We start from the raw sequence: 60948 nt of genomic DNA on the forward strand, positions 1-60948 counted from the left end.
GGTGTTGGAATGAGTGGTTGGACGCCGGTGGGCCAGGCATGGAATTGCATTTAGCATTAGAAACGGAACACATTTGGGGCCGGGGGGTGGGGAGCTGGGCTGGAGACAGAGGTGGGGTTGGTGACAGAGTTGGAACTAGGATGTGCGGTCCCGACCTTGGCCCCCAGCCCGCCTCACCCTCTCCTGGAGCATTCCGCTGAGATCCCCGCAGGGCGCGTACTCCTGGGGGAAGGCGAAGTGCCGGGGGGTCTGCAGGGGTCCCTCCAGGGTCCGGAGGAGGCCTGGGTGGGAAGAGACGCAGCGGCCCACACAGAACTCCCGCAGGAAGGTGGCTCTCAGGACCGAGTCCCGGCGTAGGAGCTTCAGGGCTACAACTGGACCTGCCGGGAAGCCCGGGTCAGAGGGGTCTCACTGTGGGACCTCAGGCAAGCTGCGCAACCTCTCTGGACCCCCGATTTCTCACCGGTAGGACAAGAGGGGTGAGGCACGGTGTTGTGAAGGTGTCACTGGGCTGGGACCCTGACGCGGCGGGCGGGCTCCCAGCAGTGCCCCGGGGCTCCCAGACCTCTCCATCTGGAAAAGGGGGTCGGAGGAGACCTCCTCCCCAGGATGCTGCGGCTGACCCAGGCACCCGCCTTTCTCCCCCTCTTGTAGAAGGCGGGAGGACATGTGAGCTGAGTTCAGAGGCAAGTTGTGCTTGCTCTTGCCTTGGCCGCCTCGTCAGCTCCTCTGGGAGCTCCCCCCGCCCCCGGGGTGCTCCCCGAGACTGGGAGCCATTGTCCTGGGCGGGGCGGGGAGCCCACCCTTTGGCAGCCGAACTCACCCCCTCGGCGAGGCCGGGCGAGGAGCACGCGGCCGTAAGAGCCGGAGCCGAGCCTTCGGAGGAGGCAATACGGGACACGCAGGCTGCGCACTGGGGTCACCCGGGCGGCCGTCAGCTCCACGAGCCGCTGCAGGGTGGCGGCTGTGTCCTCCTGCGGGAGGGGGCGGCGGTGGGGAGGCGCAGCCCGGGGGCAGGGGTCGCCGACCCGAGGGAGGGCAGCGAGTCAAGATGACTCACCCGGGCTCGGGCCACCTGTTCCTTGTGTCCTGGCAGGGTTAGGGATGACTGTCTCGGAGACCCCGCCTGCGCCCATCTGGGCACACCCACCCGGGCCCCCCCCACCGCTCCGTGCCCCCCAGCTCTCGCCCCGCCTCCCTGCACACCCCAGGTTTGTCCCCGAGCCCCTTGCTCTGGGAGATTCAGCCCCACTGTGTCTCCTGGGTCTGAGTCCTGCTGGCGCCCGTGTCTGGCTGTCTCCCTCTTCGTCCCTTGTCGCCCAGCTCTCACCTCTGGGTCCCCATCCTCGGGGCTCGCGGGGTCCCTGAGTTCCATGTCAGGGTGCCTGGTTTGGACTGGCCCTGGGGCAAGCCCTCCTCGCCTGGGCTCCCCAAAGCCTGACCCGCCCCCCTGAGTGCCGCCGTGTCCCACGGGTGCTCGCCCGGCAGCACCGGGTCTGAGAGCTCCTCGCAGCTTGCCTCGGCCTCCCTCTGGCTTTGTCTGAGTCTGCCGCCCGAGGTATTCCCCTGCCGCTCCCTGCCCCGGGCTCTTCTTCCTCTGACACTGTTTCTCTTGGTGGATTCCTCTAGCTGCCCCCCCTCCTCTATGGCCCTCCCCTCTCCCCCTCCACCACCTCCATGTCTCCCGTCCTCTCTGTCTCCCTGTGCCTGGGCCCTGGCCCCCCCTTCCCACTGTCTGGCCCCACGGGCCGCCTATCGGGGCCCCCCACCCTCCCCGGCCCCTGCCCCTGTCCCCTGCTGGCTGTTCCTCTGGGCGTCTCTGCGCCTCGTCCCTCTTCCTCTCTGCCTTTGTTCCTGACTCTTGCGGCCTTTTGTCCCTCCCTCTTTCTGGGCTGGGGACAGGGGTGTGTGTGACAGCTCAGAGACATCCCGTCCCCCCACACCCCTCCCTCACCCCCTCTGACCCGCTGCCCCCCTCCCTTCCCCTTCCAAACTTAGACCAGCTTGGACTCTGGGCTCTGGTCCCAGGACAGAGGAGACAAAATGTATTGTGAGCCCCCAAGGGCTGGGCGTGAGGGCAGTGGGGGGAAGGTGGACGACCCCTTCACACCTCGGGTGGGACGGTGGACCCAGAGCTTGCTGCTCTCCATCCCGTGGCTCCTCTGTGGCCTAGAAGTCTGGGCCTCTGGCAGGCAGGGGTGCTGTTCCCAAAGCCCTCCTCCCTTAGACTAGGAGCCCCAACACAGGTCCTCCTCCATCAGACCAGGAGCCCTGGACACAGGTCCTCCTCCCTCAGACCAGGAGTCCTGGACACAAGTCCTCCTCCATCAGACCAGGAGTCCCAGACACAGGTCCTCTTCCCTCAGACCAGGAGCCCCAGACACAGATCCTCCTCCATCAGACCAGGAGCCCTGGACCCCGGACACAGGTCCTCCTCCATCAGACCAGAAGTCCTGGACACAGGTCCTCCTCCATCAGACCAGGAGCCCCGGACACAGGTCCTCCTCCTTCAGGCCAGGAGTCCCAGGCACAGGTCCTCCTCCATCAGACCAGGAGCCCTGGACACAGGTCCTCCTCCATCAGACCAGGAGCCCTGGACATAGGTCCTCCTCCCTCAGACCAGGAGCCCTGGACACAGGTCCTCCTCCCTCAGACCACGAGTCCCAGACACAGGTCCTCCTCCATCAGACCAGGAGTCCCAGACACAGGTCCTCTTCCCTCAGACCAGGAACCCCAGACACAGATCCTCCTCCATCAGACCAGGAGCCCTGGACCCCGGACACAGGTCCTCCTCCATCAGACCAGAAGTCCTGGACACAGGTCCTCCTCCATCAGACCAGGAGCCCCGGACACAGGTCCTCCTCCTTCAGGCCAGGAGTCCCAGGCACAGGTCCTCCTCCATCAGACCAGGAGCCCTGGACACAGGTCCTCCTCCATCAGACCAGGAGCCCTGGACACAGGTCCTCCTCCATCAGACAAGAAGACCTGGACACAGGCCCTCCTGCATCAGATCAGGAGCCTTGGACACAGTTCCTCCTCCTTCAGACCAGGAGTCCCGGACACAGGTCCTCCTCCATCAGACCAGGACCTCTGGACACAGATCCTCCTCCATCAGAGCACAAGGCCCAGACACAAGTCTTCCTCCATCAGACCAGGAGTCCAAGACATAGGTCTTCCTCCATCAGACCAGGAGTCCTAGACATAGGTCCTCCTCCCTTAGACCAGGAGTCCAGGCCCCCAGCCCCTCCTCCCTCAGACCCAGGGGTCCAGGCCCCAGCCCTCCTCCCTCAGATAGGAGTCCAGGCCCCAGCCCTCCTCCCTCAGATAGGAGTCCAGGCCCCCAGCCCTCCTCCCTCAGACCTAGGAGCCCAGGCCCCTAGCCCTCCTTTCTCAGACCAGGAGTCCAGGCCCCCAGCCCTCCTCCCCAATACCCAGTGGTGCAGGTCCCCAGCCCTCCTCCCTCAGACCCAGTGGTCCAGGCCCTCAGACCTCCTCCCTCAGACCCAGTGGTCCAGGTCCCAGCCCTCCTCCCTCAGACCAGGAGCTAAAATATCCAGATGCCGTGTTTGAGAGGCTGTCGTGCTCTGAGCCTGGCCCCGTGCTGGGGTCTTATACTGAATCCCCCCCACAGCACGCCCAAGGGTCAGAGTTCACCCCCAGTCTACAGAGCAGGAGCCCGAGTTTCCGAGAGGCCACGCCCCGCGAAGGGCACTGGAGGAGGCCCGAGGGCGCGGGCCCAGTGGCGTGTGACTCACGGCCCCGCCGCCGCGTCCACTACTACTACTACTGGGCTATTAATAAAGCAGCGGCCCGGGCTCCGCCGCGGGAGGATCGCCATCTGCTGCCGGGGGGGGGGGGGCCTTCCTCCACCCTGTGATTTTTATTTTGAGGTTTGATGATGAACACTTTCAAACGCACCACGGAGCGGGAAGAATGCGCGGCGGCCGCAGGGGAGGCTAATGTTTGGGCCTGTTCGCATAAGCTTTTCAAACATTTCGGGCACGAAGCATTTTAAGTGAATTACAGTGTACTGCAATCCTTTTGGGTGAAGCGATCTGATGTGAGGCCTTTGCTATAAAATACTCCAGCAAAGGGAAAAAAAGTGTGTGGGGGTGGCTGGAGGGTGGGCCAAGAACAGCCCAAGCGCTGCTGTCGGGCACAAGGGCTTCGTTTTACTCTTCTCTCTGCATGCTTGAAACGTTCCCTCCCCAAAAGCTAAAAGGTATGACATAACCTGCGGCCGTCCTGATGAGCTGCACCCCAACGCTGGGGTGTACGCGCCTGTCAAAAGGCCGACTTCCGGCCTCGTCACGGCACCGTCAGGCCCAACAGCACGGATAATTCCTTAAAATTAATTAACACAGTCCACATTCCATTTCCCCCAAGTTCTCCAAAAAACGCTTTTCACCGCCGCTTTGGTCCAGGCCCCCGCCAGCATGCACCCGTGGCTTTGGGGAAACCGCTGTCACTGTCTTCTGCATTATTTGAATTGTTTCCCACCAGCATGGCTGACCCACCCCAAAATTCAAAAGAAAAGAACATCACACAGGGCTATTTACCCCAAGCTTACTAGATGCCAGGCCCTAGCGGTGTGCCCCAATAAACCCCGGGCAAGTAGAAGGCGGGTTTCCAGTGCACAGATGGGGAAACTGAGGCTCCCAGGCGCAGAGTCATCAAGCATACCAGAGGCATGGCCAGGCTTCCGCGAGGCCCCGGGACTCCAGCCACTGCCTGGCGCTGCCCAGGACACTGCTGCGAGGGAGACCCCAGGTGCCGGAGGGGTGCCGCGTGCGCGCGGGGTCTGGGGCGGGGTGGGGAGTGTGTGCAGAGGCAGCTGTTCCTCTGCAGCCTAAAGGTCAGGTGGACAACCGGCCACCTGGGTCCCTGGGGAGCAGAGCGCAGAGGGGACGTGCCAGGCTCCAGCCCTCCGTTGTCCCTCCCTCGGAGGCTCACTTTTGATCCTGGGAGCTTTTCACCTCCCCATTTAGCAACGCCACCCCGCGGGGTCACCCGGAGTGACCTCGGGACACAGGTGTGGGCTGCGGAGGCTTATGAGCCGGCTCAGGGCCTGCTGCGCCTCCCGCCAGCCCCAGGGCTCCGCCGTCACCCTCCCCTGGCTCCGTCCCTCTGGCTGAGTGCGCCCCGCAAGTGTCCAACTGCCTCCGTGCCTCAGTTTCCTCCATGGGAAGGGAGGGCAACCCCAGCTCCTCCCCAGAGCGTTACTGTTAAACAAACATTTACTATGTAAAAAATACGTAATATTCTATATGCTACATAGGCTATATCATATAAGCACACATGCGACATATTAAAATACTGTAGGTACTGCGATACAGTCTAATATATTACAATATGCACTATACTATACTATGCACAACATACATTATACTTTATATATTATAAATATTAAATGCTTGTTTAACATTATATTATATAATATATACACTATATTATACATTAATGTAGTATACACACTATATTATACTATGTATAATATATATACATTATGTATTCTATTGTAAATAGTAAATGTTTATTTATATAGTATATATCACATACAATACAGTATACATTAAAATATTTGTTTTTGTTATTATTCTTTTCTTTTTTTCTTTGTTGTTATTATTGAAATAATGAAAATACTCTGATGACTGAGGTGATGAATGCACAGCTGTGAATATACCAAATACCATTGATTGCATACTTTGAATGAGTTGTATGCTTTATTAATATGTACCAATAAAATCTATTTGTTTTAAAAAGTATTGTATATGCTATAATAATATTATGATATATTCCATAATGTTATACATGATGATATATTATGACATGTTATATACTATAAAATAGTATATTCTGTATAACATAATTATACATCATGCCTAGGTATGTGATTATTTTCAAATTGATTTAATGAATAAAATATATACTGAAATATCATACAAGAATTACCTTACATTTAAAAAATTGTGCAGTTGACAACTTAGCCCATCCACCAAAAAAAAAAAAAAAAAGAGGAAGAAGAGAAAAAGAAAAGAGTTGCAACATCACACTGATTTGTTTCTTCTGGAAAGAGTGAGCCTGTGGACGAGTCAATCAGCCTCTCGACCACTGACCGTCAGCCCGGCGCCAGGAACAGCCTCGGGGTGCAGGCTGGGCAGCCTTTGCGCCTGCTTTCGCGGCCCTCATTCCAGCCTCTCTCCTGCCCCGGGCGCCCCTTCTTTCCTACAGGATCAGTTGATGAGTATTGTTCAATAGAGCCAAGGATGGACTGTAGACCAGCGCCTGGCAAGGAGGAGTGCTTGCTGGTGTTGTTAGCAGCAGTTAGGACAGGCCCGCCCTGGCTTGGGGGCTTGCTGCGCCTGCGCGCTGATTCATTAGTCCTCTCGGCCTACCTGTGACAGGTGTGCTCTCCTGCTCCTTCACAGCCGGGCGCGGCACGGGCAGGCCCAGCGCCAGGCCTAGCAGACCCCGCACAGCTCAAAGCGGCTCCCACGAGCCGCCTCTCAGTGCAGGAACCGAGCGCGCCGAGGCGGCCGAAGCGCCGGCGCGGCGCCCTCCCTCCCCCAGCGACCAGCGTCCCGACCCAGCAGCGTTACTGGGCGTTTGTTCTTACTTTGGTTTTTCCGTGTAAGGTCGGGGGGCGGCGGGTTGAACGCGGGGCAAAGACAGGGGAATGGAAGCTTTTCCAGACACCGCCACGTTGCCCTGAGGGGACGCCCCCAGCACCGCTGTCTCACGGTTATCTTGGAGATCTTAGACCTCGCGGAGAACCTGATCACCGTCGTAGGGGCGGCCGCTGCAGAGCTGGAGTCCACCTGCCTCTCCCCGGGCGGTCACCACAGGCCCCGCCCCCGGACGCAGCCCCGCCCCTCCCACTCAGCCCCGCCCCCTCCTGGCTCAATCCCGCCCCTCCCACCCAACCCCACCCCCTCCTGGCTCAATCCTGCCCCCTCCTGGCTTAGCCCCGCCCCTCCAGACTCAGCCCCGCCCCTCCCGGCTTAGCCTCGCCCCTCCAGACTCAGCCCCGCCCCTCCCAGTCAGCCCCACCCCCTCCTGGCTCAATCCTGCCCCCTCCTGGCTTAGCCCCGCCCCTCCAGACTCAGCCCCGCCCCTCCCAGTCAGCCCTACCCCCTCCTGGCTCAGTCCTGCCCCCTCCTGGCTTAGCCCCGCCCCTCCAGACTCAGCCCCGCCCCTCCCAGTCAGCCCTACCCCCTCCTGGCTCAGTCCTGCCCCCTCCTGGCTTAGCCCCGCCCCTCCAGACTCAGCCCCGCCCCTCCCAGTCAGCCCTACCCCCTCCTGGCTCAGTCCTGCCCCCTCCTGGCTTAGCCCCGCCCCTCCAGACTCAGCCCCGCCCCTCCCAGTCAGCCCTACCCCCTCCTGGCTCAGTCCTGCTCCCTCCTGACTCAGTCCCGCCCCTCCAGACTAGCCCCGCCCCCTCCTGGCTTAGTCCCGCCCATCCAGGCTCAGCCCCGCCCCCTCCGGGCTCAGCCCCGTCCCCTCCTACTCAGTCTCCCGGCCTCCGCTCCCCAAGCCCTAGGGCACCTTCGAAGAGGAGGACGCAGAGCCCAGCCTGCCCTCAGCACTGCCCCCGCCTCCTGGTTGGTCATTCAAAGCACCCTGGGCCCTGGACTGCCCACCCTCCAGCCACGGGTCTTTTTTTCTTTTTTAAAATTCATTTTATTTCCTTTGAAACACAGATCCTACATATCTATTTTTATGTATCTGTTTTTCTCTCTCTTAGTACATGTCTTTGCATTTACTTTTTTAAATTATTTCTCTCCCCTTCTCCCCACGCCCCAGTCTTCTGCTGTCTGTGTCCCTTAGCTGTGTGTTCTTCTGTGACCGCTTCTATCCTTATCAGCAACACCAAGATCCTGTGTTTCTTTTCGTTGCGTCATCTTGTGTCAGCTCTCCGTGTGCGTGGCACCATTCCTGGGCAGGCTGCACTTTCTTTCGCGCTGGGCGGTTCTCCTTACAGGTGCACTCCTTGTGCGTGGGGCTCCCCTACATGGAGGACACCCCTGCATGGCACAGCACTCCTTGCACGCATCAGCACTGCGCGTGGGCCAGCTCCACACAGGTCAAGGAGGCCCGGGGTTTGAACTGCGGCCTCCCATGTGGTAGACAGACGCCCTAACCACTGGGCCAAGTCCGCTTCCCAAGGAGTACGCCCCGTAAGGAGAGCCGCCCGGTGAAAAAGAAAGTGCAGCCTGACCAAGAATGGTGCTGCACACACGGAGAGCTGACACAGCAAGATGATGCAACAAAAAAAGAGACACAGATTCCTGGTGCCGTTGATAAGGACAGAAGTGGTCACAGAGGAACATAGAGCGAATGGACACAGAGAACAGACAACTGGGGGGAGGGGGGGAGAGGAAGGGGAAGGGGAGAGAAATTAAAAATAAATAAAATGAAAGATACATAGATCACACAAAACATTACATTAAAAATATAAGAGGCTCCCATATACCCCACTCTCCACAATCCCGCACTCCTCCCACATCAACACCCTCTTTCATCATCGTGGCACATTCGTTGCATTTGGTGACTACACTTTGGAGCACTGCTGCACCGCATGGATAATAGTTTACATTGTAGTTCACACTCTCCCCCAGTACATTCAGTGGGTTATGGCAGGATATATAACGTCCAGCATCTGTCCCTGCAATATCATTTAGGACAACTCCAAGTCCTGAAAAAACCCCCACATCTCATCTCTTCTTCCTTCTCCCTGCCCTCAGCAACTACCGTGGCCACTTTCTCCACATCGATGATACGATTTCTTCCATTGCTAGAGTCACAATAGTTCCATAGTAGAATACCAGTGAGTCCACTCTAATTCATATTTTATTCCTCCATCCTGAGGACCCTGGGGTGGTGACGTCCACGCCACCTCTAAACGGAGAGGGGCCTAGAACCCACGTGGCACGCCCTCTCGGGGTGCCTGGCCACTCCCGGCACTATTCCCCCCACTGCTCCTGGGGCTCCCTGGCTCGTGCCTATCCCAGGACACTCGCCTCCTCCCTCAGGACTTGCCCTCTCCTGCTCCGAAACCAGCCCTGCCGGCCTCCTCGGAGGCACGCTGCGCCAGCCGCCTCCAGGTCCCCTGCCCTGTGGTGACACCAGCCCGGCCCTCCGCTCCTCTAGAGCTCCCTTGGCTCCCCAGTGCCCTCAGGATGGAGGGCAAGCTCCTCAGCCGGCCGCTGAGCCCCTCCAGAGCCCGCACCTGCCCCCTCTGACCGTGCCCACAGCCCGAGCTCACCAAGGGCTCGCAGGGCAGGCTGGACGCTCTCTCTGAGACGCGTGTGGACCGAGGGGACGGCTGGCTGGCCACGAAGCGGGCTCGCGATGGCTCTGCAAATCCCGTGTGATTAGCAATAATTACTGCTCGTAGTCACCGGCCTCCGCGCCTTCCCAGCCCCTGTGCTAAGCCTCTCAGCAGCCCGGGCAGGGAGGGCCTATTCTTAGCTCCACGAGAGCGGAGGGAAGGGGGACTGGCGCGGACTGTCTCTCGCCCCACGTCCCTCTGGGGTCTTAAAGCCAGATTTCTGTCTCCTGCTTGTAGATGACCCCTCTGGGCCGGGAGCCGGGCAGCTGTGCGTCGAGGTGGCGGCTTCTCTCGTTTTGCCTAAGTTTAACACGCCTCTCCCAGGGCCCTCCACACGTCAAGCTCTGCTCGGGACTGGGCACCAGGCAGTGAAGTAGACGGACCCCGCGCGACCTGGACAAGACATGCTCATAAAGGAGGATGGGGATGCGGACTTGGCCCAGTGGTTAGGGCGTCCGTCTACCACATGGGAGGTCGGCGGTTCAAGCCCCGGGTCTCCTTCACCTGTGTGGAGCTGGCCCATGCGCAGTGCTGATGCGCACAAGGAGTGCCCTGCCACGCAGGGGTGTCCCCCGCGTAGGGGAGCCCCATGCACAAGGAGTGCGCCCCATAAAGAGAGCCACCCAGTGCGAAAGAAAGTGCAGCCTGCCCAGGAATGGTGCCGCACACATGGAGAGCTGACACAGCAAGATGATGCAACAAAAAGAAACACAGATTCCCGTGCCGCTGACAACAACAGAAGCAGACAAAGAAGACGGAGCAAATAGACACAGAGAACAGACAACCGGGGCAGGCGGGGGGAAGGGGAGAGAAATAAATAATAAATAAATCTTTAAAAAAAATGAATAAATAAATAAATAAAGGAGGACGGTGCGTGCTACGATTGGGGTGGCAGAGGGCAACTCCGGAGCCCAGAGGCAGCACCGCCTGCTCTGATGGGACTGGGGGTGGGGGGGGAGCCTCTGAGCAGGGACCCATGGAGGGCAGAGAGGGGTGGCCGTGGCCGCCATCCAACCACAGCAAGGAGGTCGGTGGAATAGCTGTCAAGCACCTACCTGCTGCCACGTGCCCAGCGTTGCTGTGGGGTCTGGGGACACAGCAGGGAGAGAAATCAACTCAACCCTGTCCTTCGAGGCCAAGCCACGGAGACGGGCAGCAGATCAGCGGGGGCCGCGGCCTGGGGGGAGTGCGCCGAGGGTGTACCAGCCAGCCAGGGTGCTGATGCCGGGTCCCGGCACTCTGTCGGCTTCCATAAAGGGTGTTCACCTGGGGCGGAAGCTTGCCGTCACGCGCCCTGAGGAGTCCAGCTCGAGGTTACGCCCTCACCAAACTCTGCTGCCACGTGCCGAAGCAGGACGGCGGGCGAGCTGCGGGCTCAGCCTTCCTCGTCCTCCAAGGCTCCGTGGTCCCAGCTTCTTCCCATCTCACCCGCAGCCTGGCAGAGCGCTCGGCTCTCTTCCTCTGGGGCTCGCTTCTTTCCAGGCTCAGCTGCTCTGCTCTCTCCACTAGGTCAGCTGTAGATGCTCAGCTCAGCTCTCTTCCTGCGGCCTCTGGATCCTTGGTGTCTTCTCTGTGTGTCCATTTCCATGTGGGAGTCTGTTTTATCAGCCCAAGGGGCTGGGACTCAACGCTGAGTCGCTCTAATGACGTGGTTGAAGCAAAACCCTAATCTTAATTTAATCAGACGCCTCTGCTGAATCTGATACAATCAAAGGGCGTCACCCCAGAGGAACAGACCCGTTTACAAACATAAGCTATATCTCTTTTGGAATTCGTAAATAACATCAAACCGCCACAAGGGGCGAGTATGGGGTTTCTTTTTCGGCGCAATAAAAATGTGCCAAAGTTGTCCGTGTGACGGTTGCACAATTCTGTGATGATCCCAAAAGCCCCTGGACAGTACATTCTAAATGGGGGAATTGTGTGGTATATGAATTATATCTCAATAAAGCTGTTTTGTTTTTTTAATCTGGGAAATGAGTGTGGCACAAGTGGTTGAGCGCTTGCTTCCCACGTGGGAGGTCCTGAATTCCGTTCCAGGGGCCTCCTAAAACCAAGGGGAAAAAAATCAAGCGAAACAAAAGAGAAAACTAACTCAGGAAGCTGATCCAAGGTCCTGGGTTTAATCCCCAGCCCTGGTACTTTAAAAACAAAAACAATAAACAAAACCCTGCCCTCAAAGACTCTTATGCTAGTGAGACCGCGGTACCCCGGCGTCTCACAGGCTGGGGGCCCAGGTCACTTTTAACACCCCCTTCCTGGACGGAGCAAAACTCTTTTCAGCAATAATCACATAATGATCACCATCATCTTTTTCTTGAATTTCTTCTTACATTTTTTCATGACAAAATGTACGTAACACAAAATTTACCGTTTTTTTATTAACAGGGAAGACAATTCTAATACAATGAAAGAATGTTTAAAGCAGGCCTTTTTAGCCACTTTTAGGTGGACAATTCATAGTGTATAAACATCACTACTATCAATTTCTAGAAGTTTTTCATCATCCCAAACAAGAACTCTGTGCCCTTTAAATGGTAACGTCCCACTCCACTCCCATTTCCCCCACTACCGACAACCTCTAGTCTACTTAGTCTACTTCCTTTCTCTGTGAATTTGCCTATCCTAGATACTTCCTCTAAGTGGGATCATTTAATATTTGTCCCTTGTGTCTGGCTTATGTCACTTAGCATAGTGCTTTCAAGGCTCACCCATGTCGTCGCATGTATCAGAACCTCATTCTTTTTTATGGCTGAATAACATTCCATTGTTCGTGGATAGCACATTCTATTTTTCGATTCTTCTGTCGGTGGACACTTGCCTACCATGAATAATGCCGCTGTGAACATCAGAGTACAAGTGTCTGTCTGAGCCCTCGTTTCAGTTTGGGGGTATATGCCTAGAAGTGGAATTGCCAAACCATACGCTAATTCTATGTTCAACTCTTTGAGGAATCTCCAAACTGTTTTCCACAGCAGCTGTACCATTTCACATTCCCACCAGCAGTGCGTCAGGGTTTCAATTTTATTTTTCTAGTTTGAAAACAACAAACTATTAAAAAGAAAACATTTCAGTTTTAGAGATATCATCTCCATTCGGTAAATTGTTCAGGTATGAGTCAAAATGAGCACTTACCAATAAAAATATACCTCGTGGGTCTCAGTCTGTTTCACTGTTTTTAAACATTAAACAGGAATAAAAGCATCAAGAAGTCACATAGAAGGACAGAAGAGAAATTACTCCAACTCTATTTCTTTATCTTTTACAAGAAATAGAACATACTGTGTTGTCAATGTTTATTTTGAAACTACTGTGTTTTGTTTTGTTTTTTAAAGATTTATTTATTTTTAATTTATTTCTCCACCCCTCTCCTCCCATTGTCTGCTCTCTGTGTCCATTCGCTGTGCGTTCTGTGTCTGCTTGTATTCTTGTCAGCAGCACTGGGAATCTGTTTCTTTCTGTTGGGTCATCTTGCTGTGTCAGCTCTCCGTGTGTGCGGCGCCACTCCCGGGCGGGCTGCACTTCTTTTGTGCTGGGCGGCTCTCCTTGTAGGGGTGCACTCCTTGTTTGTGGCACCCCTGCGTGGCAGGCACTCCTTCCATACATCAGCACTGCGCATGGGCCAGCTCCACACAGGTCAAAGAGGCCCGGGGTTTGAACCGTGGACCTCCATGTGGTAGACGGACGCTCTGTCCGTTGCGCCAAATCCACTTCCCATGAAACGACTGTATTTTAATAGCAGGAACGGGGAACCTCAGGACCGAGCTGGAGACACACTGCTGAAGCGAATGAGAATGATCCCACACGCCTGTGAGCTTACGCTCGAACTGAACGTGTAGAGCTGGGTCTGCGGGTGACGGCGTGAGCTGTGAAACGGTCCTCAGAGTTGACTTCCACGTGCAGTGCAACGTTCATGAAAGGATAATAGCTTGTGCTAGTTTGAGGTTTCCACGTGTAGCTTATGAAAACAGCAGGGCAGCCAGCGTTCAGCATTCAGACCAGTGAGAGAGTTTTGTTCCGGGGGGAGTGTTTTATCACTGCCATCCTTTAAATTGCCGGCACGAGGCCAAAATGACCAGCAGAGTGGACTTTGGCGGGTTTTATTACTGGCTTTACAGTCTCCGCAGCGACGGGGCCCCCGGGCTGGCCCGCCACCCTGGCCTTGGCGCGCCCCTGCCGAGAGCCCAGCCTCCGCCCGTCGGGTCGACGCCACGTGGAACGCGGATGAAGACGGGGAGCCTGGAAGGCTCGGGGGGAGCCTGGAAGGCTCGGGCGTTGCTGGCGGGCAGGCTCGTGCGGCCCTCCTGGGGGGCCTGGGAGGCGACGAGGGCGCGGGGTTCCCCTCCTGGCGGGACGTTGCGAGCCACGAGGCCGCCTGGAGCGGAAGGCGCGCGTCCCCTGCGGCGCTGGGCCGTGGTGGGGACCCAGAGGGCGGCCCGGGTGTGCCGGAGGCCCTCGGTCTGCCCGAGCGGCTGGCCCTGCGCCTGGGCCGCCGGCGCCGCCTCCCTCCCGCTTGCGCTCGGCGCGGGCGGTGGAGTGGAAGCCCCCGGCTCTCCCTGCCCCGCTGCGGCTTGGCCCAGGATCAGGGACCCCAACGTGCTACGAACAGAGGGGGTATTTAAGGCTGTTCACGGCCAGCGAAATTCAAAAACATGAAAAAATCATCAGAAGAGAAATCGCGGCGGAGCGGTTATGAAGACGAGGCACGCGGGGCGAAGCTCGCCGGGGCGCAAGGAGCGAGCCCTTGACGAACGCTTGCTCGCTGTGTAACAGCAACTGAGGGGCGGTGGCTGAAAGCGGGAGCTCTGGAGCCAGCCGCTCTGGTCCCCGTCTCTGCCTCTCACTAGACCCGGGCACCTCGCTGTGCCTCGATGTCCTCATCTGTTCCGTGGGGATAATAATGGTATATGTAGCATAGGCTTGTGTCCTCACCTGTGGGGATGAGATGGGCTAATACCTGTGTATCGCTTTCTATTGCTGTGTAACAAGCTGCCCCCAAAAGATACACATTTACCACCTCGGGATTCTGTGCATCAACTCAGCTGGGCTCTGGCTCGGGGACTTTGGGGAGGCTGGAGTCGCATCCGCAGGCTCGACTGGGCCAGGATCCCCTCCCAGCTCCCTCGGGCTGTGGACACATAGATCCGGTTTCTCATGGGCTGTTGGGCAGAGGCCACGGGGTTCTCTCCATGGGGCAGCTCAAGTCGGAGCGGGGAGGCCGAGCAGGCGAGAGAGAGCGCGCCGGGAAGACAGAACCATCTCGCCTTGAGAGTGGCGTCCCGCGCCTTTTGCCAGGTTCTGCGAGACCAAGGGGAGGAGGTTGCCGGGGGGCGAGCACCAAGGGGAGGAGGTTGCCGGGGGGAACGACTGGCGCCATGTCAGAAGCTGCCACCCACAGCCATAAAGCCCTTAGAGGAATGAGTGGCCGTCGTGTGGCCCTCCTTCTCCTCAGTGACCAGGCGTTGATGCGGACGGTCGGGCAGTCCTGGCTGCAGGCCCCGCTGCCCCTAGCTCTGCGTCACCCTGAGGGGTCACGTCGCCTTGCAGAGCCTCAGTCTCGCCCTTGTCAGATGGGGGTGGGGCGTTACAGTCCTCACCTCACCCATCGGTTGGACAGTTATTTGCGTGTCGGGGCTGCGCTGGGCCCTTGAGACACGACGCTGAGCCACCCGTGGACTTTTCCATTTTAGTGGGTATGGGGGCAGAAATAGATGAACCGACGTGAAGAAAACAGCGAGGAGGGTGGCTCTGTCCCCGTTTTACAGGTGAGGAAAGAGGCGCAGAAATAACTCATCAGATGATTTGGCAATCCATTTGGAGCACCTGCTGTGTGCCAGGCACTGTCCTAGGTGCAAGGAGCCCAGTGGTGAGTCCTAGCCCAGGTGTCCCCCTGGTAGAGCTCAGATGCTGGTAGGGTGGACAGATTCAAAACAATTAAACAAGGAAACCAACCTCCTCAGATGGAGAGTGCTGTGAAGGAAACAAAACGCCGAGATTGAATTCGTCGTCTATGCTGCGTAACAAATGACCACAAGTTTAGCAGCTTAAACTGCACCTGTGAATCAGCTCACGGCCTCTGCAGGTCGGTAGTCTGGGTTAGAGTGGCAGGGACCATGGCTCAGGGACTGATGTCGTGGCTCAGGCTGCTCCCCTGTTCTCACCTGGCGCTCAGGGTTCTCTCCTAAGACCTTCGGGTCATGGCAGGACTCGGGCTCCTGTGGTTCTAGGCCCGAGTCCCCGTTCCCCTGCGACTCCCGCCAGGGGACGGTGCTTCATTCCTGGGGCTTCCTGCGTTCTTTGCCAATCGGCCCCTCCATCCACAAAGCCTGGAGCAGAGAGCCTCCCTCCCTGCGAATCCCTTTCAGCCTCCACCCCTCTCTCCCAGAAGAGCCCCGGGGCCACCTGATTCGGTCAGGCCCACCGAGGACGATCCTCCCCGGGACCTCAGTTACCTCGCACTACCCCTCCCCAGCCGCACCGGGCTGGGGTCTGAATAACGGGGGGGAAGGCCCCTGCACACCGGCGGCGGGAGTCCTGGGGGCCGCGGTGGAATTCTGCAGCGCAGGGACGGACACCGAGGGGCGGTGGAAGAGAAGGGGTGGGGAAGGCCTCCTGCACGGGTCATCTAAGGGGAGGCCTGACGGGAAGAGGGAGGGGGTGCCACTGCAGGCACGGAGAACCGCGTGCCAAGCGTTGCGAGGCAGCGAACGTGCTGTTGTGGGGCTCGCGCGGGCGCCGTGTGAGTGGAGGCCTTCCCGGAGCCGCCAGCGCGCGCCCGCCCCTCCCTCTCCCAGTGACCTTGGGCAGGTCACTTCCCCGACTCAGGCTCCAGGCGGCCCCCGGGGGGACGACCCTCCCTCCTGGGGGGCAGAAGGGCTGATTCCCGAGGAGGAGGGCTGGGCTTGGGCGAAGGCCAGCGGTGGGATGGGGGGAGACCCGGCCGGGAAGCTGGGAGGAGCCGGGCAAGCGGCAGCCGGGGTTGAAGGCGCGAGCGCGGGTGCCAGGCACGGCGCGGGGCGTGGCGAGATAAGGGGCTTGGCGTCCAGCGCTGCATTCCAGACCTCGGGGAGGCCGGCGCAGGGGCGTCCGCGGGCGGGCGAGGGCGGCCGGCCCAGGGCAGGGGCGGAACCCTCCCGGGGCTGGGGCGGGAAGGGAGGGCGCGCGCGCCGGGCGCTGTTTGCGCCCCTCCCGCAGCCTCGCGCCCCCTGTGCCCGGGGGTCCTGACCCGCTCAGCCTCCTGGCTCCCTCGGACCAGGCCCCGGCACCAGGCTGACTGCCCTGGCCGCGGCGGCACGGCCCCCAGCCGGGCCCTGCTTCTGTTTTCTTGGTTGCACCTGCCACTGGAACAGGTGGGCTTCGGCGGAAATACGTAGGGTTGGGTTACAGCCCAAGTATAAACGAAATATCCGTGAGTCAGGCGGATATAAATAAGTGATTGAACAGCTAAACAAACAGAAGCATTCCAAAGAATTGAGGTCGCTTCTGCTCGCTCTAGAAGGCGCAGCTCCATCCCGGCGTCGGCCCCACACGCGGGGACGGCAGGGACCTGCCCTCTGGGGTCTGCCTCCCCGTCCGTGAATGTGGGAAATTCTAGGTGGTACGTATACTATGAAACAAAACCTTTTAAAAATTTAAAAACCGCAGCACAAAACTGGGCAGCACAAAGGGAACCCCGATGTAAACCATGCCCACAGTTCTTAGTGCAATTATGATCATCCGCTTTCAGCAAGTGTGTCAAAGTTGCCACACGAATGCAAGTTGTGAATGGCTGGAGTATATGGGAACTCTGTGTTTTCTTCTCTTTTTCTCTTTTTTCCTATCGAGGAGTAACTCACATACAAGAACTGTACCAATTCCAGCGGGTTTGACAAAGGCACACGGTCCCGGAGCCGCCACAATGACAGAGAACATCTCCAGCCCCCTAAGCAGTCCCTGCTGGCCGTCAGCTGCCTCTCACCCTGCCAACCGCTGATCTGCTTTCTGTAGACTCCCTTTTGCCTTTTCTGTGATGCCATAAAATGGAACCATAAAGCATGTAACCTTTTGGGGAACACTATTTTCTGCATGATTTTTTTTTCTCTCAACCTACAACTTCTCTGACTTACAAAAATCATATTAAAAAGATAATAAAAAGGAAAGCCTGAGAAACCATCCCAGGTCAGAGGAGACCGGGGAGCCTAAATGCCAGCTGGGATCCTGGATTGGCTCTCTGAGCAGAAAAAGGTCATTGGGGGAAAACTTGCGACATCCGAGGAAAGGGTAGAGTTTCCTTCTCAGCAATGCGCCCGCATTGGTTTCTGCCTCAGTCTTGAAAATGTACCATGGCAGCGAGAGGTGATGGCATTAGCGGAAGTGGGTGAAGAGTACCCGGGAACCGTGCACTATCAGAGCGACTTTCCTAAAATAAAAAAGGTTACTTGTGAAAACACACTGACCAAACAGGCGGGCTTAGGAGCACTTTTGCCCCATTCCACACCAGTCGATTCTGCACAGAGAAGCCAGAGAGAGACTGCTAAGTTGGAAGAGGCCGTTGTTTACTCAGCTGTAGGTATCTGTCAAAGCTCAACAAATGGTAACATGCGAAATGTGTGCATTTAAGTTTTACCAAAGAAGCTTAAATAAATATTTAATACCTAGTTCCTGGGAAGCGGACGTGGCGCAATGGACAGAGCGTCCGTCTATCATATGCGAGGTCCACGGTTCAAGCCCCGGGCCTCCTGACCCGTGTGGAGCTGGCCCACGCGCAGTGCTGATGCGCACAAGGAGTGCCGTGCCACGCAGGGGTGTCCCCACATGGGGGAGCCCCACGCGCAAGGAGTGCCGTGCCACGCAGGGGTGTCCCCCCGCATGGGGGAGCCCCACGCGCAAGGAGTGCGCCCCGTAAGGAGAGCCGCCCAGTGCGAAAAAAGTGCAGCCTGCCCAGGAATGGCGCCGCCCACACGGAGAGCTGAGGCAGCAAGATGACGCAACAAAAAGAAAACACAGATTCCCATGCCACTGACAAGGACAGAAGTGGTCATGGAAGAACACACAGCAAATGGACACAGAGAGCAGACAAGGGGGAGCGGGGAGAGAAAGAAGTGAAAAATAAATCTTAAAAAAAATCAAGATGATGCAACAAAAAGAGACACAGATTCCTGGTGCTGCCTTATAAGAATGCAAGTGGACACAGAAGAACACACAGTGAATGAATATGGAAAGCAGACAATGGGGGTGAGGGAAGAGAAATAAATAAAATAAATATTTTTAAAACAAGAAATGGATTTCCTTTTTTAAAAAAATCTAGTTACTGATATGCATGCTGAAGTATTTAAGGGTGGGGTGAATTGATATTTGCGACTTGCTTTGAATTACATCCAAAACAAAGATGAGGGAAGCGGACTTGGCCCAGTGGTTAGGGCATCCGTCTACCACGTGGGAGGTCTGCGGTTCAAACCCTGGGCCTCCTTGACCCGTGTGGAGCTGGCCCATGTGCATTGCTGATGCGCGCAAGGAGTGCCATGCCACGCAGGGGTGTCCCTGCATAAGGGAGTCCCACGCGCAAGGAGTGCACCCCATAAGGAGAGCCACCCAGCATGAAAGAAAGTGCAGCCTGCCCAGGAATGGCGCCGCACATACGGAGAGCTGACGCATCAAGATGACGCAGCAAAAAGAAACAGAGATTACTGGGCTGCTGACAACAACAGAAGCGGACAAAGAAGACACAGCAAATAGACACAGAGAACAGACAACTGGGGGGGGAGAGGGAGGGGAGAGAAATAAATAAATAAATAAATATTTTTAAAAAAAGAAAGATGAAAGGAAGGAAGGAAGGACAGGTAGGTGGATGGATGGGAGGATAGATGGATGAATGGAAGAACATGGATGGATGGATGGGAGGATGGATGGAAGAATAATAGCTGGATGGATGCATTCATGGAAGGACGGATGGATGGATGGATGGAAGGATGGACATGTCTGTTATGAAGCACATATAACAGAATGCTAATTGTAGAATCTTGAGGATGGGCATATAAGTGTTCATTCTGTACTTCCTTCCATTTTCTATGAAGTTTTTCATAAAATATTAAAAGGAAAAAGAGAAGTCAAATCTGTCAGCCTCTGTGTGGATCCTTTCAAAGACTCCCCTCCCACCTGCAAGTAGAAGCCGGAGTCCTCACCAGTCCCTCCCAGTCTGCACCCCTTCACCTCCCTGACTTTCTCCCCGTCGCTCCCCTCCAGTCACACTGGCCTCGCTGCTCCTTGAACATGTCAGCCCCATTCATACCTCAGAACCTTTGCACCAGCAGTGCCCTCTCCCTGCAACGCGGCCCCGGGTATCTGCAAGGCTCTCTCCTTCTGCTCCTGCTTCTAAGGACCTGCAGTTCTGATCCCCCTTGTCCTGCACCATCTTCCCAAAGCATGCATCCCCTCCTGAGATGCTTTATCATGTGCTCGTCCATCTTGGTGTCCTGTCGGTCTCTCCTGGCTAATTTGGAAGCTCCATGTAGGCAGGGCTTTGTGTCAGTGTCATGAACCGATGGAGAGGCAGCACCAAGGACAGTGCCCGGCACCCAGTAGGGGCTCCACTCGTATTTGCCGAATCAACATCAAGAAGATATCTGTTCATCTGCATCTCCCACCAAGTGGGCAAGGACTTCGTCCACTGCTGTTTCTCCAACCTCTAGCCCAGTCCTACTGCACATAGTAGGAACTCAATAAAGACCTTCAGAATGAAGGATGAACCATTAGGTGAGGTTAAGTACACGACACCAGGGGCCAGATCTGGCTCTGCCATTTCTTGGTCATGTGACCTTGGGCAAATCCGTTCACATCTTCAGGCATCGTTGGTGGGAATGCAATGTTCCTCAAAAAAAAGTTAATCAGAAACTTACCAAATGACCTAGCAATTCCACTCCCAGCTATATACCCGAAAGAACTGAAAACAGGGACGAGGACAAAAACTCGTACGTAGCAGCGTTATTCACAATAGCCAAAAGGTGGAAGCAACCCCCGTGCCTGTCACCTGATGGGTGGACGAACAAAACGGCTCGCTCCATACAGTGGGGTAGTAACCCCTAAAAAGGAATGACGTTTCAATGTATGCTGTCACAAGCCTCGTGGATGGACCTTGAAAACAATATGCTGAGTGAAAGAAGCTAGACACAAGCCTGTTGGCAAAATGTCAAGAAAAGGCAAGTCCATAGAAACATAAAAAAAATAGATTTACTAAAAGCCATTGAATTTTTCACTTAAAGTGAGTGAATGCTATGGTATGTACATGATGCCTCAATAAAGCTGTTTAAGGAAAAAAGGAGCTTGTCGTGACATCTGTCTGATGGGACCATCCTGAGATTAAATGAGCAAATCCACGAGCACTATTTAGAAAGACAGAAAGGGGAAACAGACTTTGGCTCAGTGGTTAGGGCGTCCGTCTACCACATGGGAGGTCCGCGGTTCAAGCCCCGGGCCTCCTTGACCCGTGTGGAGCTGGCCCATGTGCAGTGCTGATGTGCGCAAGGAGTGCCGTGCCACACAGGGGTGTCCCCTGCATAGGGGAGCCCCACGCGCAAGGAGTGCGCCCATAAGGAGAGCCGCCCAGCGCGAAGGAGGGAGCAGCCTGCTGAGGGAGGAATGGCGCCGCCCACACTTCCCGTGCCGCTGACAACAACAGAAGCGGACAAAGAAACAAGACGCAGCAAAAAAGACACAGAAAACAGACAACTGGGGGAGGGGAGGGGAATTAAATAAATAAAAATAAATCTTTTAAAAAAAAAAGACAGAAGGTCAACACTCAATAAACGTGTTTTACGTTATTAACAAATGAGGCTGAGATCAGGGTTCAACGTGGAAACCACCACCACTACTTCAGAACTATTGTAATTATTTTATTATTTCCTGGTCCCTTCCATGTGCCTGGGCCTCAGTTTTCTCACCTGCAAAGTGAGTTAGCTGTGCTGCACCCTGTTCCCTTTGTAGCTTCTGTGCTTTGTTCAAGGAGCAAATCCTGAAGTCAGCAGGTGGGGTGGGGGGCAACCCTGTGAAGGGGAGACCAAGGCCAGGGGTCAGGGAGGGAGGGGGCTTGACAGGTGGGGGAGGGTGGAGGAGCTGACCCCGAGGGTCGTAACTGCCTGGCTGAGGCTCTCGGTTCGGAGCCGGTCAGGCCTGGGTTGGAATCCCACATCTGCCATTCCCCCGCTGTGGGATCTCAGACAAGTGACTTCCCCTCTGGGTGCTGCTTCTGCCTACGGAAAACGGGGAGGATGTTTCCCACCTCGTGGTGGGGGTGAGGATTCGGTGACATCGTGAATCCACCAGCCTGGAATAATAATGACAGCAGAGCAGCAACACCAACAGCGTCCTACCGGGTGCGAGCCCTGTTCCCAGCCCCACTGTTATGGAAGGGCGAATGCCTTGGGGTGAAGCCTCAGTCTGCCGCGTGGATGAACGGGGCTGTTGAATCCCTTCCCTGATGTGCTCCCTCCATGGGATTGTGCTTACGCTCACGAGATGGGGGCGGACACTTGGCTAAGGTAAGGGGGAGCTCCGTAAGGCTCTGGGGGAGGGAGGCGCTTTGGCGTAAGGAAAGCATGCCCTTTACGCGCCCTCCGTGCCTGACTCTCCAGGAGCTCATTCTCGCTTGGAGAGCCTGCGGTCCATGCCAGGGTCTGGTTCGCGTCCTTCTCTTCCGCTGAGCCGCGAGGTCCACGAGGCAGGTTCAAGGGCGCCCTCACTCACTCCTCTGTCCCGAGCATCCAGCGCGCAAACGCATGGACAATCAGATGCTCTGAGTGCCCCTTTGTCCCAGGTGAACTCTAGGAGCCCAACAAGATGTGTTCAGTGCACCGACAGAGGGGATTCCGGGAAGCCGGGGTGGGCGGCGCCTCCTCGCCGTGGCCCTCGGCCGCCACCACCCATGCCCTGCTCTGACCGGTGCTGTGTCACGCTGGGGGTGGGGGGAAACCAACTGTCCTCTCGGAGCCTCGGCCGATCCCCTGGAGGTGATCCCACCCCACCTTGCCTGTCACTGTGAAGACACCTCAGCGGACGAGGCGACTGTCTTCACAGGACGCAAGAGCCACGGGGGGATAGGAGGAAAGAGAAGGGGCTTAGGGGAGAGGTACCTGGAGATACGCGTTCCCTCCATTCCCAGAGCCTAACCAGTGAGGACAGCGCGTTGAGCACAGCGAGCCAGACACCAGAGGACAGACACAGCCGGGGTGTGCCGTTGTGAACTCAACGCATCGTGCAACGTATCGTGTGATAAAAAAGTGTGTGTATCCAGTGCACTTAACTGAGAAACGTATGTTTTTATTCAACTGCATTTTCTTTTTCTTTTTAAATTATTGTTTTTATTTTCAATTATTAAATGTGCAAAATAAAGTAAAATCAAAAAAGTCACTTCCCACCCTACCCTGATTCCCGCCTCAGGGCCTTTGCCTGGATGTTCCCTCTGCCTGGCGCTCTCTCCTCCCAGATACCCAAGCGGTTCCTTCCCTTTCCTTTCCAGGCAGATGTCGCCAAGGAGGCCCTGCCCACCCGCCCAGCCGCGCGCTGTCATCAAAATGCAACTCGGTTATTCGGTAGCCCTTATCGGTACCTGGCGCTGCGTCGTGTATTGGTTTACTATTTAGAGCAGCAAGGGCCACGAGATCTTTCTGCGGTGACGGCATGTTCTACAGCTGCGCTTTCCGGCCACTTGAAATGGTGCGACTGAGGCGCGGAAGTTTTGACTTCCTTTAATTTCCATTACTTTATTTGAATCGATAGGTGTGTTGAGCTTAAGCGTTGAGCGCGGCGTGTGGCTGGGGGCTGCCGTGCTGAACGCGCAGCTCTGGCCTACCAGCTCTGCAAGGCCAGGGTCCCTCTCTCTCCTCCGTGGCCCCGGCAGGGCCCGCAGCCAGCGCGGCCCAGGGGCCCAGCCAGCGGGCCGTGAATACTGGTGGCCGGGACGCAAGCCGAACCCCCAGATGCCCCGGGCAGCCTCGTCCTCCTCTCCCCGCAGGTTCCTTCCCGCCCCTGCGACCGCACCCCTCGCACGGGAACCCCAGCTCACCTGGCCCCACCTCAGCCACCCCCCACCTCCACACACAGCCTCGGGCACTCTCTTCGGTGTCACGAACTCACATTTATTCACAGATAGTCAGAGGGACAGGGACGGACCTTTGTCACTGGGGCCCCCCAGGGTCTGGCGGTTGGGAGGAGGTGCTGTGGCCAGTGTGTCTGTGTGCTGTGGGACAAGGCATGCCTCCACCCCCCTTGGCTCCTTCTCCACTCGCCTCCCTTACCGCACGTGGCGGGCTGAGATCTCCTAACCCGCTCCCGGGGGCCCTGGCCGGGGCGATGGGGAGGGAGGGGAGGCCCGGGCCCCCCCTCCGTAGTGCCGAGGGCTGGAAGGGGCAGGGCGGGCAGACAGAGGAGGAGCCTCTCCTTCAAATGCCCTCCTCCGTGTTGCGAACTCGGGGGCGCGGGCGCGGGCCGCGGGGGCGTCAGGAGGCCGGGCCGCCCAGCCCGCGCAGATGGGCCTTGCTGTCTACCTCTTCCTCCTCCATCTCGAAGGCCGAGTGGTCTTGGCTGTCGAAGCAGGAGGCGCTGAGGAAGATGGGGGGGCTGCGGCGGGGAGCGCGGCGGGGTGCCCGGGGGAGGGCGGCTCCTCCTTGATGCGCGCCACGGGCAGCGGCAGCCCCTCGGGCTCGGGCTCGGCGGGCGGCGGGGGCGGCGGCGGCGACGGCGCGGCCTGGGCCTGCAGCGCCTGCAGGGCGGCGGCGCGCTCCAGCTCGGCGCGGTGGCACCGCTGGTGCCGCAGCAGGCTGTAGGCGCGCGAGAAGCGCCGCGGGCAGCGGGGGCACGGGTGCGGGGCCGGGCCCCCCGCGTGCACCTGCGCGTGGCGGGCCAGGTCGGCCAGGCGCTTGAACTCGCGCTGGCAGCGCACGCACTGGAAGGGGCGCGCGCCGGAGTGGGTGACCCCGTGCTGCCGCAGGTGCGCGCGGCGCCGGAAGCCCTTGCCGCACTCGGGGCACCAGAAGCGGGGCTCGCCCGCGGGGGGCCGCGCCGGCCCCGCGTCCGCGCCGTTCTGCCCGCCGTCCCCGCCGTCGCGCTCCGCCGCGTCGCCGCCCTCGGGCGCCTTCCCTGAGTTCCGCGCGCCCGCGGCCTTGTCGTCCTTCTTGGCGGCGCCGGGCAGGGGCCCCAGCAGGCTGAGCGCGCCGTGCACGCGCCGGTGCTGGCGGAGGTAGGAGGCCAGGCGGAAGGCCAGGCCGCAGTCCGGGCAGACGAAGGGGCGGTCGGTGGAGTGCACCAGCCGGTGGCGCGACAGCGACCAGGGCCTGGCGAAGGCCTTGAGGCAGATGGAGCACTGGTGGCGCTTGGGGCGCGGCGGCGGCCCCCCCTCGCCCTCCTGGTCGCCCTCGGGCCGCAGACACGGGTGGGCCTTCAGCTCGCCCTTGGTGGCGAAGGCCTCGCGGCAGCGCAGGCACAGCAGCGTCCAGTCGGCCTGCAGCAGCACCTGCTTCTCCTCCTGGCGCCCGGCCGCCAGCGCCAGCTCCGCCCGCAGCTCCGCCGCCCCCGCCTCGGCCTCCTCCTCCTCCGACTCCCGCGGCTCGGGGGGCGTGGGCGCCGCGGCGGCGGCCGGCTCCCCCGCCGGCCACGTCTCGGGCCACGCGGCCTCCTCGGTGGCCGCCGCCGCCGCCGTCGTGGGCTGCTCGGCCGCCTCGTCCGGCGCGCCCCGGCTGGGCTCGGCCGCGTCTTTGGCGGCCCTCTCGATGGCCAGCTCGACCTCGCCGCCCGCGTGTTCCTGGGCCAGGTGGCGCCGGAGCTGGGCGGGCTCCGGGAAGGTGCGCGGGCAGGCGGCGCAGCGCAGCGGCGGCTGGGGCCCGTGGCCGCGCAGGTGGCGGGAGAGGTGCGCCGGCCGGCGGAAGGCCTTGGGGCACAGGGGGCAGGCGTGGGGACGCAGGCCCGAGTGGCTCAGCCGGTGCCTGGAGAGGTAGTAGGGGAAGCGGAAGAGGCGGCCGCAGGTGGGGCAGGGCAGGGGCGCGCGGGGGGCTCCGGCGCCTCCCCGGCCTCGGCCTCGGCCGCGACCCCGGCCTCGGCCACGGCCGCGGCCCCTGCCGCGGTGGGGAGGGCTGCCCTGGGCAGGCGGAGGGGGCTGCGGGTCCATGCCTGTGGGGAGAAAGGGGAGATGTGGAGAGATGGGAGGGGCAGAGAGGAGGAGGCGCATGGATGGGGCGGAGAAGCAGAGTCCACCAGGCACAGGAGCCGGATCAGGGACAGGGACGGGGATGGAGAGACCGAGAGCGTCCGTAGGAGACAGAACAGAGTGACGTGGGGGCACCCGGAGGGTGAGGGGGACGCAGGGAGGTGGAAACAAAGAGATTTAGAGACCCAGAGGCAGAGGTGGTGCAGGAGAGTGGGGCGCGGGCAGGGGTGGGCAGGCCAGAGGTACAGACAGGGAGAGCAGGAGGCACGCAGCCAGCGCTCGCTCCAGGTGCCCTCCCCCTGCGGGAGGGGCGGCGCAGGCCCGATCCCGCCCGTGGGGTGGAGCGCAGCGGCTGGGAGTCAAAGCGAGGCCCGGGGAACCGACTGTGGGTGCTCAGGGAGCAAGGGCTGGGGCAGGCCAGTGTGTGGGAGGGACGGACTCCTGGGTCTGAGGGAGGAGGGGCCTGGACCACTGGGTCTGAGGGAGGAGGCCTGGGGGCCTGGATCACTGGGTCTGAGGGAGGAGGGGCTGGGGGCCGGGATCACTGGGTCTGAGGGAGGAGGGCTGGGGGCCTGGATCACTGGTCTGAGGGAGGAGGGGCTGGGGGCCTGGACCACTGGGTCTGAGGGAGGAGGGCTGGGGGCCTGGATCACTGGTCTGAGGGAGGAGGGGCTGGGGGCCTGGACTCCTGGGGCTGGGAGATGCGGGGTCTGGGGTCTGGGCTCTAGTATCTGGGGCTCTGGATTCCTGGGTCCGGATGAAGGAGGGGGCTGGCAGGGGAGGGGCAGCGGGGCCCCCAAGACAAGGGGAGGAGGGGGCTGGGCCAGCTGCTGGAAACCCCCAGGGAGGAGGAGGCTGCAGCCGGAGCCCTGGCCCCCCGAGGAGGGCTGCCGGGGGCCCTGGGGCCCCGAGGGGGCCGAGCTCCGCCGGCCCGGCCTGCGGTCCCCACACGGTCAGCGGGATCGGGGCGGCGGGTCGAGGCCCTGCGCCCTGCCCGCCCGGCCGCGGCGCGCGGCGCTTACCTCCGCCTCCTGCTCCTTTCTTCCCCGCTGCCGGCGCTGGAGGACGGCGGTGGCGGGGAGGGAGGGGGCCCCGAGCGCGGTGGGGGGTGGAGGAGGCTGGGCTCGGTGTCACCGCCTAAGCCTTCCCCCCGGAAACGCGGCCTCTCGCCCAAGCCCGACAGAGGAAAGACTGGCCTGGGAAGGCGGAAGCGGGAGGACGAGGGGACCCGGGGGTGGGGGCGGGGTGCAGAGGGAGGGCGGCTTGGACTCCTGGGTTCTGCGACGGGAGGGGGCTGGGGGCCTGCTCTCCAGCCTCCCAGAGGGAAGAGGGGGCTGGGGGCCTGGGTGCAGCCCCCGCGCCCCCCCCCCAATATTCATTCAGTCCTTCACAAAAACACATTGATCAGGCCCTGGCTGTGCCAGGCACTGTGCTGAGCGGGGACGCTGCCGGGGGACCGGGATGAATGAGGCAGTGACAGATGTGTCAGGGAGAGTGCCCAGGCTCTGGGCTAGAGCCCGGCCCCTGCCCCCACTTGTCTGCCTGAGCGAGCGCCTGCCCCTTCTCGCAGCCTCCGTTTCCCCTTCTGGGATAAGCCCTGCACACGCTTGTTGGGCCCCAAGACTCCAGGGCTTACTGAGCACCTACTACAGGCCTACTGTGGGCTAGCTCTGTCCTTGGTGCTGGAGCCACAGAGGTGCGAGAGCCATCGGGCCCGCCAGTGGGGACCACGCACGCTATCTGATGGCGGAGGCAAACAGACAGACCGCACCCCGCTCCTAGGGGCTGAGCTCTAAAGCAGGAAACACAGGGTGCTGTGGGAACTCAGCGGACAGAGAAGGCGCAGAGGGGTGGGGTGGTCCATGAAGACTTTCTGCTGAAACCTGTGGGGTGAAAGTCAGGTTAAAACGGAGGGGGAAGCAGGGGGTACCTGGAGAGAAATGTGTCGCCATGCTACAGCTTGAGAACCTAAGGTCGAGAACTGTGCAGCACAAACAAAGGACCTAATGTAAACTATGGGGTATAGTTAATAGTGTAATTATAATAGTATCACTTCATCAACTATGACAAAAGTGCCATACTAATGCAAAGTGCTAAAAATAGGGAAAACCGTGAGTGGGAGGGAGGGTAAATGCAAGCGCGGTACTTTCTGCATGATTTTTTTCTAGATATCTATAACGTTTCTAATAAAATACGAACAACCTAATTTTGAGCAGAAAAGGCACATTTCAGGGGTGTAACTGCAGCCTGACACCATTGTTCATATAAGGTTAAAAACATGCTCGTCATTGACCGGAGTGTGGGAAAGCAGGTCCTTTCATATGTGGCTGGGTAAATAAAGTTGGAACAGCCTAAGTGAGCCAGCAAGTCCAGGAATTCATCCTTGGGCTAGGTCTACACAGAAAGATGCAAGATGATGTCTTGTACCCGGTAATCATTGCAGCCTCACAGCAAAAGATTGGAAACAATCTACATGCCCTTCAGTAGGGGACTGGGTGTCACCCGTGATGGACTGACCCTAGGGAATACTATGCATCCATAAAAAAGAATGGTGTAGCAGGGGTGTCCCCCGCGTAGGGGAGCCCCATGCGCAAGGAGTGTGCTCCGTAAGGAGAGCCACCCAGCGCGAAAGAAAGTGCAGCCTGCCCAGGAATGGCGCCGCCCACACGGAGAGCTGACACAACAAGATGACGCAACAAAAAGAAACAGATTCCCGTGCCGCTGACAACAACAGAAGCAGACAAAGAAACAAGACACAGCAAATAGACACAGAGAACAGACAATCGGGGTGGGGGGTAGGGCAGAGATATAAATAAATAAATCTTTAAAAAAAAAAAGAATGATGTATAACTATCAAAAGCGGCTTCAAGTGATAATGTACAGCTGACAATGAGAGAGAGGGAAAAAAGAAAGATGAAAAGCAGACAGCAGCCTGTTCCAACCATCTGTGTTTTTCAGTGGATTGTGTCTGGAAGGACAGACAAGAAGCTGACAATATCATCTAATTCCCAGGCCTGAAACTTACTACGCTCTATCCTTTAGTACTTTTTTATTTCAAAGCCAAGCGAATGTTATACACTCAAAAAAAATTTTTTTAAAGAAAGTGGAGCTAACAAAAATGGATGAAAATCAGAGCAAAACAATAGCTTACTCTTGTAAGTCCCTCACAAATATGACTCCACTTCTCCTCCTTAACTTAAGAAGTGGGTAACTTGTTTGAAAAGAAAATGTTTCAAAGCCAATGAGCCTCACTAAGTCTTCCCTGTTCACAAAGAGATAGGAGAAATGATCGTGGGCCGGGAGTGTAATTTTTTTAAGTCACCTGGCCAATACTGCTATATTTTAAAGGAGAGCCAGCTAGACGTGTACGTCTGGTATTTTAAAGCTGGTGGCCCGTATACGGGGGTGTGTGTTTCATCGTCCATAGTTTAAAGGCTTAAAAGGTTTTATTTGGAGGAGAAGGAAGAGGAGGAGGAGGAGACCGAGAAGGGAGAAAGGAACCTAGGAAGGAGGGTGGTGGGAAAGGAAACGTCAAGCCGAGAGGACTAGCAGCCCGTGGTGGCCTCGGGTTCCGGCCTGAGCGTGGGCTCGCGCCGAGGCCACCGAGAAGCCACTGGGAAGGCTGTAAGCAGGCGGGCCCGGGACCCGGCTGGTGCTGGAGAGATTCCTCAGGGACCCGCATGGAGGCCGGGCCGGGTGCGGGGAGGCGGCGCCGACTGGCCCCGAGCTGCGCCCCTGCGCGCCAGTCCCGCGACAGCGCCTCCGCAGGGGCTTCGCTGCGCCGCTCCCGCCCGTCTCCAGCAGCCAGGAAGCAGGTGACATCACTCCTCCGTCGACCCCCTGCGGTGGCGCCCACCTCCCTGGGAATGCAAACCAGACCCTGCCCGCGCTCGGGCGCGCCCTCGTCCCCTTGGCCTCCCTCTGCCCCCGCCGCACCGCTCTCCCCGCTCTTTCTGGACGCGGGGCCCTGTGCCCGCAACGCCGTCGGATTTCCAGGAGCCTCCTCCCTCAGAGCCGAGGCATCTGCCCTGCCCACCCTGTGAAGCAGCCCTGCTGTCACTTTCCTCCACCTGGCTTTTCGCCCTTGCACTTGAGGCAACCAGGCCTCAGGCCACTGAGCTGGCCCGCGAAGGCCGTCTGCCCTCCCCCTGGACGGGAAGCTGGGCGAGGGCAGGGAGGGGCTCGTCTTGCCTGCTGGCTCTTAGCTCTTCCCCCACACCCAGCCTGGCGCAGGGGGGGCTCGACCAGTACGTGTGGGTGGAGAAAGGGGGATGAGGGGCGAGCAGTGGCCAAGCGGGCTGGGGGTGTGGGGTACTGGGGGCGCCCCGATGGGGTGGGGGGGAGATGCAGGCCCCAGGCGAGCGCGGTTGCGGGAAGGCAGTTGCTCCACCGGCAGGGCGTGGGAGCCGTGGGCTTCTGCCTAGGAGCTGGTGATGGGGAGCGGCTGACGGTCCCTCGAGCCCCAATGAGCACATCTACAAAAGGGGAGCGAGGGGGGTGCAGGGCCCCGCCCAGCACCCAGGAAATGGGTTGCGTTCCTTTCCCTGTGGTCTCAGGAAGGGCGTCGGGCCTGCGGGGAGAGACGCCCCGGTGGTGACCTGGGCGGGAGGCTGGCAGCCATCGCCCGCGGCCCCGGCTGGGCGTGGCGCGTGTCTGAGGGCGCCGACCTGCTTCTCAGAGGCAGGTGCTTTTACTGTCATCCCTGGGGGCGAGTGGGGCTCCCGGGGCGGTGGCGGAGCAGGAAGGGCTATCCTTAGGGCCCAGCGTCCTCAGGGCTGACCCTGATCCTAAAGGAGGGGAAAAAAGGGCAGCTGTGGCGCCACTGAAGAGCGCCCGTGGCCTCCAACCGCCTCCTTGTTTCCTTCCCCTCCAACATCCGTCTCTCTCTTTCAGAAGTTTTTCCTTGGGGATTATAAGATGCACAGATCAATGTGCGTAAAACAAACGTACAACCTAACAAATGATTGTAAAATGACCAACAGGCTAAGGAACAGAGCATTGCCAGCCACCTCCGGAAGTCCACAGACGTTTCTGGCATGCAACCTGCACGACCCTCTTTTTTTTTCTTCCCCCGATTGCATTACGTTTATTAAATAGTAGGTCTCCACACATGGCTTTTTAAATAATGCAGGCAAGGGGAGAAGGGAGAGGATGACACACTTAGCGCCCCCCCGCCCCCACCGCCGGTATGCAGGTATTTACGTTTCTGCAGTTGGACAATTCTTGTGCAGGATGAGGCAGCAAGAATCTGCAAAAGCTGGAGAGGGGTGCCCCAGCACAGCCGCAAGGCTTGCTTCTCCCACGCCGCAAACTCCCCGTTCACCCCATCCTAGTGCTCACCCCATCCTGGCACCTGGTGACGCCCGCCCCCACTCCTTCCCAGGTCAGGGCTGCAGGGTTCTCCCTGGTCAGAGCACCCGGGATAACAGTAGGCCCCCTCGCCACTCTGGCGAGGCTTAGGAGAAATTCCTGCTTGCTTTCCTCTAGGTTCACTCCCCTCGAAGCACCCTGAACCGGATCACGGCTTAGTTGTTTTTTTATTCCCCGCCCCCCTTGCAGCCTTTCACGTGCTGTCTGCTCTGTGTCCATTCGCTGTGCGTTCTTCTGTGTCTGTATTTATTTATTTCCCCCACCCCCCTTGCAACTTGCTTGCTGTCTACTCTGTGTCCATTTGCTGCGTATTCTTCTGTGTGGTTTTTTTTTTTTTTGCTTGTCTCCCTTTCCGTTGCGTCACCTTGCTGAGTCGACACTCCACGGCGATTGTGGGTTGGCGGGTCTCTGCGGCATGCGGGCAAGCCTGCTTTGTCAAGGAGGCGCCGGACACGAGCCCAGGGCCTCCCATATGGTAGACGGGAGCCCAGCTGATTGAGCCACAGCTGCTTCACGACAGCTTAGTTTTGCTTGTTTGGAATTTTATATAAATGGAGCCATACTCTATGTGTCTGGCTTCATGAAACATCCAGTCGTGTAACTGTGTGCACCTGAAGCTCTTTCTTCTCATCGCTGGGTAGTACTCTCTGGCACGACTGCCACCATTTACTCATCCGCTGTGCTGTTGATGGACGTTTTGCCTGTTCTGAGTGTGGGGCTGTAAATACTGAATGTTCTTTTTTAAATATTTATTTCCCTTCACCCCCTCCTACCACTTGCGCTTGCTGTCTGCTGTGTCCATTCACTGTGTGTTCTTCTGGGTCTGCTTGTCTCCTCTTCTTATCTTCTCGAGGAGGGACCGGGAATCAATCCCAGGACCTTGCAGCGTGACAGACAGGCACTCAATCGCTTGAGCCACCTCAGCTCCCTGGTTTGTTGTGTCTCTTATTGTGCTTCCTCTTTATGTCTCCTGGGTGCATCACCTTGTTGTGTCAGCTTGCTCTCCACGTGGGCCAGCTCGCTTTCACCGGGAGACCCCGGGACCCTAACCCGGGACCCTCCGTATGGTAGATGAGAGCCCCATCGCTTGAGCCACATCCGCTTCCCTGAACGTTCTGGTGTGTCCTCTGGTGCAAATGAACATGAGGGTTTCCTGTTTGCTTGCTTTTAGGGTTTGCACCTTTAGGATTTGTAGGATTACTACATCACAGGATATGCAGTCTCGACCCTGCTAGAGAACACCCATCTACTCAGCATCTTAAATTTAAGAAACTCAAGATGGTGCTCTTGAACGCCCTAACCCCGTTCCCAGACTTGTCCCATTTTCTCATGCGGTACCAACGGCACCACCTAACCGCCCTGTCCACCTCCACCGCCTCCTGCGTGCACCCCCCGCACACACACACATATCAGGCCCTCTCCGGCTGCCTCCAGCTCCACTCCGGTCCAGACCTCTTCTCTCTCCTAGGTGCCTGCAAGAGCCCACGGCTTCCGCTCTCGCCCCCTCCAAAGCCAGAGGGGCCCACAAGTGACCGCATGCCTCCCGGCTGAAAACCGGGCTCCCCGTGGTCCAGAGATCAGAGCCAAACCCCTCCCTGCCTGGCCAGACTTACCTTCTGACCCACCCCCCACAGCCCTTCTCCCCCCTGCTGAGAGCAGGCGGGGCCACCCACCCAGCATGGCAGAGCCAGGCCCTCCCTCTACCCCCCAGAGCGCCCCCGACCCCCCTGAAACCACCTCCCTGCCAGATCTCGTCCCTCTAGAAAGTAAGCTCGGCGAGGCCTGGGGCTGTCGATTCAGCTCTCGCGGGATCTTCTGGGGCGGGGCCGGGGCCAGGCTCACAAGCCTGGCACAAGTTGGGGGGCTGGAGGCAGGTAAGGGCGGGGCCCCTCCCAGGGGCAGGGACTCGTCTCTTTGGTTCCCAGGGGACACGTCCTGAGGGAATGGTGGTCTTTAAGGGGTGTCCCGCCTGTTGGAGATGGACCTTATGTCGAAGGGAAGGGGTTCCACTCAAGTCGGAAACCAGAGGCCCCGAGCTGTTGACGGGACTCGGAGCTTCTTGGCAGGAGGGAAGGGTCCGTCTCTACTTAGGGGGCTGGTCCTCTGTGGGGGGAGCCAAGGGTCAGAAAATGAGACGGCAGTTGACTCAACGGGACGAGGTTTATTGGGGTCCTGGAGACAGAGGGGTGTGGGATGAGGGGGCGAGATTGAAACTCAAGGTGGGGGGACCCCTTAGCCAAGACCCCCTTCCCCTGGAGGTAAGGAGGAACACAGGAACAGACAAACGGACAAAGAGATGGAAAGAAGACTGACAGGTGCTAGAGCCGGGGAGGAAGCCCCAGCACCCATCGCCTCACACTCTGATGGGTTCCGAGGCAGGAGTGTACGGGCGGTCCCCGCTCTAGGGAGGGGAGGAGTGTCTAATTCACTCTAAGGATGGTGGGGGTGCCGGCCGCAGCCGGACCCATCCCTGCTGGGGGGGAGGCATGTATCTGGATCAGTCCACTCTACTGGGCAGGGGGCTTCGGTCCAGTCTACTCTAGTGTTTGAGAGTGGGGGTGATAGTCTGGGTCGACCCATTCCACCGCAGGGGAGGGAGACCTAACTTGGGGGGCATCCGCCCTGGTCCTCTTTCAGCATAGGGACAGAGATGGGGCAAGGCAGATCTCGACTGCACCCCTTTCCTGGGGCCACCGTCTCAGTGACTCTGGTGGGTAGCACTGGGAGGGGACCCTGAGCGATTTGGAGACGTGGTCCCCCGACATTCTCCAGGTCAAGGGCGTTGGGAATGATGGCTCTCGGGCAAGGGGGCTGTTTTCCCTTGGTGGGGGGGCTGCTTTTGTTATCATCGCCCTCAGGATGAGGGGTTACCTGTGGGGACCCCCTCTCTCATTCCTAGGGGCTGACAGATCAGGGGTCTGCCGACTTGGGGGTGTGCTGCGCATAAGACGCCTCCAGCCCAGGAGCCTGCTGTGTTTTTGGAGCCCCCTCGCTGAGGATTCTCTCCGTTTACCTGCTGCCCCGCGCCCCCCAGCTCAGAAGCCTGAGTTTGGCGGCCCCATCTCTCGGCGGGGCCTGGGCCTGGCGTTGGGAGGGCGCGGGGAGGGGGGCCCCCCTCCGGCGCCGCGTCCAGTCCCGGGGGGCAGGCGGGGCCCAGCCCTTTCAGTCCATGCCCCGATGCAGCTTGAGGTGCCGCGAGAGGTTGCTGAGCGTGATGAAGCCCTTGCCGCAGATGTGGCAGGGGAAGGGCCGCTCGGAGCCGTGCAGCAGCCGGTGGCGCTTGAGGTAGCACTCGTGGCGGAAGAACTTGCCGCACTCGAGGCACGGGAACGGCTTCTCGCCCGTGTGCACCAGCACGTGCCGCTCCAGGTCGCGCGGCGAGCGGAACAGCTTCTCGCACTCGGAGCAGCCGAAGATCTTCTTGCCGCGGCCCGAGCCGGCGGCGGGCGCGCCCTCGGGGGGCCGCGGCCGCCGCCTCGGCGCCGCCGCCCTGGCCGTGGCTGGCGCGCCGGTGCTCCTCCAGCGCGCCCAGGGCGGCGTACAGCGCCCCGCAGTGCCCGCAGCCGTAGGCCGCGGGGCCCGAGTGCGCCTCCAGGTGGCCGGCCAGCGCCGCGGCCGACGCGAAGAAGGTCCCGCAGTCGCACTGGTACAGGGTGTCTTCCGACGGCTCGGCCGCGGGCCGCGGGCGCCAGCGCCTCCCCGCCGCGCGCGGGCCCCAGCGCCCCCAGCTCGGGCGCGCCGCCGCCCTCGGCGCCCGGGAGCGGCCCGCCGTCCCAGGCCGGGGGGCGCGGCGCCGGCCCCCGCGGCCCCGCCGCCCTCCCCGCCGGCCGGCTCGGGCCCCGCGGTGGCGCCCGCCGCCCAGGCCGGGGGCGCGCCCGGGCCCTGCAGGTCGTGCGTCAGCTTGTGCCGCTCCAGCAGCGCGGGCGCGTTGAAGTCGCGCTCGCAGCGCGGGCACTTGAAGGGCTTCACGTCGGTGTGCGCCGCCCAGTGCGCCGCCAGCTCGCGGCCCAGGTCGAAGCGCCGCGCGCACGCGCCGCAGGCGAACGGGGGCAGCGAGGCCGCGGCCGCCGCGGCCGCCTCGGCCAGGCCCCAGCCGCCCGCGCCCGCGCCCTCGGGCCCGTCGCCCGCGCCCGCGCCCGCGCCCCCGCACGCCGCGCAGGGCCCCGCGTTGCAGCAGACGGAGCAGGGCGCGCTCAGCGCGGGCAGGCCCGCGGCGGGCGGCAGCGGGGGCGGCAGCACCCCGCGGTGCTGGCGCTTGAGGTGGCGGCCCAGGCTGGAGCGCGACGAGAAGCGGAGCTCGCAGACCAGGCAGCAGTAGGGCTTCTCGCCAGTGTGCACGACCTGCGGGCGGGAGCGGGGCAGGCGTCAGGGCGCGCCCGGGCGGCCCCGCACCCCTGTCTCCCACTCGGGGCCCCGGTGGAAACGGCCAAGTCCCCCTCCGGCCTCAGAGGCGCCGCTCTCCCTGGCCGGGACCCTTCCTTGCTCACCCTCCAGGGACTGCGACCCGCTGCGAGTGCGATTAGTGCCGGGGCCCTGGGTGCTCACAGACCAGGGTTCAAGTCCCGGGCGAGTAACTCTCCGGGGGCTTCTCGAGGTAAACGTCCAGCCCTCCGGAGCACCACTGTCCACTTCCTGTGGTGGTGGAATATTCCAGATCTGTGCTGCCTGTCCAACGTGGTAGCCACTGTGGCGAGTGAGTACCGGACATGTGGCTAGAGTGCCCATTTAATTCATGCACATTTAAATGGCCACTTGTGGCTGGTGGAGACGCCTGTTTGCCCTCGTGGTTTATTTAAGGTCCTGGAAGGGCAGAGATTTCTTTGCAGCGTTTAGGGCCCTAGGGATTGGTAACAGCTGCCTGGAGAGACGGGTCTTGGTGAGTTGCTGCACTAGCGATGCCTGGCGGGTGGGGGGGGGTGCTCTGGCCGCAGGAAGGTGTGGCTCCAGGGCACTCGGTCCTCTTGGTCACTAAAGGTATTCTGCCCCCACTCTGACTTCCCACACACAAGCAGGTCGTGCCGGCCTCAGGGCCTTGTACGGGTGTTCTGTCTGCCTGGAATATTCTTTCCATTGTCTGTCTCCTCCCTTACCCTGCAGCTCTCCATTTATCCACGAGATCTAGGGGACCGTTCCCTGAGTCCAGCCCCTTGACTTGCCACATTATGCTCTCTTCAAAGCTTATGGCTCAAGTCACACTAAGAAACTTACGCGTCACCTGTCTCCCCACCAGACAAGGGCTGTGGAACTGGGGATCATACTGGTTTTGCTCACAGCTGCATTTCCAGGGGCTGGCACACAGCAGGAGCGACAAGCCCTGCAGCCTCTCCAGCCTTCCGGGGACACACCGCCCCTGGTTCTCTGTGCTCCAGCCACACTGGCCTTCTTCCAGTGCCTCAGAACCCTTCCTTGAAGGAAGCAGATGTGGCTCAAGCAGTTGGGCACCCTCCTGCCATGCGGGAGGTACCAGGTTTGGTTCCCGGTGCCTCCTAAAGAAGATGAGCAAGACAGCGAGCTGACGCAACAGGCTGGCACAGCAAGCTGACGCAACGAGGAAACGCAATGAGAGACCCAACAAGCAATTGAGCACCTTCCTTCCACATGGGAGGTACCGGGTTCAGTTTACAGTACCTCCTAAAAAAAGACAAGCACGCAACAAACAGGCCTGGGTAGCACCTCCTTCTCCACCAGGTGTAGCGCATTCGTCACCTCTGCCTCAGGAAAACTGGCCCCGACACCAACCCTGACCCAGACAATGTCAGACCACTCTCGTCTTGGCATTGGAGCACCGCCACACACTGTCCTTGTATTTCTGGTTGCAGTTTAGGCTTTTTTAACCTGATTGCCTGGGTACTGTCTCCCCCACTGGACTGCTGACTCTGGGACCCCAGGAAAGGGATGGGCTGAGTCAGTTTTCTTCCCCATGCTTCCCTCCCCAAAGAGCCCAGCCCTGTGTCTACAGAGAGTTAGTGCTCCTTCAATGCTCAGTTGAATCATAACCAGCCGGTGGGCAGGGCTGAGACCTTAGGGGACTGTGGATGGCCAGTTGGGGTCCCCTGCATCCTGAGGGGCAAATGTTCTGAGCGGGGGGTTCCTGCCACTTGGCGAGGGACATGGGGCCTGACCCGAGGCATACGCATGGCAATACGTCTGGCTCTACCTGCCCTTGTATCCTGAGCATCTGGAACATGGCCCGTGTTCCCTTAAGGCAAACTTCCAATTCCTTACAGCCACTGAGAAGGTCCCACAGGACCTGGCCTCCACCAGCCTTCCGCCTCACCTCCTTCCACTCTCTCCTGAGCTCTCTCCACACAGCCACACGGCCCCGTGAACCTTGAACCTCGACCCTACCAAGCTCGGCCCGCCTGTGCCTGAGCTGCTCCCTCTGCCCGGAACACTCTTCCCATGGCGGACGTGCCTTCTGGTCCTTCAGGCTCAGCTCCACCGTCACCCGGCCCCGCCCTGCCGCAAGTAGCCCAGCGCTGCCCCGTTTACCCCAGTACATCAGTCTTCCCAGCATGTCTCCCTTTCCAGAATACTCTTGCCTGTGTATTTGCTCTCTTGTCTCTACCTGCCTGCCAAATACCTCCAATGGAATGTCAGCTCTGTGAAGGCAGGGACTGGACAGGGAATAACAACGACAAAAAAACGTTGAGGGAAGTGGATGTGGCTCAAGCATTGGGTGCCCGCCTACCACAGGGAGGTGCTGGGTTTGGTTCCCGGTGCCTCCTAAAGACAAGCAAGACAGCAAACTGACATGACGGGCTGGCATGCTGGGCAAGCTGACGCAACAAGATGACACAACAAGGAAACACAACGAGAGACACAATAAGCAGGGAGCAGAGGTGGCTCAAGCCATTGGGTGCCTCCCTCCCTTGTGGGAGGTCCCAGGTTCACTTCCTGGTGCCTCCTAAAAAAGAAAACAAGCAGACACAGAGAGCAGACAGTAAGCACAAACAATGAAGGGGAGGTAAATAAAATCTTAAAAAAAAAAAAACGTTGAATGAAGGAGTTACGTATACATGGGACACACATACTTAAAAAACAGGAGGGAAGCAGCTGTAATTCAAGCAACTGAGCTCCTGTTTACCATAAGGAGGACCCAGCTCCATCCCTGGAAAATAGGGGGGGGAAAAGGTGTTCCAGACCTGCGCGGTGAGGTGCAGGCCCCTGTGTGGCGAAGCAATGCACCAAAAAGATGATGCAACCAGACAGGGGGGAAAAGGGGGTGGGAAGCAGTTTAGCTCAGCGGTTGAGCACCTGCTTCCCATGTACAAGGTCCCAGGTACAAGCCCTGGTACCTCCTAATAAAAAAAAGAAAAAAGAAAAAAACAGCAGTAAGGGGAAGCAGACTTGGCTCAACTGATGAGTGTCTGCCTACCACATGGGAGGTCCAGTGTCCAAACCCAGGGTCTCCTGGCCTGTGTGGTGAGCTGGCTCATGGGTGGTGCTTCCACACACAAGGAGTGCCATGCCATGCAGGTGTGTCCCCCGCGTAGGGGAGTCCCACGTGCAAGGAGTGCACCCCGTAAGGAGAGCTGCCCTGTGCAAAAGAAAATGCAACCTGCCCAGGAATGGCGCCGCACACATGGAGAGCTGATGCAGCAAGATGACGCAACAAAAAGAGACACAGATTCCTGGTGCCTCTGACAAGAATCCAAGCAGACACAGAAGAACACACGGCGAATGGACACAGAGAGCAGACAACTGGGGGTGGGGGGGGAAGGAGAGAGAAATAAATAAAAATAAATCTTAAAAAAACAAAAACAGCAGTAAGGGAATGAAAAAACACGAAATTACAAAATTGCAGAAACTGGTACAGGAGGGGGGTGTTGGCAGGGCTGGCCTCTGGAGAAGGGAGGAGCACACAGGTAGAACTAATTCTTAGTAAGGATGTGCCGGGACGTGGGAGGTCGCTGAAAGAGACAGACCTGAGGCCGTCCCGGGTCACAGGGATGCCCAGAAAGAGATGTCCCAAGGGGAAGGGGGCCAGATGGGCCAGCGGCACCCCTCCCGCGGCAGAACGGGGCCGAGGGGCGCAGAGCCGGGCGCGCGGCCCAGGGGCCGCCGACTCACCTGGTGGTGCAGCAGGCCCGTGGAGTCCCGGAAGCCCTTGGGGCAGGCGGAGCAGCGGTAGGGGCGCTCGCCGGTGTGCGAGCGCAGGTGGTTGGCCAGGTTGAAGCTGTGCTTGAAGCCCTTGCCGCAGCGCGGGCACGCGTGGGGCTTGAGCGCCGTGTGCCGCGCGAAGTGGCGCCGCAGGTCCGAGCGGTAGCGGAAGCTCTTGCCACACTCACTGCAGTGAAACGGGACGCGGGGGGCGGCGGCGGCCGGGGCCGGGGCCGGGGCCGCGGGCGCCGGCAACGGGGCGTCATCCATGGCGGCCCGGAGCGGTGGCGAGTGGGCTCTCTCTGGAGTGGAGGGGGAGAGATCCGGGGGCAGGTGAGAGGGTCACTTCCTCACCGGCCCTCCCCTCCCGGGCCCCTTGGACTCAGACCCCACACCTGGTCTCTGGAAGCCTCTCCCCCCCTCTGGTGTCTAAGCGCCTCCCGCTGATCGGTAAGCCCCTTCTCACGCTCCCCCACTCGTCTGCCAATCCGCCTCATCGCTTCCCAGTGCTTAGGGACGAGCAGTCAGCTTTAGGCCCCTCCCACTCCGGGCAGACGGACTCCCACGCCCCTCCCAGCCCCGCCCACTTCTCAACAAGCCCCGCCCGCTTCTCAACAAGCCCCGCCCGCTTCTCAACAAGCCCCGCCCACTTCTCAGCAAGCCACACCTGCTCCCTGGTCAAGCCCCCTCTGGCTCTAAGAACCCAAGGTGTGCAGCGCCGCCCATCGGAGACACCCTTCGGGGTGGCTGGCCCCAGCCCTGCAGGCTCGGGTGCGACCCCACAGGGCGGTGGTGAGGCTGCAGCAGCCCAGGCAGTGGGCCGACGCGCTGTTCTGAGTTCCCCCTATCCTCGACGGCCCTCCTACTTTCCTCCGGAAGCCCCGCCCGGCTTTCCTAAGTGTGTCTGCCTTCTCGAAGTCTGTCTCTTCTCCACTAAGGCTCGCCTCTGGAACTCCGCTCAACTCTCCCTCTAAGCCCCGCCTTCAAATCGGCCCCCTCCTTTCCAAGACCGCCCACACTCAGCTCCTCTCACCCGCCTCAGCCCCTTCCCTCCAGGCCCTTTTCACTTTCTGAAGTCGTGGTATTTCCACGAAGATGTTCCAAATGACACACCTAAGCCCCGCCTCCTCGCTCTGTCCACTCACCTCCTCTAAGCCACACCTGGGCCAACTCCGCCTCCAAGCTTCTCTCACCTTCACCCACGGCCCCATTGCATCTCTAGCGTTGATGAATTCCTTGCACCCCTCAACCAAAGGCCCCTTGGGCCCCGCCCCATTCACCAGGCCCCGCCTTTTCCCCAAAGCCCCACCCACAACCCAGCCCCTCCCGCTTTCGTGCGAAGCCACGCCCCAAATAGGCTCCTCCCGCTCCTTGCTCCGCCCCAACGGTCTCTCCAGCCCCGCCTCCGCTCCCACCCCCCGCCCACGAGGCGGCCCTTCCCCCCTCCCCTACCCCTCCCCGCCAGTGTGCTCGGGCCCCAGGCCCCAGGCCCCGGGACCCGGCCTTTGTGCCCCTCCCCCCGGCCCTAAAAGCTGCGGCCTTGGGTGTCCGGGGCCGCAGGGTAGGGCGGGCGGGCGCCGGGGCCAGGCGAGTCCACCTCACTCGTAAAGAGGGGTAGTTCTGGAGACCTGGAGCGGCCCGGGGAGGCCGGGGAAGTCGGTTGGCTTTCCTCTTTAATTACTTACACCTCCCTCTGGGCGCCGACATTTTGGGCAGCGGGGGTAGCGTCACTTCCACCCGGGGGGCCCCTCAACTTCCGCCTCGGTCCCCCCGCCCTCTTGACTCCCCCCTTTCCACCCTGACCATTCTCCCCCATTCCCTTCCCGTTCCCAGCTCTGGGAAAGGTTGGAGAAGCCAGAATGGCGCCATCTTGGATAAGGGCAGCGGGAAGGGGCGGGGCTTCGGGTCGGCGCCATACAGACTAAGGGCAACCCGCGCAGTGCGCTGCATCTCTACCCCTGATGGAGAAGCTAGCCGCCAGGGTGCTAACATAGATGAGGGCAGATGTGATTCCCTTCTCCCGCCTTCGGGTTCCTCCTGGGTAGGATGTAGGGTTGAATCAGGAGAAAACAGCGAAATCGAAGAGCGATACAGAGACAGAAGACCAGGCTCCATCTTGTCCTCAGCCCCTGATGTGGATTTGAAGCCTGTCAGGCACCATATTAATTATGGGCAACGAGCAGCCATTTTCCCGCTTCTCATCCATTCTGGGGCTCTCTTTGATTGGGTCACCCTGCTGGGTGCTTTGTGGGAGGAAAGCTATTGCTATGTTCTTGGGGATGCGATGGTGGGGATGCCGATGGGGTTATTTTTCCGACCGCAGAACGCGAGCGAGAGACGGGAGGTGCTTGAGGCTCCGTCCGACAGCCGACGACGGCGCTGCTGCGCAGGCGCGGCGTGCCTGCACGGACGCGACCGGCCTTAGGACCCAGCGGGCGGGGCGCGGGCGGCCCCGACGAGTCCCCTTTGTTCCCTGCGGGCGCGCGGGCCCGACGGGGAGGGGAGGGAGGGGCGTCCCCCGCGCGCCGCCGCCGCCCCCGCCCCGCCGCCGCGGAGGGGCAGGGCCCCCTCGCCCCCGCCCCTCCCCACGCTCCGGCCCCGTCGCCCCCGCGCGCGCGCGCTCACGCGAGCCCAGGCGACATGCAAATGAGGTACCCGGGAGGCGGGGGGGCCCGGGGGGAGGGGGCGGGCGGGCGGCCCGGGGCCGCGCGCGCCTCGCGCCCCCCGACACCCGTGCCTGCGCGCGCGCCCCCGAGCGAGCCGGCCCGGCGCGCGCGCGCAGACCCCCTGCCTGGCACCCCCGCCGGCCGCGGCCCGGGCACCGCTCATTGGCCGGCGCCCCCGCGGGCCCGCCCCGCGCGCCGGGGCGGCGGGGGGCGGCGGGGGGGGCAGGGGGCCAGCCCCGCGCCCGGTGCCGGGGACCCGGGTTCTAGGCCAGGGCCGCTCACCCGGGCGGAGCGCAAAGCGGATGCCCGTCTGCGGGCGGCAGCCTGCGTGTGCGTTCAAGGGGCGCTGCACCCCCTTCTCGAGCTGCATCGGCTCCCCCCACCCTTGCTCCCCACTCCCAATGCGAGGACTCGCCTTTAGACCGGCCCCATGTGCCCCGCTCTTATTAGGCACACGTGCGCGTCGAGGTTCTGGCGGCCCCCCGAAGGCCCCGAGGCGCCAGGCGGGGCTCCGGGGCCTCTGAAGCCCCTTCTCCCGCCTGAGTCTCCTGACAGCCCTGGCACGTCCGTTTGCAGAGGAGAGACCTCTGGCTCGGGCAGGCGCAGGCACTCGCACGGTCACTGGCTGGCAGCAGAGCCGGGTTCCAATCCGGGATCGAGGCACCCAGTGGCGTCCCCTAGTCTCTTGGGTTCCTTCTTTCTCACTCCCTGGGCCCTTGGAGTCCGCAAGAGCTCGTCTGCCTCTTGGTCTTGCCCCTTACTGGCAGAGAGGACGTGGGCAACTGACTTGGCTTTCCCGTGCCTCGGTTTCCCCCATTTGCAAAGCGGGGCTGCCGTTCTTTATCCAGAGGGTTTGGTGTGAGGCTTAGCTGCTCAGGATGCAGTTTTCCGAGCACTTTAGGGGCACCGATGTTGTGTCCGTGCCAGTAGGTAGATAAAACTAGTCCCCTTGTGCGGAAGACTTTAGGAGGGAGGGTCTCCTGAGACCCCACAGGTAGCAAGCAACGCCTTGACCAGGATGTCCTTCTCCAGAGCCCACACTTTTAACTCGGACAGACTTCCTCCTCGAGGGCTCAGGATCTCACTTCACCTGGGACGGCCCCTGTCCTCTCCCAGGCCTGAGCCCCTCCCCACCCCAGCCAGTAGGTGGAAAGCAAACACGTTTCTGGGGCCGCTGTGGCTTTGGGGTTTGATGATCTGTGCTGAGTATTGCAATACTGGCCTGGACCCTCTTTGGGACTCTGTATCTTCCCGTGAAGATTCTTTTCTGTTTTGGCCCAAATGAGTCTGAATTTCTAGATCCAGAGGCTCCGTTAGGGACACCTGGGGGCTGCTGGCCGGGCTCGGGACAGTGGCTGTTTGTCATTTCTCTATTTCACCAACCAGCGTGGCTGGAACTGTGCATTCGGGTGAAGGCCAGACATACCGAGGTCCAGAGGCTCGGACAGAGGGATGGGCAAGGTATTGGGGGACACGGGGGTGCTGCAGACCCTCCCTGCACTGACGTTGACCCCTCTCTCCTCTTAGCCCGGCTCCAGGGCCCAGACCCAAGCCCCCCACTGCTCAATGGACACCCCCAGCCCAGACCCGTTGCCTTCGCCTTTGCCCGGGGAGGAAGACAAACCTCTGGCCTTACCTCCTCCTGTTCTCCGGGGCCGCCGAGGCCGACGTCCCGGGGGGGCCACCTCCTCGAAGCGGACGCTCAAGGCCCCCCTCCCTCGCAAGCGGGGCCGCCCCCCCAAGTCAGGACAGGAGCCTGCGCTGCCCCAGGGGGCGTCAGCCCCGGTGGGCAGTGGTGGCAGCGACCTCCTGTTGATCGATGATCAGGGTGTGCCCTACACGGTCTCGGAAGGGTCCGTGGCAGGTGGGCCCGAGGGCTCCGGCCCCAAGAGGGCCCCACACTTCTGCCTGGTGTGCCTGCGCGCCTTCCCCTACCTCTCGGACCTGGAGCGGCACAGCATCTCGCACTCGGAGCTGAAGCCGCACGAGTGCAAGGACTGCGGCAAGACCTTCAAGCGGTCCAGCCACCTGCGGCGGCACTGCAACATCCACGCCGGCCTGCGGCCCTTCCGCTGCCCGCTCTGCCCGCGCCGCTTCCGCGAGGCCGGCGAGCTGGCCCACCACCACCGCGTCCACTCCGGGGAGCGCCCCTACCAGTGCCCGGTGTGCCGGCTGCGCTTCACGGAGGCCAACACGCTGCGGCGCCATGCCAAGCGCAAGCACCCCGAGGCCATCGGGGCCCCCCTATGTCCCCCGGGCCCAGGGCCTGAACCGCCGTGGGACGACGAGGGGATCCCAGCCACGGCGGGCGCGGAGGAGGAGGGGCCGCAGCGGAAGGAGCCGGCCTGACCCGCGGCCCCGGCCGCCCCTCCCCAGGCCGAGGTTGGAGCTGGGGGCTCGGCTGGTGCTGCGTCCGGACGGGGAGGCTGGGACCACCTCGCCTCTGGTGGTCTTCCCGACGTGGGAGCGGGTGGAGCGGGGGAGCCGAAGCTTCTGGGTCCTGCCGCCTTCTGCCACCCTCCCCCGGACTGACGGGCCCTTGGAGGCAGTGGCCGTGGAAATAAATCTCTGCCTGCCGGCTTCCCGCGTGTGCTGAGTGATGGCGCCGGGGCGACCCTCCCCTTCTCCCTTCAAAGGCCCCTGTGCGTCTGCACCACCCTGACGCCAGGTTGTGGGGTTTGCCAGGACGCCCTTGCCAGAGCACTCCCAGTACACTGCCAGTCTAAGCTGGACCTTCTGTGCAAATCTGACTCGAGGTTGCCCCCCCCCCACCCGTTCCAGCCAGTTTCCCCGAAATCCTGCAGCCGCCACTTCGCCCCGGGGCTTGCCCTCGAGACCCACACTCTGGCAGGAAACACTTGAGGTTGCTGCAGGACTGACGGCTTTGGGAGGGTTCGGACAGGGGGTGGGGCTAGGCGCCCGGGAGGCGGGGCCACCGCGCGTGGGCGGGGCCGAGAGGCGCCCGGGGATTGGAGAGCGGGGAGCGAGGAGGTCTGCGAGGCGGGCTCCCGTGTGGGGAGGCGGGGGCAGGGCTGGCGGAGCAAGGCGGGAGAAGGCCGGGTTCTCAAACTGGAGCGCGCACCCGGACCGCCTGAGGGGCACTTTAACGTGACTCAGGAAAATGAAAGGAAAAGAGCAAATGACCAGGAGCCTGGCCCGGGGGCCCGGGCTTCGCAGTTCCAGCGAGTTTCCAGTGCTGCTGGTCTCCCGGCCACCCTCTGAGAAGCGCGATTAAGCGAACCCTTCAGGGTGCGGGCTGCGAGGGACGAGGAATGCCAGGAGGCGGGGGCGGGGCCTAAGCGGGGGCGTGGTCGGGGCGGGGCTTGGGAAAGGGGCGGGGCCTAGGCGGGTGGAGCCCCAGCGGGGAGGAAATTGGAGTCTTGTGGATGAAAGCCAGGGGAAGGGTGGGGCAGAGAGGACGGACTTTGAGGCAAAGAGCGAGATTTCTAATAATTAAACCCGAGATGGGCGTGACTCAGCACGAGAGCGGGGCGTAGGTGAGAAGTGGGGGGCGGGCCCTCAGAAGGGGCGGGCCCGCGCGGCGCAGGCGCACCGCGCTCAGCCCGCCCGCCGGCCGCGGCCTGGGCGCGCCCCTCCCCGCGTGCCCGAGCCAGGGCGCAGGCGCACTGCTCCCTCCGCGTCTCCGCCGCCGCCGCCGCCTCTCGCCGCGCCTCCACGCCGGCGCCTCGGGGACGGGCGCGACTTCCGCTTCCGGGCGGGCGGGCGGGCGAGCGGCGCGGGGCTGCCGGGGAGGGGGAGGGGGCGGCACTTCCGGTCGGGCCCTCGGGTCTCCCCGGAGCGGCGGCGCCTCCTCCGCCTCCTCGGCCTCCTCCCGGCGGAGACCCCGGCGCCGGTGAGTGACGGGCGCGTGGCCCGGGGGCCCGGATGCACAGGGGGCTGGGGACCCCGCCCTGGGCCGCTCCCCCATCAGTGCCTCTCCCGCTGGGCCCCCGCCGGAGGGCCCCCCAATGACTGCCCCTCCGTAAGACCACTCCAGATATCTCCCCATTAGCGTCCCCCGCCCTGCAGGACAGCTGCCAAATCGCCCTCGCTCGTGCGACCCCCTAAACTGCTGGCAGGGCCCCCCGCTAGTGCGTTCCCGTAGGATGCCTTCCACCTAGCCCCCCAACACCGCTTCCTCCAGGACAGCCCCCAGATTGCCACCATCCTTCCCCTCCCCCCGCTCGCCCGGGGCAGCTGCCCCGAACCCCTTTTGGCATCCGCTCTAGGATTGCCTCCGGAGAGCTTCCCCCCGGTGCTTTACCGCAGACTCGACCCCCGTTATCGCCGTCCTGCACGCAACAGCCCCCAAAAGCTCCTTCCTCCCCAATCCTCCCTCCGATGTTGTAAAATTAATTCCCATCCTGGTCGGCACCAGGAATGCTTTTTCCTCCCTCATCCGAGTCCCCGAGCGATTTCCCTTGAAAAATACCCCATCCAACCCCGCCCCCCCCCCAACAGAACAGCTCCCCCTAGAGTTGTGCGCTCATCCCCACAGCCTCTCCCCCTTCAGGTACAAACATCTGCCTGTTTAGCTCCGGACGGCGTGAAAACCCCCGTCCCGCCCCCCGTCCCACCTTCATCCCAGTCAGCTCCTGTCTGCAGCGCTTCTCCAGGCCACCGCTCCCGCTGAGGCGGTCGCTCTCAGAACGCCCTTCTCCCCGGTGCACCAGCAGCTCTCATCCTGCCCTGCGACTTCTCACCCACCTCTCACTCCATCTTTATGGACTGCCTAGGGAAGAGCCCTAGCTTCAACTAGGGTGGCGTCTCTTTTCCTTGGCATTCATTCGCTCACTCTTCATTCTAGATCCAGGGGCTACGGCCCTGAAGGAGAGAGGTGCAACACTCTTTCTTCTTCTGGGTGTTGTATCCTGGTTGAGGTGGCAGATCAGGAACAAGGAATAAAGCAATGAGCAGGATAAATGCTGTTCTCTGAGACCCTAATAGGGCACTCTGCTGTAGCTGCCTCAGAGGAGAGACCTGAATTATAAGAAGTAATTTTGCCGTGTGGAGACCTGGGTGAGCTGTTCCAGGCAAAAGGAACAGCAAGTGCAGAGGCCTTGAGGTGACCATAATCGTGGGGAATGGAGGGGCAGCAAGGATGCCAGTGAGGTTGGGGCGGGGGAATCCAGGGTGGGAAGAGAGAAGATTTGATCGCATAAGGCTTTCTAGTGACTTAGAAACTTAGACAGTAACCTGACCTTTGTGAGCCCTGCCAAGCCTGGAACTGGTCTTCGCCCAGTTGTATGTTCATCTACCAGTGTTTAATGAGCACCTGCTATATGCTGGGGATACAGCAGAGAACAAAATAGGCACACGCAAAATAAATTCCTGTCCTCATGCAGTTGATATGCTAGTTGAGGAGCCAGACAATTAAAAAAGCATACACGTGTACAGTAAAATAAAGTGGGGTAAGGAATAGAGTTATAGGAGCTGCAGCACCAGAGAGGAAGTCCTCTCTCAGGCGATAACATTCCCAATTCCTATCTCCTGTCATCTTGTCCCCCAACAAAAGCTGCATGTGCACACCTGGTTATAAACTCCCCTCCTCCTGGACAGCACAACTGTTTGGGCTCACCATAGGGCTGCTCATTGAGTCGGTCCCCTGCCCCCACAAGAGTGGAAGAAGGGGAGCCCTGGATCCTGGCCCTGGATCAGCATGCCTCTCCTTTCCCTGGCCTCACTCATGCACTAATCAACAAGTATTTATGGAGCACCTGTATGTGCCACGAATGTTCTAGGTCCTGGGAACAGAGCAGCAGCGAACAAAACAGATTCAAGTCTCTCTCCCGGTGGATCTGTCCTTCTTGATGGGCAGGATTTACGGCACATTAGATCATAAGTACTGGGGAGGGAGGGGAAGCAGGAGTGCTGGCCTGGGTGACAGGCTGCTGCGAGAGCCCTCTTGAGAAGGGGTTTCAGCAAAGACGTGAAGGAGTAAGAGAGGTGGATATGTTGGAGTAAGAGCATTCCGTGCAGAAGAAGTAGCCAGCGCAAAGACCCTGAGGCAGGAGCAGAACGGTGGCCACTGGAGGAGCACCCAGGAGACTGGGTTATCCTGACCACTTCAGCTTGAACTCAGCAGAGGAGGGACAGAGCTCGGTCTCAGCCCTCCTGTCTGTCACATTTGGTTGAGACAAGCCACATAAGGCACCTAGCACAGTGCCTGTTACCATTCAGTATATGTCAGTGGCTTGTCCTGGGATTAGATGGGGGATAGGGGTGGTAGGCAAAGCACAGTTCAGTATAAGGTGAAGTTAGGGGGTCTTCCTTTATTTTGGAGGAGTATTGGAAGAGCGCATCTTGTAAGGGGAAAAGCATGTCCTCAGCCGGACTCCTGTGTTCAACCTCTGGTCTGGCTACTTGTGAGCTTGTGAGCCTTTGGGCGATTAATGACCTCTCCGACCCTTGGGCTCCTCATCTGAAAAACAGAGTCAATAATCATAAGCATATTCTAGGACTGTTGCACCAACACATGCAGAGCATCGGGAAGAGTACATTGACACATACATGACTCACTGTGACATGTTACAGCTCTTGTTATTAACACACTAGAATTTCATCACAGGGCAGCTTTGTTGCAGTGGAATGTCCCACAGGGTCTGGCATCAGAAAGACCTGGAATCAAATACTGACTACGTGATCTTGGGGAAATGACCCCCCTGTCCCCGCTCCTCAGTTTCCCCACCTATAAAATGGGACTGACAATGGTACCTACCCTGCAGGGTTACTGGGAGGAAGACTTACCAAATGCTTAACAATAAACTTGAGCTGTTGTAATTGCTGTGGTTGATGTAGTGCTCCGGTCCCTCCCAGACTCAGCTCCCTTTACGAGATACCAATTTAAGTCTTTGGTCCCCTCAAGCGACAAAATGTCTCTTCCTTCCCAGTGGAAATTATCGCAAGCCTGATCACTGCTTTCCCTGATTCCTGCCCCTGCTGCTCTTGGCAGGAGCTGGTCACCATCTGCCTGTCCTGCCCTCGCTGCCTCCACGTGGCACCACTGCTCCCAGGGAACCCCACCCCCAACGTCAGCACCATCTCTGCCCCCCATCCCTCTCCCTTGGGGAGTTCCGGTCAGCTTACTCTCTTTTGCAGTTATAGCTATACATTTCCCTCTAAGCACTGCTTTACCCGCATCTCATAAGTTTTGGTGTGTCATGTTTGCATTTTCATTTATCTTAAAGCATTTTCTAATTTCCCTGGTGTTCTCTTCTTTGAGCCACTGGTGATTTGGGAGTGTGTTCATTTCCACATTTCAGCAAATATTTGTTGGGCCAGGCACTGTGCTAGGTGCTGAGGCCACAGCGGTGAGCAAGACAGGCCAAGTCCTTGCTCTCAGGGACAGAGAAGGCAAAGGAATAAGCCGGTGCGATAAGTGTGATGAAAGAAATACTCAGGATGAGGGGCTAGAGTGCCGGGGTTGGGGGGGTTCTTTTAGCTTGGGTCTCCCCTCTCTTGGAGGTGAGACCTGAGTAGAGACTTGGAGGAGATGAGGAAGTCTGGGGAAAAAAGGAACGTTCCAGGCACAGGCAACAGCCTCCCCTGATTAATTCTCCGTCTCTTCAGAGACACGAGCCCCCTCTCTCAGCCCTGGTCTCTGGGATAAAACTCCCTTCACAGCCCAGAGAGCACCCCCAAATAAAGCTCTTACCCCCAGAGTTCCAGCCCACCAGGTAAAACAGCCGGGTGGGGGAGGCGGGGAGGCGAGGCGAGGCGGCAGGGGCAGGACCTGTGGATTCAACCACAGACTTGCTCTGTAGCCTTGGGCAACCACTTAGCCTCGCTCTGCCTTCATGTTCTCCTTTGTCAAGCAGGCAAGCAGTGGTCCCTAACTCCTGGCGGGGAGGGCTAGGTTGATACCTGTAAAACCTCCAAGGGCGGCTGGCGGTCACAAGTGCTCCAGCGGTTAGCCAGGTGAATACGTGCGCAGTGCTAATAGTTAGGCCGTGATCCGCCCCTCCCCTTCTCCTTCCAGCCCCCGTCCTCTACGCCCAGCCTGCAGGCCTCCGCGTACCGCACCAGCCGCGCCTCTGCTCCTTCCGGGGGGCGCTTAAGTGAGGGGGCATGCGGGCATGGGACATGGAGCCTAGTCTGAGGACAAGGACACTGGGAGCTGGAGACCAAAACTGTCATCTAATCTGGGGTGGAGGAGGACGGAGGGGACACTCACCTGTCACCTGTGGGAAGACAGCAAGCCAGGTGGTGGGGGCTGGCACAGAGCTAGGCCCCGGGGGGGGCGCAGAGCCATGGACAGGAAGTACCCTCACGGCCCTCCACCAAGACCGTGGGGGCGTTTTCCAGGACCCCTGGGGAGTCCCGAGGACTCGGACATTGTTGCAGGAGCTGAGGTTCTGGGGAGGGGGTTCCTAATTCACCCCTCAACGCCCCCCCCCAGCAGTGTGACATTTCTGGCCCATTGCAAAAAATGGAGACGGCGACTTCCCAGGGAAAGGAGCTGGGATTTCAGCCCAGGTCTTGCCCTCGCAGGCCCCTGTGCGCGTGCCTTTCTCCCAGGCCCGCAGACCCCCCTGTCCGTGTTGATTCGGGGCACTGGCTCCCCCTCCAGCTCTCCCTCGCCCTCCCATCCCCAGGGCTGCTTCCAGGGCTGGCCGTGGCCTTCGTGGCCCCCCCTTCTTAGGAGCCTTGCGCATTCTAACTAGCCGCATCCTCGAGCAGGTGTGTGCTCTTTCACCCTGCCTGGTGGGCGAGGAGATGGAGGCACAGAGGTCGGGGAGCTTGCCGGTGGCCACACATACAGCTGGAAGGGTATTCTGGCTCCAGAGTCCACCACTATGGCGGAAACCATCATCATCCTCATTCAACGGGCAAAGCCTGCCCCGGCTGAGGACAGGGTGGCTGGGGGTGGGGGGGCTTGATAGCAGAGGGGCTTCGGGGGGTTGAGAAGGGCACTGAGAGTAGAGGCCTGGGGCGCCGGGAGAATGACAGTGAGGAGGACATAAGGTAGAGGGCCTGCAGTGGGGTCGTGGGGATGGAGGCTGGGGGAGAGGACCCCAAGAGAGGGGGGGAGAGGGAAGGGACAGGAGGGAGCCGGGGGAGAGGGCAGGGCGGGGCGGGTGGAGCTGTTGTTTGGGCCGAGGGGTTTGAGGAGGGAGGATGGAGGCGGAGGCCTGGGGCTCCAGCGCGCAGCGGGTGAGCAGGAGTCCCCACCCCCCAGACCCCCCCGCCTGCCGGGGAGACCCAACGCCCTGGCCCGCCTTCCTCAGACCCACCTTCCTCAGACCCACCTTCCTCTCCGCAGGGTCTCCCCTGTGCCCACCGGCCCGAGATGGAGGCAAACCCGGCGGGCAGCGGCGCCGCGGGCGGCGGGAGCAGCGCCCTAGGGGGCGAGGACGGGGTCCACTTCCAGAGCTACCCTTTCGACTTCCTGGAGTTCCTCAACCACCAGCGCTTCGAGCCCATGGAGCTGTACGGGGAGCACGCCAAGGCGGTGGCGGCGCTGCCCTGCGCCCCCGGCCCCCAGCCCCCGGCCCCGCCCCCGCCGGCCGCGCCCCAGTACGACTACCCGCCCCAGTCCAGCTTCAAGCCCAAGGCCGAGGTGCCCTCGTCGTCGTCCTCGTCGTCCTCGTCGTCGTCCTCGTCGTCGTCCTCCTCCCAAGCCAAGAAGCCCGACGCGCCCCTGCCCCCCGCCTTCGGGGCGCCCCCGCCGCCGCTCTTCGACGCCGCCTTCCCCGCCCCGCAGTGGGGCATCGTGGACCTCTCGGGCCACCAGCACCTCTTCGGGAACCTGAAGCGAGGAGGCCCGGCCGCCGGGCCGGGGGTGGCCCCGGGGCTGGGCGCCCCCGCGGGGGCTCCGGGCCCGCTGCCCGCGCCCGCGCAGACGCCGCCCGGGCCGGCTGCGGGGGCGGCCTGCGACCCCGCCAAGGACGACAAGGGCTACTTCCGCCGGCTCAAGTACCTGATGGAGCGGCGCTTCCCGTGCGGCGTGTGCCAGAAGTCGTTCAAGCAGTCGTCGCACCTGGTGCAGCACATGCTGGTGCACTCGGGCGAGCGGCCCTACGAGTGCGGCGTGTGCGGCCGCACCTACAACCACGTCTCCAGCCTCATCCGCCACCGCCGCTGCCACAAGGACGCGCCGCCCGCCGGCCCGCCCGCCGGCCCGCCCGCGCCCGCGCCGCTGGGCCTGCCCGCCGCCCCCGCCGCGCCCCCCGCCGCCGCCCCGTGCCCCCCGGCCGCGCCCGCCGCGCCCGCCGCGCCCCCCGCCGCCGCCTCCGAGGGCAGCGCGGCGGCCGGCGCCCCCGCGGCCGTGGGCGGCGGCGCGGGCCCGGCGGGGGGCGGCGAGGGCCCGTTCGCCTGCCCGCTCTGCTGGAAGGTCTTCAAGAAGCCGAGCCACCTGCACCAGCACCAGATCATCCACACGGGCGAGAAGCCCTTCTCCTGCTCGGCCTGCGGCAAGAGCTTCAACCGGCGCGAGAGCCTCAAGCGGCACGTGAAGACGCACTCGGCCGAGCTGCTGCGCCTGCCGTGCGGCGTGTGCGGCAAGGCCTTCCGCGACGCCGCCTACCTGCTCAAGCACCAGGCGGCGCACGCCGGCGCCGGCGGCCCGCGGCCCAGCTACCCGTGCGAGCTGTGCGGCAAGTCCTACTCGGCGCCGCAGAGCCTGCTGCGGCACAAGGCGGCGCACGGGCCGCCCGCCGCCGCGCCCAAGGACGCCGCGGGCCCCGGCGCGCCGCCGCCGCCCGCCTTCCCCGCCGGCCCCTACCTGCTGCCGCCCGAGCCGCCCGCCGGCGACAGCGAGAAGGCGGCGGCGGCGGCGGCGGCCGTGGTCTACGGCGCGGTGCCCGTGCCGCTGCTGGGCGCCCACCCGCTGCTGCTCGGGGGCGCGGGCGCCGGCGCAGGGGCCGCCGCGCCCGGCGCGCCCGGCAAGACCTTCTGCTGCGGCATCTGCGGGCGCGGCTTCGGGCGCCGCGAGACCCTGAAGCGCCACGAGCGGATCCACACGGGCGAGAAGCCGCACCAGTGCCCGGTGTGCGGGAAGCGCTTCCGCGAGTCCTTCCACCTGAGCAAGCACCACGTGGTGCACACGCGCGAGCGGCCCTACAAGTGCGAGCTCTGCGGCAAGGTCTTCGGCTACCCGCAGAGCCTCACCCGCCACCGCCAGGTGCACCGGCTGCAGCTGCCCTGCGCGCTGGCCGGGGCCGCCGGCCTCCCGGGCGCCCAGGGCCCGCCCGGCTCGTGCGGCCCCGGGGCCTCGGCCACGTCGGCGGGTCCGGCCGAGGCGCTGAGCTACGCCTGCTCGGACTGCGGCGAGCACTTCCCCGACCTCTTCCACGTCATGAGCCACAAGGAGGCCCACATGGCCGAGAAGCCGTACGGCTGCGACGCCTGCGGCAAGACCTTCGGCTTCATCGAGAACCTCATGTGGCACAAGCTAGTGCACCAGGCCGCCCCCGAGCGCCTGCTCCCGCCCGCGCCCGGCGCCGCGCAGACTCCCGACGGCTCCGGCGGGGCGGACGCGGCCGCCGTGCTGGACAACGGGCTGGCGGGCGAGGTGGGGGCGGCCGTGGCGGCGCTGGCGGGGGTGGCCGGGGGCGAGGACGCGGGGGGCGCGGCGGCGGCCGGGGCGGGCGGGGGCGCGGCGGCGGCGGGGCCGGAGCGCTTCAGCTGCGCCACGTGCGGCCAGAGCTTCAAGCACTTCCTGGGCCTGGTGACCCACAAGTACGTGCATCTGGTCCGCCGGACCCTGGGCTGCGGCCTCTGCGGCCAGAGCTTCGCCGGCGCCTACGACCTGCTCCTGCACCGCCGCAGCCACCGGCAGAAGCGGGGCTTCCGCTGCCCGGTGTGCGGCAAGCGCTTCTGGGAGGCGGCCCTGCTGATGCGGCACCAGCGCTGCCACACGGAGCAGCGGCCCTACCGGTGCGGCGTGTGCGGCCGCGGCTTCCTGCGCTCCTGGTACCTGCGGCAGCACCGCGTGGTGCACACCGGCGAGCGCGCCTTCAAGTGCGGCGTGTGCGCCAAGCGCTTCGCGCAGTCGTCCAGCCTGGCGGAGCACCGGCGGCTGCACGCCGTGGCCCGGCCCCAGCGCTGCGGCGCCTGCGGCAAGACCTTCCGCTACCGCTCCAACCTGCTGGAGCACCAGCGGCTGCACCTGGGCGAGCGCGCCTACCGCTGCGAGCACTGCGGCAAGGGCTTCTTCTACCTGAGCTCGGTGCTGCGGCACCAGCGCGCGCACGAGCCGCCGCGGCCCGAGCTGCGCTGCCCCGCCTGCCTCAAGGCCTTCAAGGACCCCGGCTACTTCCGCAAACACCTGGCGGCGCACCAGGGCGGCCGGCCCTTCCGCTGCTCGTCCTGCGGGGAGGGCTTCGCCAACACCTATGGCCTCAAGAAGCACCGGCTGGCCCACAAGGCCGAGGGCCTCGGCGGCCCGGGAGCAGGGGCGGGCGCCCTGGCGGGGAAGGACGCCTGAGCCGAGGGCGCCCCGCGCACCGCTGCCGTCGGACGGCCCGGGAGCAGGGGCGGGCGCCCTGGCGGGGAAGGACGCCTGAGCCGAGGGCGCCCCGCGCACCGCTGCCGTCGGACGGCCCGGCTCTGGACTGCTGCCCCCAGCGCCGGGCCCTCCCCTCGCGGCCGATACCCGGTTCTTGAGAACTTCCAGCGGACCCGCCTCCTCGCAGGCCTACACCGAGCAAGCTCGGCACTGACCTGCGCCGGTCCCGGGCCTCTCTGGCCCTCCCCATCACACCCTGAACTTGAACCTCCGCGCCCCCCCCCCCCACGCCCTTGTAACCCTCACCAGTCCCCCAGCAGCATTTGGGCCCCAGTAAGCTTGGCGGAGATGACGTGGGATCTTCACTTCCCCTCCCCTTCCCTCTTTTGGAACTTGGCCGGGCAGTGGGATGGGAGCAGAGTTGGTGGGGGCACAGGCGGGCGGGGGCGCTCTGGGATGGTGGGGGTGGGGGGTGGGGTGGCAGACGTGGCTTGTACAGAGCGGAGAATAATAAATCTTATCGATAGGTCTGCTTGAGTCCTTTCCTCCATCCCAGCGAGAGTGGGGATTAAGTGGTGACAAAACGGAAGGCTGAGAACTTGTTTCCTCTGGGATTTTGACTCCCTGACAGGTCGGGCCTCAGCCTCTGCTTTCACTCCTCCAACCAGTATGTGTTGAGGATTTCTCTTCCCGGCCTTATTCAGTGAGTTGGGGATATGGAGACAGGTAAGGCTCCGCTCTGGAACCGACTCACCATGCCGACTCCGTCCCCTTCCGAAGCTGCTTCCCTGCCAGGCGCTGGCTGGGCACGAGGGAGACCCCCGGGAACTCTGCTGAGCCCCTGCTGTACTGCAGACCTGTGCGCACTGTTCGTTTTACAGTTCACTCATCACCCTGTCCCTCCAGGATGACTTTGGGGTACTCAGCAGCCCTTCCACAGCTCTTGTTCTGGTTCTCAGAACAGTGAGACGTACATTCTGCAAAATATGCTTCAGTGATCCCCTGTCAGAAGAGCATCCTCCACGGGCATCTGAGTCCCCGGCCCTGGTAAGAGGGGTGCTGCCTGGACCTCCGGTTCTGCCCCAGGACTGCTCCCTAATGTGGCCTCTGTGTTCCGGTGCTGAGGAGGCAGCAGGAATTGGACCGTGAGCCCCTGCTGCTGGGCACAAAGACCCCAGGGAGGGGAGGACAGCAGTAGGGGGCTCTGGAAGTCTCACTTGGGCTGAGGGGGGCCCAGAGGGGTCACCTTACCACACTGGGGGCAGGGGCTAGGAAGAGCTTTCTGCAGGGAGATAACCTGCATGATGACAAAGCAACAAGGCTTGCCAGTTAACGCAGGGGGAGGAATTCCAGGGGGAGCTTAGTGCGTCTACCCCCTGCTATCACGGAGAATTTCAAGTAGAACGGTGTGGCCGGAAGGTGGGGATTGGCCTCTGGAATTGTGTATGATGAGACAGGAGACGTTGGGGCATGGGGGTGGGGGGCTGATTCTGTAGGGTCTTGAACTCCAAATGAGGAGCTTGGGTGGCTTTGTAGGCTACACGTTGGAAAACTGGCTGCTGCCAAGCAGGATATGATGCATGGATGTAATTTGTTTAGTCTATGCATTAAAAAATAATCAAGTCTGGTTTACTTGCTAGAAAACCAAGACTATATACCTTGAACTGAAACTTCTGAAACATTTGAAAGGTCTAGTTGCCCATCAGCGTCACCCCTGAAGATGAGGCAGCCGTTGTCCTCCTCAGGTGGGGCATATGCTTTCTAAGTTGCCACCAATTCCCACCACTCTGTCGAACCCCAAAACTGAGCCCGTCTCAGGTGCCGTATTTTACCTAGCTTGTGCCTTGATGACAAGGTGGGATTCGTTTTTGAGTGACCCACTCATGTGGCTACAGTATGGAGAAAGAAGAGGCAAGGCCTGGGGGCTCAGGAGAACAGTGGACTGCTGTAGCTATCCAGATGTGAGACGACTGTTGGCTTGGCCTACAATAGCAGTGATGATGAAAACATGTGTTTGGATCCCAAAATGCTTAGCTGGTTCAGTAGAGGGAAATGGATTTAATATATGGACGAGGGATAGAGGTTTAAGGAACTTGCCTGGATTTCTAACTAGGGTAGTGATGCCAGCAAGACAGAACAGGATGGTTTCTTGGGAGGAAACCAAACGTGTTTGGTTCATATTACGAGTTGCGTATTGGTTATCTTGTGGGGGATGGTGGGTGAACAGGAAGGTGTACAGATCAGGTGCTCTCCCCCTTAATAAGCATGAACACAGGAGTCCCCCTTTCCCACAGGTGAATGACCAGAAGCCGCTCATGCCATCTGGAAAATGAGGAAACAGGTTTGGAGAGAGGTCCATTGCAACTCAGTGCTGGTGGCAAGACCAGTGTGGTCCCTCTCCCCCCACCCCCATAAGCAGACAGCCTGAAGCCAAGACCGAGATGGAGAAATCCTTCAGAAAGTCTTTTAATAGGAATAGAGCTGGAGGTGTCCCATCTCCAGTTCCCGAGTCCTCATCTCCAACACCACGGTGACTCCTTTTATTTCATACCCACCACACCTACGTTTTAAACTCCATCCAGCCCACCTGCTGCCACCAGCCAAACCTTCTTTGGGATTGCTTGAGGACTGAGCAGTAAGGAGTGGAAGATACTAGAGAAACCTGAGGCTACTTGGGAGGTGTGGGAGACCATGGGAGCCAAGCTGAGAGGTTGTGTTTTTTTGGTGGGGGTAGGGCAGGAGGGGATAATGGTGGCTGCTTGTCAGTTTTCAATTGCCTCCCAGGAGGAGTCTGGACGGGTTAAGGAGGGACCACTGTGGGGGTGGGGTGGCAGCTCTTGGAGTCAAGATCCTCATGGCCAGGCTTACATCCTTGAGGCTCAAGTGCTTTGGGGACCCTTTGGCTCCAAGGTGATGGAATTCCAGTCTCTTTACAGAGGACCTGGAGGGCACTTCTGCCTGAGGGTGGGTAGGAACCCCAGGTCCAGTGCGATCCAGTGAGGTAGGCAAGAGTCCATCCTGGTCCACCCCAGGGGATCCCACAGTCCAGGACTGCAGACGAGGGGCTGGAGCAGAGGCAGGCGGGTGGACTCAGGTTCCACCCCTTCCTGGCTCCACCTTAGTTCCCTGTCACTGCAAGCTGTGTCTTGCCCAAGGACAACCCAACATGGGGTCCAGCCGCACAATGAAGTGCAGCCCATGTTCCTCTCATCTCCCTGGGCACCCAGGGAACGGCGTCCGCACCTTTCCCAAGTCTCACAAAGGTGTGGCGTGGGCCTGTGGGGTCCTGAGCTGTTCTTCCTCTCCTCTCCCTCTGTGACCAGCTCTATCTGCTGTCACCATTAGCTGTTACGCCATCTCTGCCTCAGTCTCCCCTCTTCTGTCCCCTGCCTCCTTCCCCCCACCCCCCCTCACCTGTCTCCTACTTCCCATGTTAAACCCTCCATGCCCTGCTCTCCCAGGCTACTGGTCAACCTCCACCTTCACCTTCACTGTTTCCCCACGCCCCTCTTCCAGGGTGTTTCCTGCCCCACACCCGCTCCCTGACCCCTCCGCCACCGGTCCCAGCTGGCTTCCAGAGTCTCCCAACCCAGGTCCTGGCCCATGGAAGTGGGTGCGCTGGTGCTTGCGGAAGTTGGAGGAGTTGTTGAAAGTGCGGTCACAGAGGGTACAGCGGAAAGGGCGTTCCCCCGTGTGGATGCGGGCATGGCCGCTCAGCACCGAGGACTGCGTGAAGCCCTTGCCGCAGATACCGCAGTGGTACGGCCGCTCGCCCGTGTGCACCCGCTCGTGGTCGCGCATGTCTGAGGAGCGGCGGAACGCTTTGGCGCAGAACCTGCAAGCAAAAGGCTTCCCCACTGCTGCTCCTGCTGCCGCAGCCGCCATCACCACCTCCGACCTCTCCTGGGGCACCCCCGGCCTCTGTTCTCGAGCTGCCGCCACTCCCGGAGACCTCCGAGAGGTCCCCGGCTCCACGCCGTGTCGGTGCTGGTGCCGGAGCAGAGCTGCCAAGGCCTTGAAGGCGCGGGGGCAGAGCGGGCAGCGGAAGGGCCGCTCGCCTGTGTGCAAGCTGTAGTGGGCACGGAGGCTGGCGGGGCCTGGGCAGCTGTGGCCGCACACATGACATCGGCTTGGGTCCCCACCCTGCCCGCCCCCCTCAGCCCCTGACAGGTGCCCATGTTCGTGGAACAGCAGCTCGGAAACCAGCCGGAAGGCAGCCGGACACAAGGCACAGTGGAGAGAGCCTGGTTCCGGGGGCTCGGGGGCCAGGGTGGTATCTGTCACCTTCACCACCTGGATCTCGATGAGGTCACTCGGGGGCGTAGAGGGGCGGGCGTCGTCGGGCACCAGGACCTGGGTGAGGGGAAGAAACAAGGAGCCCATGGACCCTGCCTCAAGACTTTCTCCTGAAGGTCTCCCCAACACGCCATCTCCCTTGTACACTTCTGGGCCCCTCCATTTCTAGTACTTGTCCTCCAGCCTCTAGGATTCTGCTGAATCCCCATCGGGATTTCCCCCCCTGTCCAAAACATATTCTGGAGCCATCCATTTCTCAACTCCACCCTAGGTAAAACCCATCATTTTTGCCTCAACAAGGGAAAGCGCCTCCTACATGGATTATCTGTTTCTACTCTTCCCCCGTCATAATCATCTATAGCGGCCCGAATGGCCTTTTGAAAGTGGAAATCAGACCAGATCATTCTCCCTCCCAAAACCTTCCCATGGCGCTAACTGCACTTAAAATTCCAGGATCGCCACCACCGACTGAAACATCCATCACAGCCAGGAGCCTGCTTCTCCTCTTTGACCCCCGCGTAAATATAAGCCTGCACTCGGCTGACTTCTCATCTCCATTTAGCTCTTTCCCACCCCCCACCCTCTATCACATCACACTTTTTATTTCCTTGTTGAAAGGATCACAGTATATCTCCTTTATTGTCTCTCTCCCCTCCCTAAACTGCAGGCTCCAAGAGAACATGGTCCTTGTCTGTCTTGTTCACCCCTCTGTCCACAAAGCCAAAGCAGCCGCTCAATCAATGTTGGTTGGATGAATCAAGGTCCCTGATGACTCTCGGATCCTGAGTGTGGGAATCTGTAAATTCCAATCACTTGTAGCAGCCTTCTCGGCCCCCCAGTTCTCCCTTGGGTAATGGAGACATCACTCGGACCCCTTCAGAATTACCACCCTCCAACGTGGGTATCCCACTCTCGAGCCCCCGCCCTAGCCTTTCAGGGTCACCTTCCCAGCCCTGCGCCCAAGGCCACAAGCCCTTAAATTCTTCTGAGGCTCCACCCCTCTGAGGGCTCCGCCCCCATAGTATACAAATTCAATCCCTCTGACTGCTCTCACCGGACGCAGCCCCGCCGCGGACGTTCCACCCACCCCCACCCCGTAGGAAACTGCCCCCGCGCCGGGTCCCCGCGCCCTCTCACAGGCTCCTCCCTAAGCCCCGCCCCCAGGGCGAGAGCCCGAAAGCCCCCCCGCCCAGCGACCCTAGGCCCCGCCCCCGCCCCGCCCTGCGACGTCCTCCCGCCTGGAGTCCCCCGCCCAGGCCTTTCCTTGCCCGCACCAGGTCCGGAGGCTCGGGAGAACGGGACTCCGGGGTCGGTGAGCTCGGACCCGAACGTTCCGGGCGCGCGGCCGCCATTTTGTGCCCAGGCCCCGCCCCCGAGGCCAAAGGTCGCTCCGGAGGGGCGGGGCTCGCGTGCGTCGGAGCGGCCGCGCAGGCGCACTGGAGGGCGGCCCGCGGCGGCGGGGCGGGGCGCCAGGGCCCCCGAGGCCCCGCGGAGGCCCCAGTTCCGTTTCCCGTGAACCGGCCAGGCCCCCGCCAAGTCTGAACACCCTGTCAACAACCCCGAAGCTGCCCCTTTCGCAAAATAAGCAGACCCGGGCCTCCAGCCGTGCGCCGGCTCTCACCCGAATTCAATGAGTAGAGGTTTCTATCGTTGCCTTCCCGGTATGGCTCATGGTAAGGGAGGGATGCAAACTTACAAATGTAAGGGACGTTTGTTTTAGGGCCGACTGGAGAAACACTCAGTAAACAACGGTACAGGTGGTCCTTGGGTGTGGCAAAAACCCGGAAGTCGGTCTGACGCTCGGGAGACGCTGTTGGGAGGAAAGAGCTCAACGACGAGGGCTTCCGGCAGCACCACGGACAGGGCCGAGGCACCTCGCCGCCGCCGCCGTGCTCGGTCGTGGCAAGTCTCTGCCTGCCCTCTCCGGACCGTTCCCTTCTGTCTTGTATAAACTGTAGAGTTGTTGTGAAGACCCCATATAAGAAGATATACGGAAGAGCTTTAGAATATTCTGAAATTATTATATTTATTTATGTATTCACCCCCCCACACACCCCCAAGGACAGGGTAGGAGATGTCCAGCCATCATGACAATTCCCCAATATTCTGTTTCTCCTTCTGGGAATAGGGTTAGAATTGCACCTTCCTTTGAAATTGGGCGTGATCATTGGATTGTCTTTGGCAATGAACTGTAAGCGAGTGTTGCGGGTTACCTCCTGTACACATCAAGACCCAGCGGGCTCTCCACTATGTTTCCTTTCTGTCATTCTGTGGTTGGGGGTCCCAGGTGAAATGAAGTTTCCACGCGCTTGAGTCTCAGAGTGCTACAATGAACAGAACCTTCGTGCTCGGGTATACAGCATTTAAAATAAACGTTCCTTGTGTTAAGCTGGGTAGCTTTGGCACTGTTTGTTACTGTAGCATGACCTACACTATCTTGACTGACATACATAGGGAGTCTTTTATTTATTACCCTGGTGCTGACCTACTTTGTTTCTGTAGCACTTAAACTAAACTTTTTGAGAGTATTAATCCACAGGAGCTTTAGGGTTGTTTGTTACAG

General features: G+C 60.7%; 6 protein-coding genes across 7 annotated transcripts in view; 2 read left to right on the plus strand and 4 right to left on the minus strand.

Annotated features, from left to right (window-relative positions):
* SBK3 (SH3 domain binding kinase family member 3) overlaps positions 1-1876 on the minus strand; it is a 4851-nt gene extending 2975 nt beyond the window's left edge. Inside the window, exons 1-3 of the mRNA XM_058279508.1 lie at positions 1331-1876; positions 824-974; positions 178-380 (exon numbers count right to left, since the gene is read on the minus strand). Coding sequence (XP_058135491.1) covers positions 178-380; positions 824-974; positions 1331-1375 — 399 coding nt within the window. The 5' untranslated portion in view covers positions 1376-1876. The remainder of the gene's footprint in view (positions 1-177; positions 381-823; positions 975-1330) is intronic.
* A 21542-nt stretch (positions 1877-23418) lies between these two features.
* ZNF579 (zinc finger protein 579) lies at positions 23419-26723 on the minus strand. Its single transcript, XM_023583207.3, has 2 exons — positions 26525-26723; positions 23419-25465 (listed from the first exon to the last, which is right to left on the minus strand). The coding sequence occupies exon 2, from the start codon at positions 25461-25463 to the stop codon at positions 23844-23846; it is 1620 nt and encodes a 539-aa protein (XP_023438975.2). The 5' UTR covers positions 25464-25465; positions 26525-26723; the 3' UTR covers positions 23419-23843.
* Positions 26724-33013: 6290 nt separating this feature from the next.
* FIZ1 (FLT3 interacting zinc finger 1) lies at positions 33014-40391 on the minus strand. Its single transcript, XM_058280857.1, is given in 6 exon segments — positions 33014-34335; positions 34337-34548; positions 34550-34633; positions 34635-35213; positions 38946-39277; positions 40121-40391. Coding segments are annotated over 5 exon segments (1476 nt in total). The 5' UTR covers positions 39246-39277; positions 40121-40391; the 3' UTR covers positions 33014-34034.
* Positions 40392-40931: 540 nt separating this feature from the next.
* Positions 40932-44221, plus strand: ZNF524 (zinc finger protein 524). Its single transcript, XM_058280858.2, has 2 exons — positions 40932-41626; positions 43169-44221. The coding sequence occupies exons 1-2, from the start codon at positions 41144-41146 to the stop codon at positions 43988-43990; spliced, it is 1305 nt and encodes a 434-aa protein (XP_058136841.1). The 5' UTR covers positions 40932-41143; the 3' UTR covers positions 43991-44221.
* Positions 44222-45375: 1154 nt separating this feature from the next.
* ZNF865 (zinc finger protein 865) lies at positions 45376-54217 on the plus strand. Of its 2 annotated transcripts, XM_058280860.2 has the most exons (3): positions 45376-45494; positions 46449-46706; positions 50904-54217. In XM_058280860.2, the coding sequence occupies exon 3, from the start codon at positions 50931-50933 to the stop codon at positions 54066-54068; it is 3138 nt and encodes a 1045-aa protein (XP_058136843.1). In that variant the 5' UTR covers positions 45376-45494; positions 46449-46706; positions 50904-50930; the 3' UTR covers positions 54069-54217. The 2 variants fall into 2 exon arrangements, with proteins under 2 accessions (XP_058136843.1, XP_058136842.1); XM_058280859.2 differs by lacking the exon at positions 46449-46706.
* Positions 54218-56539: 2322 nt separating this feature from the next.
* ZNF784 (zinc finger protein 784) lies at positions 56540-59763 on the minus strand. The gene is made up of 2 exons (XM_004456636.4): positions 59660-59763; positions 56540-58442 (listed from the first exon to the last, which is right to left on the minus strand). Exons 1-2 carry the CDS (start codon positions 59735-59737, stop codon positions 57552-57554), a joined length of 969 nt encoding a protein of 322 aa, XP_004456693.1. The 5' UTR covers positions 59738-59763; the 3' UTR covers positions 56540-57551.
* Between the last annotated feature and the right edge of the window lie 1185 nt (positions 59764-60948).

The sequence above is a fragment of the Dasypus novemcinctus genome, chromosome 18 (assembly GCF_030445035.2).
Source record: "Dasypus novemcinctus isolate mDasNov1 chromosome 18, mDasNov1.1.hap2, whole genome shotgun sequence".
Lineage (NCBI taxonomy): Eukaryota > Metazoa > Chordata > Mammalia > Cingulata > Dasypodidae > Dasypus > Dasypus novemcinctus.

Coding starts and splice junctions, on each gene's coding strand:
- ZNF579 (XM_023583207.3), bottom strand. CDS start 25,463: ATGGACCCGCAGCCCCCTCCGCCTGCCCAGGGCAGCCCTCCCCACCGC.
- ZNF524 (XM_058280858.2), top strand. CDS start 41,144: ATGGGCAACGAGCAGCCATTTTCCCGCTTCTCATCCATTCTGGGGCTC. Junction 41,627..43,168: donor CCAGGCGACATGCAAATGAG/GTACCCGGGAGG, acceptor CTCTCCTCTTAG/CCCGGCTCCAGGGCCCAGAC.
- ZNF865 (XM_058280860.2), top strand. CDS start 50,931: ATGGAGGCAAACCCGGCGGGCAGCGGCGCCGCGGGCGGCGGGAGCAGC.
- ZNF784 (XM_004456636.4), bottom strand. CDS start 59,737: ATGGCGGCCGCGCGCCCGGAACGTTCGGGTCCGAGCTCACCGACCCCG. Junction 58,443..59,659: donor CTCCCGAGCCTCCGGACCTG/GTGCGGGCAAGG, acceptor CCCCTCACCCAG/GTCCTGGTGCCCGACGACGC.